This window comes from Onychomys torridus, chromosome 5, assembly GCF_903995425.1.
Source record: "Onychomys torridus chromosome 5, mOncTor1.1, whole genome shotgun sequence".
Lineage (NCBI taxonomy): Eukaryota > Metazoa > Chordata > Mammalia > Rodentia > Cricetidae > Onychomys > Onychomys torridus.
Genome location: NC_050447.1, coordinates 101,494,717 through 101,566,805, shown reverse-complemented (window position 1 = coordinate 101,566,805; position 72,089 = coordinate 101,494,717). Strand labels below are relative to the sequence as shown.

General features: G+C 36.8%; 3 protein-coding genes across 3 annotated transcripts in view; all 3 read left to right on the top strand.

Annotated features, from left to right (window-relative positions):
* LOC118583543 (prolactin-7D1-like) overlaps positions 1–1,844 on the top strand; it is an 8,269-nt gene extending 6,425 nt beyond the window's left edge. The window contains exons 5-6 of the mRNA XM_036186937.1: positions 867–1,046; positions 1,647–1,844. Coding sequence (XP_036042830.1) covers positions 867–1,046; positions 1,647–1,844 — 378 coding nt within the window. The remainder of the gene's footprint in view (positions 1–866; positions 1,047–1,646) is intronic.
* Positions 1,845–15,882: 14,038 nt separating this feature from the next.
* LOC118584649 (prolactin-7C1-like) lies at positions 15,883–21,124 on the top strand. The gene is made up of 5 exons (XM_036188911.1): positions 15,883–15,894; positions 16,823–16,954; positions 17,789–17,965; positions 19,642–19,821; positions 20,894–21,124. The coding sequence occupies exons 1-5, from the start codon at positions 15,883–15,885 to the stop codon at positions 21,122–21,124; spliced, it is 732 nt and encodes a 243-aa protein (XP_036044804.1).
* Positions 21,125–35,537: 14,413 nt separating this feature from the next.
* On the top strand, positions 35,538–47,315 carry LOC118584648 (prolactin-7A2-like). The gene is made up of 6 exons (XM_036188910.1): positions 35,538–35,568; positions 40,146–40,321; positions 41,860–41,892; positions 43,255–43,362; positions 45,354–45,533; positions 47,097–47,315. The coding sequence occupies exons 1-6, from the start codon at positions 35,538–35,540 to the stop codon at positions 47,313–47,315; spliced, it is 747 nt and encodes a 248-aa protein (XP_036044803.1).
* The last annotated feature ends 24,774 nt before the right edge of the window (positions 47,316–72,089 follow it).

Below are 72,089 nucleotides of genomic sequence, written 5' to 3'. Positions count from 1 at the left end.
ATTTTTAACTTCATCATACTCAAGTCCTCACTCTTATTCATATGCTCCCAGCAACTTACATTGCCATAACTTTTCACCTGTTCCTTTTCTTCATAAACTTCTCACATTTCTACTAATGTCCATTGAATACTGCTGTAGTCTTCATTCTTTATATCACTAGATTAGTTAAAAGACATCAACATAGCAAACATCTTAAATCAGTCATGATGTTCAGACACAATCCTGTAGATACTGAAGGGTCAAATTTTAACTGTGGTATCTATGCATGCAATGAGCCCCATGTTCTTCACGTATACTTGTCAACAACATTCTGTTCTGTTAGAGACAAGGGGAGGGAATGTTGTAGACCGAGAAACCATATTTATTAATTACAGATTGTCTTCAAGTACCTTTCTATTAATATCCTAAAATTCATAATGAGTATTTTGTAAACATTCTAGTTCACTGGTGTCATGAATATGAGTTAAATAATTTGCAATTGAAACTGGTAATATCTATCTTTCTGATTCTAGTCCAGTGGGCACCTCCTAAGTTCAAGAAAGCCTTAGGGTCTCATGGATGAGCAAAACAATCAAATATTTAATGACTCATAGGGAAGGCAGATGGAAGAATTTCAGACAGAAAACAGAACATGTTCAATAATGTTCACAGAAACTGTTCTTTACATAAGCTGTTTCATTTTTGCAAACTATAGGTGAATATTTTAACTTTTACATTGCTACATCATTTTCTTCTCAAGAAAATCATACCTGTCCATAAGAATAGCAAATGGGTGTGTTAGTTCATGCTCTCTGATTAGCAGTCAAGTGTAACTAGTCCTTCCATATTTCACTTATCTTAATGATTGTTCAATAACTATTAAATAGATTGAAGGCTTTTTGAAATTGACACTCAGTATACTACATGCCTGGAAAGACCCTCTGAAACATCTAGTGACAGAACTCAGTGCTATGCCAGAAGCACCTCATGTTATCCTATCAAAGGCCAAAACCATTGAGGCCCAACACAAAATCTTCTTGGAGGAGATCGAGAGGATAGTACCAAAGGTGAGCAATCTTCTTACCCTCCAATTTTCTGTTTTGTGAACGATGTGACTTCTGTAATGAATGATAAATTTTGAAACACTTGATATTGCAAGAACAAGTTAGGCATCTAACCTTGAACTCAGCCTCTCCATTGTAAGATAGACAAAAATATAGCAAGTTATCCAAAGTATTTGGCTAGGTCCTTTCCTGGGATATCTTCTCCAGAGACAAATATCCCCAAGTACCTCATTCAATATTCTTATCAGAATCACTCTTGACCGAAATGCTTCTTTAGGGAAAGAACTATGACAGTTCCCCCATTGTCCCTTGATCAAACACAAGTCTATGCTCAAGTAGCAGAATCCTGGTGTTCCATCTGTCTGATTGCAAGTGACATACTTCCTCTAGCATCAATTAAACTTTAAAAAAAGATGTATATAAGTCTTGCTTCTAGATGACAAAAAGATTTATCATGTCCTGTAGTAGAAACATGGAAATCAATGTTTGTAACTGGAATTTCACATTTTTAACATTTCCTTAAGTGTGATTCAACATTTAGAAGGGGAAAAGTCAAATAAATACAAATAATGATAATAAGTAACTGTCATTTCTGGTCAATAGGTTAATCCTGCAATCCAAGAAACTGAAGACACCCCAGTCTGGTCAGATCTGGAATCTTTGCGGGCAGCTGATGAAGAAATTCAATTTTTTGCTCTTTATTTGTTTTCATACTGCCTGCGTCTTGACCTACAAGTAGTTGAATTTTATGTCAATATCTTGAAATGTATCCTTATAAATGGTGACATCTGCTACTCATAGTTGAGCCATTAATGAACTTCTGATTTTGTACCCTTTGAATATATACTTAAGTGTAATGTATCTATTAATAAAAGGAGAGAGAATATATGGCAGAGCATGGAAAGAAAATTTGTTGCTTTCATTTATTCATTTAGTAATAAATGTATCAATATCATTGAGATCTCCCTATCCAAACCCAAGATGTTCAACTAGCAAAGGGAAAAATGCATAGCTTACTTTAGAAGCACAGTAAATTAATGTGGACAAAGTCAGTAAATGAGATCACTATTAAAAGTACAATAATTCTATTACAGATTTGAAATATTGGTGTACTTTAAGAGATTTGGCCATGCCTCTAAGCCAACTTTCATAGTACAGTGTCAGAAAACAAAATCACCATGAAGCTTCTCTATGACTAGGTACTAAGAACTTTTTGAATTTAAATGGTTAGAGTACAATCATGAAATGGCTATTTCTCATCTTATCATTTTCAAACAGTCTTCTCTGAATTTTGTCTCAGCAACATCTTAGATATACTTAATCTATTTTCTCCCCTCTATGTCTCTGGAGTCTCATTTGGTCTAGTTTCAATGGCTATTATTTAAATGAGTTAATATATTGTCCTCATTCTCCTGTGGCTCAAGTCACACAGCAGGGCAGGCTGAGGTAATTCATTCCTACAAAAGGTTGCTTCCTTCCTACTTGTTTATATCTGTTCCTTTGACTTTGTCAGGACAAGGTAAAGAAATAAGAAAGGGGGAAATTTACCCATTACCAACTTGTGTGGTGAAATCAAAGACTGATTGCTGAAAAGGCCTTTGTAAAAATGTTTTACTTTTATTGAAAATAGATTTTTTTTCTCAAATAATATGTCCTGGTTACATATTATCCACATCCCTTATTTTCTTCCCCATTCCTTCTCATCTGGATCCAGTCCCTTTTATATCTCTCATTAGAAAACAAACAGGCTTCTTAGGGATAATTACTAGTATAATATAATTAATATAATAAAATAAAAACTAACACACAAACAAAAACTTTCATCACATTGGATAAAACAAGCAAACAAAAAACAGGAAAGAAGCCTAGCAGAAGTCATACAAAACAGAGGCTGACTCATTTGCATTCTCAGAAACTGCATAAACACATTAAACTGTAAAGCATAATATATATACAAAGGATTTAGTACAGACTCATGGAGGCCTAGTGCATGCAGCCTCAGTCTCTGTGAGTTCATATGTACTTTGATCATGCTGTTTTATAGGATCTTGTTTTCTTGTTGTCCTCAGTCCCCTATGGCTCTTATATTCTGGTGCTTCTTCCCTAGAGTTCCCTGAACATCCGATTTATGGCTAAGTGTTCCAAGGTCTCTCACTCTCTACTTATTATCTGGCCGTGGAATTGTTTGTTCCCATCTGCTACAGGGGGAAGCTTTTCTGTAAATGGCTGAGCAAGGCACTGATCTATGAGTATAGCAGACTTTCACTAGGGGCCATTTTATTGGTATGTTTCTCTGTTTTGTTTTGTTTTTTTGTTGTTGTTATTGTTGTTTGTTTGGTTTTTATTTTGTTTTGTTTTCTCTTCTTTGAACAGTAGTATTGGTTTTTCTCTAGGTCCCCAGGTTTCAGGTTCTTAATCACCTTAGTAATGTCAGGTCTGGGTTCCATCTTGTGAAGTGGGCCTTCAGTCAAACCAGATATTGATTGGTCACTCCCACAAGCTTTGTGCCACCATTGCCCTACCGTGACATTTAAGCAGGACACCATTATAGATCAAGGGGTTTTTGACCAGCTTGGAGTTTCTATTTTGGTGGCATTCAGAGTACCTTCCTGTGCTACAGATGCTAGAACATAGGTGGAAGCCTATCTGTAGGCACCAGCTCAACTTCCCCAGGCTCAATGAGTTTTTAGGTATTGTCTTCAGCAATGAGGCCTTGTTTTTTGTTTGTGGGGAACAACCTATAGTCTTGGCAACAGCCTAGGTTATGTGGGTATTTCCATGGAATTTCTTTGGTCAACAATCCAATTTGATATAAACCAGTCCTGGGACTGGAATCTGGCAAGATCTTCATTTGATTTCCTTCTCTCATAGGACATAGCAGTGTTTTCCCCAGATACCCAATGAAGGGCATACTCACTCAAAGAGATTCCCTAGCTAGATTCTTTACCCACTCCAGAGCTCTACCATGAGACTGTCATAGGCCTTCTCATCCTGAATGCATACTACCGAAGAAAAGTGGCTCAAAGTATGCTTTTTATCAACTAACACAAGAATCTCATACATCCGAATCCCATCAGCAATGGAGTGGCAACAACATAAAGTTACTGATGACCCCTTCTTTAGGTCCTGACAATTTTCTTCTTTTTCCATTCATATAGGTCCAGAAAAGATAAGAAAATTACACAGGTATCCAGAAATAAAATGCCATTCTTCCCTTAAAACCAATGAGTAAATTTATTTTGGAAGAATCTCTTGAGAATCACTCACCCAGATATTACTTAAAAGTCTATCAATACTAATATGACCTCAGTACAGAAGTAAGACAACTAATATTATATTTACTCAGTCTGGAGAGTTGTGATCATTTCAGGAGAGTTCATCTTGTCAGCTGCCTTTAAGCAACAAATGATACAGGCTCACTTCACTGTCACATCTCTGTAAGGAAAAGTAGATTGCTATGCTGTATTTCCAATAAGAGTTGGGGATTTGCAAATCCCCAACAATGAGAGAAAATCCAGTCAGCATCTTGATAGACACAAAAGGAAGACTTTGATGGACAGAATAAAATAGTGTTTTGAAGCAGAAAGCAAATAAAGAAAAGACTAGAAGAAAGAAAAGATGTAAAAGATACATTATGAAGAACAACATGCTGTTATAAGCCTAAACTCACAATCTCCACATATCTTGCTTTTTAGACCCTCTTAACAAATATTATCACATCTTTTCCCCCATGTCTTTTGTTTTCTCTCTTGCTTTCCTGACAGTTTTGTTTGCATTAGAAGTATATTTCCAGGGTTAGGGATTTAGCTCATTGGTAGAGCACTTGCTTAGCATGCACAAGGTCCAGGGTTTGATCCTCAGCTCAAAAAAAAAAGTATATTTCCTTCATCCATTAGATTACTTGAGCCTTAGAGAGAAACAAAATGAGGCCACATTGCAGGTCAGAGTTCATAAGAAATTTGTACTACACAATAAAAATTCCTGATGCTTTCAGTCAGCTGTTCAGCCAAACCAATTGCTTTCATCATAGTTGGGGGTGCTGGTATCAGAAACCTTTCTGTGCCTCTGTCTAGGATAATTCCTATTGTGTAGAAAGTCATTATCCAAACTAAATGCTCAACCCAACTTTTTTTTCCCACAATCTAGACACCAGGTAATATGCATATTTATTATGAAAAAGTGGTAGTAAAATTCAGGAAAGTACCTTGTCCTAACTCAGCCAGTGTACTGGGATGGTTTTCTTTTCTTTTCCTTTTTATACACAAATGTAGGATTTTTTAAATTTAATTTATTTTTACATATCAGCTGTAGGTTCCCCTGTCCTTCCTCCTCCTGCCCTCACTCCCACCTTCCCCCCCAGCACCCCCCCCCATTTCTATCTCCTCCAGGGCAAAGACTCCCCTGGGGATTCATTTAAACCTGGTGGATTCAGTACAGGCAGGGCCAGTCCCCTCCTTCCAGGCTGAGCAAAGTGTCCATGCATAAGCCCCAGGTTCCAAACAGCCAGCTCATGCACTAAGGACAGGTCCAGGTCCCACTGCCTGGGTGCCTCCTAAACAGTTCAAGCTATTCAATTGTCTCGCTTATCCAGAGGGCCTGATCCAGTTGGGGGTTTCACAGCTTTTGGTTCATAATTCATGTGTTTCCATTAGTTGCGCTATTTGTCCCTGTGCTTTTTCCAATCTTGGTCTCAACAATTCACACTCTTACAGTCCCTCCTCTTTCTTGAGAGTTGGACACCTGGAGCTCCACCTGGGGCCTGGTCAAGGATCTCTGCATCCACTTCCATCAGTTATTGGATGAGAGTTCCAGGATGACAGTTAGGGTGTTTGGCCATCTGATCACCATACTAGGTCAGATCAGGCTTTCTCTCGAACATTGCCAGTAGTCTACAGTGGATATATCATTGTGGATTTCTGGGGACCTCTCTTGCACTTTGCTTCTTCCTATTCTCATGTGGTCTTCATTTATCATGGTCTGTTATTTCTTGTTCTCCCTTTCTGTTCTTGATCCAGCTGGGATCTCCTGCTCCCCTAAGCTCTCTTTCCCTCAAATCTTGCCCTTCATTACTCCCACTGTCATCCAGGTTGTTCATGTAGATCTCATCCATTTCTCTGTCATTGGGCGATTCCTGTGTCTTTCCTAGGGTCCTGTTTTCTAAGTAGCCTCCCTGGAGTTTTGTAGCAGTCTAGTTATCTTTGTTTTACATCTAGTATCCTACTATGAGTGAGTACATACCATGTTTGTCTTTCTGAGTCTGGGTTACCTCACTCAGAATGATTTTTTCTAGATCCATCCATTTGCCTGCAAACCCCATGATGTCATTGTTTTTCTCTGCTGAGTAGTACTCCATTGTGTATATGTACCACATTTTATTTATCCATTCTTCAGTTGAAGGGCATCTAGGTTGTTTCCAGGTTCTGGCTATTACAATCAATGCTGCTATGAACATAGCTGAGCATGTGCCCTGATTGGGTATATGCCCAAGAGTGGTATAGCTGGGTCTTGGGGGAGATGGATTCCCAATTTTCTAAGGAAGTGCCATGATCAAGTGTGCTTCATCCCAGGGATGCAAGGGTGGTTCAACATACGAAAGTCCATCAATGTAATACACCATATAAACAAACTCAAAGAAAAAATCCACATGATCATCTCACTAGATGCAGAAAAGACATTTGACAAAATCCAACACCCCTTCATGATAAAGGTCTTGGAGCGATCAGGAATATAGGGAACATACTTAAACATAATAAAGGCAATCTACAGCAAGCCAACAGCCAACATAAAATTAAATGGAGAGAAACTAAATACCACTAAAATCCAGAACAAGGCAAGGCTGTCCCCTCTCCCCATACTTATTCAATATAATACTTGAAGTTCTAACCAGAGCAATAAGACAACATAAGGAGATTAAGGGGATACAAATTGGAAAGGAAGAAGTCAAGCTTTCCCTATTTGCAGATGACATTATAGTATACATGAGTGACCCCAAAAATTCAACCAAGGAACTAATACAGCTTATAAACACCTCCACAACATAGCAGGATACAAGATCAACTCAAAACCGTCAGTAGCCCTCCTATATATAATAGACAAACAGGCTGAGAAGGAAATCAGAGATACATCACCCTTTACAATAGCCACAAATGATATAAAATACCTTGGGTAACTCTAACTAAGCAAGTGAAGGATCTATATGACAAGAACTTTAGGTCCCTTAAAAAAGAAATTGAAGAAGATGTCAGGAAATGGAGTGCTCAACCCATCTTATCTCTTGAGTCCATGGAAAAATGTGGTGAGATCCATGTATACTTCATATCTGAGTTACTGATTGTTTAATGCATCTAACTCTATGCCACTTTTCATGTTACTGTCTTCTCATCAGTTTATGCATACTTCTAAACAAAAAGATGTTAATTTATCAGCAGGGGGATATTTGAAAATAGAATACATCTCAATTTCATAGAATATAAATTTCACAGTGTTATGTAAGTTCATAACAATATTGAATTTTAGACTTTTAGTAAAGACTTCTGGTAAATCACTCAAGTGTGGTGGTAAGAGGCCTCTGTTCAAAGGTGACATACAACTGAAATCTAAATTTTAAGATAAGATTCATTAGAGCTATTGCTGTCATACCTAATTCTGCAGAGTAGCTAGAAAATATATTTCAGAAAAAAGGTAATAGCCATTCCTGCTTTAAGGAGGGCTAGTACACAATCTATTGACTTCCACTGAAGATGGGAAAGGAATACCAGCAGTGGTGTCCACACAGTAACAAACCAGGCCTAAGAAGTGATTGATAGGATTATATGAGACATTAAACATTCTGAACAGTACATATACCAAAGAAGTTAAAAATACCTTTCTTTCAGTAGTTTAGCTAAACTTGTGAGGGATATATAAACATGTAAAGTATTGTACTGATGACAAAGTAAAGGGTACTGCTGAAAAGAAGCTACAAAATGAATCAGAAAACAGCAAGTGAAACCAAAATTTTGCCAAAGTTTCAGGAATATGATGCTTTAAGTTGAAGTTTTGAAGGTTTGATAAGATACTGGGTCCTCAAAATGGGAATATGGCATATCTACCTGTTCATCTACACTCATTCTATAAGTATATTTTAATTCCCAGTGAGAAAAACTGAGTTTTATTATTATAGGGTATTAGTAAGTAATTAATGGTTATTTTAAAGCAGATATTGTTTTTTGCTATAGGTGCTGCTGCAGGGTGATAATGAGTTTTGCATTACAATGGATGGCATATCCATTTTGAGTTTGAGCTCCACTTATGATAGTAAGGGAAGGCAGCACATGTTACTGCAAGAAAGCAATACTCCTAGAACTCAAAAACACAAATGCTGATCTGGTGTGAAGGGTTATGAGAATGTGTAGCTGAGACAAAAAGAAAAAACAAAGATATCCCCAAACCAGTTAAATACAATGCTGTTGCTAATAGAAATCCAACCAAGGCTCTCCAGTGAGGAATGAATCAAAGGGCATAGGAGCCAAAGAAGCATCAGCAGGCTGTGGCTGTATTGAGGAAGATACTGAGCAGATAAAAATGAAAAGAGATGTAAGAATAAAACTGAATATAATCATGATCGGAAACTAGAAGAGAGGCTGAAGATAAGTTTCTGGCCAATTTTACTTGAAACTAATTTTTGTGTATGGCATTCCCTCTACACCCACTAAAAATGTTCCAACTTAGGTAAGTCACATACTTGACTGAGATCAAATGGCACTACTAAGCGTGTGCTATGTCACAAGAAAAGACTTTCTCTTGCTCAACAATGAGGAGTTATAAGTAACTCATCTCTTCAATGAGTTTGAACTAGATGAGAGAAACTTTTTACTTTCAACCTTTGTTCAGTTTTCTAAGAGTTTGTGATTATTTATGATACAGTTTTGATTTGGAGTATCCCTCAAAGCTCATGTTTAAAGCCTAGATATCCAGGCTTTGGAAGTATACTGAGGTGATGAAAAATTTAAAAGATGTTATATGCAAATTAAGTCATTAGTGTGTGCCTCAAAGAAAGAGGAAATCAATCTCTTTCTCTGTGTCTCTGTGTCTCTGTCTCTCTCTCTCTCTGTATGTCTCTCTCTCCCTCCTTCCCTGCCCCCCATCCTCTCTGTTCCAGGTAAACTCATCAAATCTAGTTTGTGTTAGGTGAGTACACCTAGGTGTGGGGCCTGCCTTTGAGTCTGGTTGATACACTAAGTGTCACATCATTGAAGCAATCTGACCCTCTGTCTCCTGGTAGCAACTAGATTCCAATCCCTCCTTCGAGAAAGGTGGGACTTTGTGTCTACCTCCCATGTCCATGCTAAGATTTTCCCTGGCTCGAATTCCTGTGGATCTTTTGTATGTTCTCACAGTTTCTGTGAGTTCACATGCCTTGTTGTGTCTCTGGTTTGAAGTCATCCACCACCTCTGACTCTGAAAAACTTCCCACTCCTCCCATGATGACCCCTGAACCTCGAGGGAAGGGGTGATGAAATGAAGATGTCCCTTTTAAGGTCAAACACTCTGAAGTCCCTTGTTTTCTGAACAATGACAAGTTGTAAGTCATCACACCTCTTTTAATTATCAGCATATCACCAGCTGACAAATTTTAATATAATTATCACAATGAGAAACACAGAACTGCAAATGGTTAAGCAACATGATTCCTCCTCAAGCTCTCAAGTCCTCTCACATTGAATTCTAAGACTACAATAGAGAGGCTTTGGTCACACTGAGTATAAGTGACTAGAATACAAATCAGGCTTGTAACTTGCTAAAGTATTTAAGATGGGATTAATAAGGAAAAAAAATCACAAAGTTGTTCAGTCACCAAGAGAAGATTTTTGGGAAGTTTGGTGTGGCACCAAAAGAGTACTTCTCATGCAAGTTTGAAAGAAGTTTGGATAGAGCAGGTGCTTCTTAAATACTGTAATGTGTAGAGGACAGCTCATTAAAATGTTATCTCTATTTGAAAATTGAAAATTGTTTCAGGGCAACCTTGAAATTCATCAGAGACAGTGAGGAAGAGACCACATATGTAGAGATAGGGGTATTAAAGTGAAATGGACTAGCTTAAGTGGTAATGGGTAATTATGTCCATAAAAATATCATACAGCGTATGATTTATACTGACAGTTATTAAGCTTGTGGTCATTGACTGACTGGGAAGTATGGTACGTGCCAGCTGGGATATTATCTGAGGACATGGAATAAAGTGGAATCTCTATGTTTGTGGGAAAGAAGATTCTTTGGTTTTGGGCCCTTTTAGAAGAAAACTGGATTATATGTAGTGGCTACAAGGTCAGACTAGAGCTAGTCATACACAAGGAGCCAGGTAGTATGGCAATGTTCTGTTTGTAGGTGAGAAGGTACTCTGTCTCCTATTAATTCTTGGCCAGGACAAACAGTGTTAATTTCTACAGGAAGGCCACTCAGATGATCTGTGGCATGTTTCTCAAGGTGATGAACACTAATGACTCCTGGGTAAAAATATATGTATAAATTATATTATATTATATTATATTATATTATGTTATGTTATGTTATGTTATGTTATGTTGTGTTGTGTTGTGTTGTGTTGTGTCATATCACATCATATCATATCATATTATATTATATAATATTATATCCTGACTGCAGTTTCCCCTTCTACCTCTCCTCCTAGTCCCCCACCCCCACAACCACCTCTTCTCCATTTTGATGTTGGATATTTTTGCTCTTTTGGGGATCCTACCACCCAGCTTCCAAATAAATCACACATGGAGGCTTATTCTTAATTACAAAAACCTGGCTTTAGCATGACTTGTTTCTTGCCAGTTTTTCTTAACTTTAAATTATTTTGTCTACCTTTTATCTCTGGGATTTTTGCTTTCTCTATTCCTGTATAACTTTTCTTTCCTTCTTACTCCATGTCTGGTTGTGTAGCTGGGTAGCTGGGTGGCTGGTCCCTAGAGTCCTCTTCCTTCTCTGGCTACTGGTCCTCCCTCCCAGATTTCTCTTTCCATATATTCTCTCTGCCTAGGAGCCCCACCTATCCTTTCTCCTACCTAGCTATTTGCTGTTCAGTTCTTTATTAGACCACAAGGTGTTTCAGACAGGCACAGTAACAGAGCTTCACAGAGTTAAATGAATGCAACAAAAACAAAAGTAACACACCTTAAAATAATATTGTACAATATCATTTCAGTCCAGAATAGGGCAGGCCTCCCATGGGTATCAACAAATATGGGATACCAAGTTGTAGTAAGACTAAGTTCCTCCTCTAATATTAAGGCTAGACAAGGCAACCCAATACGCTGAAGAGGGTGCCAAAAGCCAGCAAAAGGGTCAAAGATAGCCCCTATTACCACTCTTAGGAGCTCCATCAGAAGACTAAGCTGCATAACTGTCACATATATGCAGAGGGCCTAGATCTATCCCATACAGGTTCCCTAATTGTTGGTTCAGTCTCTGTGAGCTCCTCTCAGCCCAGGTTAGTTGGTTCTCTGGGTTCTTTTTTGATGTCCTTGACCTCTCTGGTGCCTACCAATCCTGCCACATAACCTTCATCCTACAGTTTTTCATGCTTACGGGGTGTGCTTGGGTAAAGATGACATAGTGATTGTGGGAGTGATGAGCCAATGAATGCTCCAGTCTCAGACCCATCCCATGAGAGGGAGTCCACCTCTGACACTGCCTGGAGTGACAGGACATAATGGCTAGATAGTCCAGAGACTTGGATAGAACCAAACATGACAGGAGAAAGAAAAAAATGCCGGTGTAATGACATCTAATGATATTCTGCTATACTCATATATGGGTGTCTAGCCCAGTCATGATTAGAGAGACTTCACACAGCAACTGATGGAAACAGATGCAGAGACCCACAGCCAAACATTAGACCCTGCTTGGGGAATCCTGCTGGAGAGAGGGAGGAAGGACTGTACAAATTCCTTTTTCACTATTATAATTAAACACCCAACAAGAGAAACTTTGGTGAAAAAGGTTTGTTGAGGCTTAAATATCAAGGGATACAGCTTATTATGGCAAGAAGGATAAGATGGCTACTCACGCTGCTTCCGTAATCAGGGAAAAAGAATGAGAAAGCGGCTGGTCCATTTCCTTTGTCGTTTTCATTCAGGCTGAGCCACCATCTATGAATGCAATGGGGCTATCTACATTTCAGATGAGTCATTACCCCTAAGGGACTCAGATGATAATTTAAGCTGTTGCAGCTGCTATGGAAATCAGTGAGGAAGATTCTCAACAATAGATTCGAAGTCAATAAAACCATAGTAGTATGGGAAAACACTTCATTTTATATGAAATTATCTGGATCTGCTAAAATTACTTTGTTTCTTGACTTAGTATGTGCAGTGGAACTTACCTTGACTAAAAGTTAAATATTCTTGCAAATTGTATTTCTTCAGTAACTTGGGTTTCGGATGTACAATAGTCCCCAAATGTGTGGTGGTATTCTAATTACTGTCTTCCAGATTTACTGATGTTATAGATAGATTTGGTTGTCTACATCTGTGAGACAGTAGATGGAAGCATGACTCAGTGGACAATGTTTGCAGAGAATGGGCATTATCATTTAATGCTCATCATAAGCACACTCAACAAGTGTAAGCTGATGGTGGCATTTAGCAGATGAGGGATTTTGAGAAGTTACTAAGTTATTACTGAAATAATGAAAATTCCTGTTGCTTATTTCAGTTGTTTCCTACAAGAAGGAAGGAAGACTGGGAGTCACTTCTGTATTTGGGCCTTTGCAAGACAGTGTCATCCTCAATGAGGCATCTGGCTTCCTTATTTGGAATCCCTTTCAATGAGCAAAGGAACTGGTAATTTGAGAATAACTCACATGCTCAGCTTAGTCAGTAGGTAACAGCCCTTTCTGGCATGCTACACCAGCTGTGTTTTCAGAGCACTTCCTGATTCTCACGGTCTTTAGATTGCTCTGTGGTCAATGCCATTTTACTGATAGACTTTTCCGCTGAAAGTTTCAAAGGCTGGATGAAAATATCTACCCTGCATTCTTTCCTTTCCTTTAAACAAATAAGTTCAGCTTACATTTCATATTTGAAGGCAAGACTCTCCAATTCTGGTATACATTATGACATGAAGAGAAAAGAATACCTAACACTTTCTTTCACTAAAATGTGATGTATGGTATCTGTGGCAAAATATTTCCCAATATAGAAATGTTACATCATTTTTTCCCTCTTGACTCTGTTTCTAAGTCGACCGACTGCCGATCAGTGGTCCAAAAGTCTTTGGGGTTTTCATTGGTTGGACAATCACCAAAGCACCACATTTTTTTTCACATCAACAACAGATCTTGCACCTTTTCCTCCAATCGTTGGTTCATCAATCAGGTATCATGTCTTAGAGAGTTCTTATGAGCTGTTAAACAATGAGGCACAACTGACAATGAATGTAATAAAGACTCTTGACAATGTATTTAATATACACAATATTTCATCAAAGAAATCATGTATCGATATGCCTCTTGTTATGTTCGCATTATTAGAAGAAATCTCACTAGGACCAAGGTGGGAAATCCCAGTGTTGCCTGAGTTTCATAGTTGCAGATGTCACTGAGAGCCTTACTCAGTACAAGTGAAGGAAATTACTGAATAAGCCAGATGTACATGTTCACCCAACAGTCACACAGTAACTTGCATAGGTGCAACTAAACATGTATTAGATTTAGGTCCAGGTCCATAGAAAGAACCTGTATTTATTTCTGTAACCTGGCTGATAATATATGATTAAGAATGTTCTGGAACCATCTGGAGGGACTTTGATGTTTTAAGTTAATGTGAATTACTCACTTAAAAGACTCCCTTAAACATCAGTATTTATACTTTGTATTACTCTTGTTACATGCCTAGAGTGTAGAAATGAGCACTTTACATTATGCCACAATGTTGACTAAAACTTCCAAAGGGTAAATTTCTCAATATTCGGGACTATTACTGGGGCTTGTGTTCTAATATTCAGAAACAAACAAACAAATGAACAAAAAACAAACAAACAAAAACTATGGAAATATGTAAGTACCAGAGAAGAGAATGCAGGTCCATGGAATCACTGTTTTCTAATAGTATGAGATTGACTTCAGACTTCTTGGAGCAGAGACAGCTGTGGTGATTTGCAAATTAACTAGATATCACCCTGAAATTAGCTAAATAATGCTTATATGACTGCTTTAGTCATCATGCTAATGAGGTGCTAATCTTTGAGAAGGAAGAATCATGGAGTCCCCATCTAGAATTTCAGAATTTCCTTCCTCCTGTACCGAAGCAGTGTGTGGCCTTAGGCATGGTGTACCAGACTATATAGTAGGTAGGACTGCAGTGAATCAGCGTTCCTGGGATAGCTGGCAAACTGTGCTGAGACTTTACAGGGATGCTGCTGCCTTCCACCCAACCATGCTTCTGTAAGTAATTCTTCCTCTAAGTTCCTCTAAGTGACTTTAAATATAGCATTCTTTTACAACATTTGTTTCGACATTTTACAGTTTGGTGTCATCTTTGTGTTAACTAAGTGAATGGGTATTTGTTCCTGCATAACTAAGATGAATAAAGCCAGTTTTCTTAAGAAGTTCTTTCTAATCATTGCTCTAAAAAGCATACATTCTTGGATTAAGGTTCTTAAAAGAGAATCTCTTTCCTGTAGACATGTAGAAATGTTTAGAGGTAGTTTATATTTTCTTCATTGACCTAAGGTAGATAAGATGAATATTGCCAGAATCTAGTCATAGGAGCAAGAATTATGTTTACACAATACTCAAATGCTCAAATGTCCAAGAGCATTCCAACAAATGAATGATATGTCTTCTAAAATTAAAATTGATTCCATTTATTTATTTATTTTTACTATAATAAGATTGTAAGAATTGTGAACTGAATTTCTAACAACTTCAGAAGGAAGAAAGTACTGTTTTCTCATTTTTTAAGTTTTTATGAGCTGCTTAACTGAAGCACAGTTAATCACAGTGCCAATTTTGGGGACATGATAGATAAGACTTGCAGATGTAGATCTATACATGTTTGACAATGTAAATCTAGTAAAATACTCTTGCAAAATATGGACATTGAAGCTGAGTGGCAGTGGTGCATGCCTTTAATCCCAGCCTCAGGAAGCAGAGCCAGGCAGATCTCAGTGAGTTTGAGGCCAACCTGGTCTACAGATCGAGATCCAGGACAAGTACCAAAACGACATGAAGAAACCCTGTCTCAAAAAACCAAATATATATTATATTGTACTATTATTTACTTTGGATAGTATTTCTATGTAAAATGAATCAGTAACAAGCATGTGTATAATGATATAGGATCTCACCACATAATTATGACTGGTCTGGTACTCACTACGTTAACCAGTTTGACTTCAAAGTCACTGAGATCCACTTAGCTTTGTCTCCTGAATACTGAAATTAAAAGTGTGCTCTGCCATGCCTGGGTCTTGTGTTGATTTTTATGAAGCTAAAATAATTTATAGCCTTATACTAATCTTTAAATCCTTCAGATAACAAATGGAAGGAATTTATACCTATATCTATTTAATGCATAAATATCCATCATATATAATAATTTTGGGAAAGCACATAGATTTTTGTAAATTTACTTTCTATAGTAGGAATTATCTAAAAATAATATTTACTTTGCATGTGAAATATTGAGAGTTATCTTGAATGCTACATAGTTTTTTTCAGTCATTTTGAGTACTTGAGTGTAGATGTTTTCCTTGAATATATTTTACTAGTTCTCTACTTTTCTGTTGCACATTTCCAATTGGATTTATTTTATCTAAGGTTCTCTGGAACAGAAGTGTTTTCAGACTAATGCCACGAAAGGTAAGTAGACATTCCATTCTGAAGCATAACTTCCTGGATCATGTTGGTGGGCATGTAAATTATTGACACGTTAGGCTTCTTTGTTTGTCCATCAGTAAAAGTTAAATGGTGTTGAAGCCATTTTGATCATTGTAAGAATACTAATTTAAAGGAGGTTGATTTACAAAGCAAGAGAAGTAGATACAATCAGTATTACTAGAGCATCTTTGAACAACTTATCAAAAGGAAAATCATTTAAGCTTTTAAGTGTTCTCTTTATCAATAGAGGTTGGTAATATTGCATAGAATCAGTCTACCCACAGAGTTATTGTAAAACCTATAAAAACTTATAGCAAAATTCCCATATATGGAATTATTATGGTGATTCTTAACGCAGATTGTAGGGTCCTTTCCATGATAGGATTCTCTTCAAACTCAGTATTAAACAATTAACAATAACACACTTATTCTTGTTAGGCATGATAATGAAGCAATGCCATCCTGATACAAATGTTGCCTACTAAGTACAGCACAATCTTTGAGAATGAAATCACCATAAAATCTCAATGAAAATCACCATAAATTCTCAAGACATTAAATTATCTACAAAGAATGACTCCAAAACATTTACCTACAATTAACTTAGGGTATAAACGTTTGAAAGTTTCAGATATCAGTCCAACATGTGGGAAATTGCTGGATTCCCAAAATGTAGAAAAGTTCAAGTTTAATTATGTCATTATATTTGCACAGTGGAAGATTCTTATTTATTCTCACAGCTGTATAGTATTAGAGCATGCAGTGGCAGGAACTGTGGACAGATAAAACGACTCTTGATAAGAAGGTGGAAGTACTATTGGTAACATCAGACAACTAGATCTCAACATCCTGTTTCTATAAAGCAGGAAGGCTCCTGTTGATACTGCTGTTAAATTTGCTTCTGTGTGAGAATGTTGCCCCTTTGCCTGTGAATATCCCTGGAGCTGGACGTGGTCAAGTCTACCTCCAGGACCTGTTTGATCATGCCCTCAGGCTGTCTTATAACATCAGTGAACTCAATAGGGAAATGCGCAAGATGTTTGTAAGTACCTCACTTATCTATGGCTTCTTCCTAAAAGGAACCTTCTTGTCAATAATTATACTGCAACACATTTAAGATTATTATAGTAAGCCAAATTTCTAATTAAATGTCCGTCATAGATTCAAAGAAATTAGCTACTGAGAAGTGGAACATTGAAGAACAAGATAGCTCAAGGATTTACAAAGCATTCAGTGATTTTTGAAATTGTTTCTACTTAACTATTAAAAGAATATCAGTTTGAACCAATAAAGAACATGAGGTTACATAATGCAGATACATATTTATGGTGATATGTATCTGGTTCAATTTCTACAGGAAGATTATTGTTAAAATACAGTTGTCACATAAAAACCTAAAAGATGAAGCTGGAGAACATCTCTGACTCCTTCATCTATTTTGTACACAGCCAGTCTCTGATGGCATCTTCCCCTTGGCATTGTACATAGCCAATAGAGGAACTGTGTATTGCATTGAGTCCAGCGGAATTAATAGAATGAATCTAATTTTCTAAGATTCAAGAAAAAAAAATTAGCTTTTCAGAAACTCCTCAATGCCAGGAGTCACTGTTTAAAGATTTAATTGGATGAGTCACTCAATAGGATTGATGGGTTAGAAGTGAAATAGGTTCAATAATTTTGATATCTAATTAAACAAGATTACTTAGCTACAGGGAAAAATGGTTAAATATTCATTCCCTTAATGTTAGATTTCATGCAGTGTTTATTTGTAAAAAAAAAAAAAAAAATACACCTATAGTTATCATATTCTGGTTACAAGTTCATTTACTCAGTTTCCAAATTCTGCCTAACACCATTTCTTTTTTAATATTTCCAGATGTTGGACTTGTACAAGAATGAGAAGACTATGTCCAAGATGTTGGACAGCTGCCGTGCAGTCCCTGTCAACATTCCACAAACAATACAGGAAGCCCGAAAGTTAGCAGTGAGTCCTCAGTTTTCATTGAAACAGTTGAAGCTGTGCCCTGGCTTTGCCATACTGGAGCTTTTTAAAGTACTGAAATAGGTGTGGTAATTACAGGAGCACAAACAAAGGATAAGAGTGAATAGTGGAATAAAAGAACATGATATACAGTTGATAAATTATAGGAAAATCAATTATTAAATAATATTGTAACAGATCTCCATGAACTAGCCTTTTAGAGGATTCTAGCTCACCAATGTTCTGTCAGGGTAAATTGACTTATTTTTCTGTAAGAAGTGTTGAATGGACTAAGGTATACAAAAACAATTGTCTTAATTATATATCATGTATCATTGGCACATTTTTCATTGCTAACTACCATGATAAGTCTTCTTTATTTCAAGACTATACTGATTCTACATCTACCTCTTTCTGTTCAATCTTCTGTGAGTTTATACTTTCTTCTCTATCTTAACTGAAAGCATCTGAGAAAGGGGGCCAGTAAATTGGATGTAATGTTCCTTAGAAGGAAATCATGCCCTCAGTTGTGATGAGAAGTTTGCATATCACAGAGAATGTAATTTATAACTGTTATGATTGGTCAGTTTGGATTCCCTAACATAACTTATCCTCAAATGAGTTGACTTGAACATTAAGTGATAATAGTAAGTGAAAGTGAAAGAAGAGAGTAATGAAGAAAACTGTTTGTAATGATCTACTCGATGACTAGACATTTCAGAGTCCTTTATTGACCCTCCTAAACTGATAAAAGAAGCCAGAGTTCTGAAAACATTCAAAGAATTTATAATCCCAATATATTATCAGTATGGAGTGGAGGCTTCATGTAACTCAAGCCCTCACTCCAAATCATAAAACACAATGCTTCCAGCAGCCTATTTTACTTCCTATTTGAACTGTTCCTTTCTTCTACATCTTTTATGTCTTTCTGTTGCAATATCCATTGGATTCCTTTCTACTGTTCATAGTAGCATCTACTAAAGTAACCAAGACACATAGCAACCATTTTAAATTTGAGATGAATTTCTTGAATGAATTCGCCAGTTCAAATTTCTTGTATGAATTTGAATCTACACACTGGAGATTCGAAATCCCATTGCCATTTCTATTAATGCTATTATTAAAGGCAAAGGAAGGCCATGGTTTTTCACCAGCACTTACCATCTAAAGTGTCACTTATCTAGAGGGAAGGGACAGGGATGGAGAATCACTGAGACTGAGAAATGCACATTTATTAATGTCAGGTTGTCTTCATAATATTTGTCATTAATATCCTAAAGGGCATTAAAATAAGTATGATATTAAACACTATACCTTACTTGTTTTATAAATTTAGTTGAATGATTTGTCATTGACAGTGATGGCATGGATCTTTCCTAAATCAAGTCCTTGGGCATATACTCTGTCCCCCAAAGCCTTGTGTTCTCATGACAAAGAAAACAATCTAACATCTAAGAACTTAGAAGAGGTCAGATTGTAGGATTCAGATGGAAAACAAAACATAATCAATGGGAAGCTCATTTTAAAAGTAATTATTTATATAGCAAAATATTTCATTTTAGCAGACTGTAGTTGTGAATGGTCTAATGTTTAAAATTCTACCCTATTTTTATATGTAAAATACCCAGTGTTTGCTTTTGAATTACAAATGGATAATTTACTTTGATATCTCTGATTTCAAATTAAATGTAAACAATCTTTCTGTATTTCATTTCTCTTAACATAATTGATCAATTATGGATGCATAGCTTGAAGACTTTCTGGAAATAACACTGAATCTAATGGGAACCTGGAATGATCCTTTGCACTACCAAGTGGCCAAACTCACTGGTATGCCAGAAGCCAATGATGCTATCCTGTCCACAGCAAAAGATATTGAGGCCCAAAACAAAGAGCTTCTAAAACTCATCAAATGGATACTCAATGTGGTGAGCATTCTTCTTAAAATCCACTTTTCTCATTCATGAAATAGATTACTTCTCAATAATACATTTTGACACACCCCATTTAGCAAGAACAAAATTTAGTCAACCAATCTTGTATGCAGCCTAGCCACTTAAGAGATTGTATTGGCTAGGGTTTCTATAACTATGATAAAATATGACCAAAAGCAACTTGGGGAGGAAAGTGGGTTTTGTTTTTGGTTTTTTTTTGTTTTCAATTTATACTTCCACATCACTGTCCATTATCTGAGGAAGTCGGGGCAGGAATTCAGGGCATGAACCTAGAAGCAGGAACTGAAGCAGAAGCCACAGAGGAATGCTTACAAGCTTGTTCAGCCTGTTTCTTCACACAACACAGCATCACCTGCCCGGGAATGGCACACACCTATGCTCCAGAAAAGCCCTATAGACTTACCAACAGGCAACGTGATGGATGTGTTTTGTCAACTGTGGTTCTTCTTCCCAGATAATTCTAGTTTGTGTCAAGTTCATGGAGATGGCTCAGCAATAAAGAAAACTGACCTGCTCTTCCAGACCCTGGTTCAATTCCCAACACCCACATGACAGATCACAACTGTTTGTAACTCCAAGATCTGACTCCCTTATACAGATATACAGGCAGACAAAACACCAATGCACATAAATAAAATAAAACTAAATAAATTAAAAACAACAATAATGGCAGGAACTGACATAAAAGTTTAACAATTCCTCATTCATTTGGAAAGTATTTTTCCTAGGTGGAGTGAAATACATTAGATCTCCTAACAAACACCTCTAGCCCATCAGCATCCACTGGTGTTGTTTTTCTGTTATTTCATCATCCTAATTTTAAAGGAAATAATTTATCTCTCATAAATTTAATATAAGAAAACATGGACATGAGGCTTGATTCCAGTTGTCAGAGTACTCAGCATTAGAATCGTGAAATTCAATGTCTACAGCTGAAATTTCACATAGTTAATATTTCTCTAAATAAAATTCAATATTTAAAAGGAAAAGAGGACTAAAAACAAACTGTAAATAACAGGTGACTGACTATCCTTTTGGTCTTTAGGTTCATCCGGGAATTGAAAATGAAGACTATGCTCAGTGGTCAGATCTGAAATCTTTGCAGGCATGTGATGAAAAAACTTGCCCCTCTGCTTTATTTAAATTGTCCTTTTGCTTGGAGACTGACACAAAGAAGGTCGATCTTAATCTCAAATACTTGATATGTTCCTTTGTTGGTGGCAATACCTGCTCATCTTCAAAGTTGAAAAATGATTTCTATGACCCAGTCTTTTGAGGATTCTTTTTAATTTTATACATTTGAAGACATACATGTGCATAGAAGGTCTCTTTAAAAAATAAAAAAATAGACATTAGATTTAATAAAGTATAAAAAAATTTGTCACTAGCTCTTTTTTTTTTAATTTAGTACTAAATGTAACAAGAACATTAAAACACTTTGATCACAAATGACAAATGTCTTATTGGAAATTTCCAGCAATTTCTAACTAAGAGTCATAGTAAAATAATGTTGATCAAGTTATAAAAACAAAGCATGAGATCGGAATTAAAAGGAGAGCTAAGCTACTAATAGTATGGGCACATTGGGATACCTGAAGAACAGCAGGAGTATCTTTAAGGCAAATGCCTGGCCATGAAATGACAAAATATTCCATTTCCACGTGACTGTAGTGTAGTAGCAGTCTAAGAACTTTTTGAACTGAAAGTAGTAGTGTTTAAACACAGGATGGTATGAGATGGAACTGTTTTCAGCCATGCCCTTTCAAATTATCATTTTTAGAATCATCTTTGACACAGTCAATATGTTCTCTTTTCTTTGAGTCTACGAGTCTCTTTTGTTCTATTTCAATTTACCTTTAAAATAATTAATAAATTTATGTTCTCTTTTGGCTCAAATAAGATATCAGAAAAGGCAGAGAAGAGATGGTCAATTTCTACAATGCTGCACTAATTGCCTCTTGATATCCATTCCTTTGACTTTCTGAGAATAGGAAGGAGGCTTAAGAAAAAAATAGGATTCTTTCATTACCCACTTATATGGTGATATCAAAGACTTATTCCTGACAAGATTAAATTCACTCTCAGTAGCAGTTGACTCTTGCATAGGGCACACTAGCGTTTGCTTAAAACACCAACTAGAGAGTACTTCAAGTTATGATATTTTTATCAACATACACCCTCTAGATACATTTTTTCTATCCACTCCACAGCTCAGCCATCTGTCGCACCCTCTATAATCTGTATTATAGATCCTCTCATTTTTAAGGAACATACCAAAAGTAATCAATAAAAGTGTGTGTTCTACCAACTGACACAAATATCATGCAAGAGAACTTCTCCAATAGTGGAGTAGTAGTAACATTGCTGGATCACAGCTGACCTCTTCCTAGGGTTGCTACAAGTTCTCTCTTCCTCCTGTTAGTATGGATCCAGACTAGATCAGAAAGTCAATTTATTAGCATATTTCCACCAGAAATTGAGAGTTGTTATCATTCCTTTCTTTTGAAATCCATGACTAATTGTATATAGAAACAATCACCTTAGACTAGGTCATGTAGACATTTGCTGTGAGATCACTCATCTCAAAACACCCTCACTATAAAGCTAAAACACCTAATATTCTCTTTATGTTGTTTGGTGAACAGTACAGAATTCAGCTTGTTAACTGTCTCTAAGAAACCTCAAATGTGAGCTTTTCAACTGAAAGATCTCCTTAAAGGAAATTGAATGGCTAGGCTGTATTTCCTTTGCATGTCAGGGAGTTTCAAAGATTCCTAGATAATGAGAGACAACATTTTGACAGACGTGTAAATAAAAGAGTAGGATTAAAAAGCAAAACAAAAACTATATTGTGGAAAAGAAGCAAAGAAAGGAAAGACTAAAGGAAAGAACACCAATAAAAGACATGACAAAAATGTTGCCATGCTGTTACAATACCAAAATCCTAAAATCCTAAAACTTCCCTGAATTTTAGAACCTCATAAATTCATATCACCTCTCCTCATATCCCACATCTTTTATTTCCTTTTTAGCTTTATAGAATGTTTAATTTAAATTTGACTATCATTTGCTTATCTGTTGAAATGTTAAAACTTCAGTGTAAAACAAAACCAGACAATTCTCCATGTCAGAAATCAAGAAAAATTTCTGCTATATAATAAAAAATGTTGATGTCTATTGTTCAAACAAACCAATATCTTCTCTCAAATCCAGTAAAATTTATCTGAACTTTGCTTTTGTTTCTCAGTGTGTTGGTCTTTCTTTTTCAGAACATAGCATAACACAGCTCAATAAAGTTATCGACCCCTCTACTAGCTCTTGAATGCATGCAAAACACTAGCTGCCCCATTATATGTCACCCTTTCCCTTCAAAGGCGGGAGAGTGTGGTGTGACCCAAATGCACACATATCTATGTTATTCATTGTCCAACTCTACTGTGCTTTACATTGAACATTTTTATACATATTTCTAGCAGACAAGATGGTGGTATGGCAGGAGTGTTTGGAAATAAGTAACAATTTAATTTTATAAAATATAAGTTTTAAAATGTATGTAATAAAATTAATTTTAGGCTTCTGGTAAATCATGCAGGCATCATGGTCAAAGGCCTCAGCTATAGGTATCTTAAAGATTCAGCAAAATATGGCCTGAAAAGACACTTCAGAACAGAGCAATGACTTCCTCTCTAATGAGAGTGAGTATATATTCTTCTGTAGATTTCAATGTAAAAGAACATTTGAAGAAATGTTTTGGTTGCTGCAAAAGTAGCTAGGGATGTCAAGGTGGAAATAAATCAATGATAGAAATTTATTTATCTGATAACAAATGAAAGTATACACCATAGGCACAATGTAGAGCAAATTAGAAGTTAACAGAACTCTTTTTCCAAGAAGTTCAAATGAAATAGTGAAGGAAAGGCATAAAAATATACAAATTACTGTATTAATGTCAGTCTAATGCAAACTGCTCAAGGAAGGAAAAATATAAGTCAAGTCAGAGATAGAAGACAAAAATAGAAACAGATAGAACATGAGCAAGTTTGAGAACACCATGAAGAGACTTTGGTCAGGGAGCTATGGGAAGAAGAAACAGAAAAATTCTAAGAGCCAGAGGGGATGGATGACACCGAGGAAACAGTGTCTTCCAAACACAGCAGAACTGATGCAAATGTGAAGTCATAGAGACTATTGCAGAATGCAAAGTGCTTACACACCTTCAAGCCACACAGGCCCCAGTACACGAGGAGGAAGTGGACATGAGACACTGTCATGAATAACAAGAAATTATCTCCAATTGATATACAGTTGCAAAAAAAATTAGTTTTCTCTAGTGGAGTCTCACTGGGTATATTAATGACATTTAAGGATAGGCTATATCTCTAGCAGAAGATGACTAACATGAAACGAACTCATTAGCAATTTTTATAAACACAAAATGAACTTAGTAATTTTTTAATAGATATTTTGTCTTACATTGATTTGTTTGGGCATTTTTTTTACCTTACTGTTCCTTTGCTTTTATATTATGATTTCTGATTTTTGCATTTTTTATGGATTTTGCTTTTGGATATGTCTATGTGTCTTTCTATTGTTTTTTTTTCCTTTTCTCTTTGTTTATTTTCTAAAATGACAAAGAAAGAAGTGGAGTTGGGTGGGTGGGGAGGTATGGAAGATTTGGGAGGAGCTGGGTCAAAGAAAATCATGATCAGAATATTTTATATGAAAAATATTTTTATAATACTACTTAAAATTTTTATTGGATGCCATCTATATTTTTAACTGACATAATTGCATACAAAATCTATTACATATGAAAGATATATATATATATATAATGTAGAATGATTTTTTTAATAGAAACAACTACTAGCAATTTCAAGAATACAGTCCACTTTCATTCACATTGTCTTTCTGTTGCACAGTATCGCTTTTCATGTTTGTTCTAAATATGGATTGAAAAACAATTTTCAATAACAGTTTTTTAGAGACACTAATAAAAGGGAAATTATTTCTATTAGGTGGCTTAAGATATAATCAAATATTTTAATGGCACTAAAGAGTCGACAAAAAAACCCTGTTACACATAATGAAAAGGAAAGTCATAGCATCCAAAACTCACAGATATTTCTTACCTTGCAAAAATAACTTGATTTGAATAAATCAGGAAACTGATCTCTGTAGTGGATAGCCATTCCAGCCTTGGCCTGGAAGTTCCAAACCCCACTGATGCTTCAGTAATGGTCACGCACACAAGGCTGAGAGAGGACACTGAAGACCCTGAATCAAGAGGAGAGGCTTCTCTGGGTTCCAGGACCCTGGACGTTGGAGTTAGACCAAGCAGAGTTCTCCAGAGAAAACTGCCGGACTGCACCATACCTTTCCCAGACCCTGCAACCTATCCCTTCATTTGTAAGTTACCGCACAAAATAAACCTCCCTTTTAACTACATGGAGTGGCCTTAATAATTTCACCAATATCTGGCACCCAACATGGGGCACAAATCCACAACCCTGGGATTAAGAGTCCCATGATGCGCCCAACGTGGGGCAAGAGTTTCCACCTAAAACCTGAAAAAAAAAGATTCTAAAACAGAGCTAAAAACAGCTTCCTAGTTGTATCTCTCAAATTAGCAATAGCCTGCTGGTTTGAGCTACTATGTTGGGTTCCTGGCATGTGTGTGTCTGACCTGCAATGTGGCAGGAATGAGGAGTCTACAAGTGCCACTTTACTCTGCTAAATGGTGCATTTAGCCTTTGCTAGTTAAAAAAAAAAAGTTTCTGGGCTATGTGCTGCTTCGATAGAACCGCTTCTGATAGTTGATGGTACACATGGCTCCAGACCCAGAGCTGGCAGTAAACTGTAACACCAACACTTTGGGAAACTGTGGTGGGCAGAGCCAGCAGCCACAGCAGCGCTTCAGTCTTACAAAGATGGATATTACACAGAGAATCTGGTTTATGTTGTCTTTGGGATTTTTAACTACACAAAAAGATTTGATCATAAAAGCTGTTGCGTTAAACAAATATGTAAATTTTAAAGGTGACTTCAAAATTTGGATATAAGGATATTTTTGGAAAATAGTCTCTGCTTTTGTTTCCACAGAAAGCCAGAGGCTATGGATTTGTTCCAGATTAAGTTACATCAGGTTTGACCAGCCAAGACCTCTGAAAGGTCTCTGATGACACTGTGGCCCAGACGATCCAACATCCAAAATGGTTTCAAGGCAACTGGCTCAAAAGATATACCTTCACGGAATACTCCATAATCCTAAAATTTTCTTTGTGTTCTCATAATATACAGCGTCCCCCTCCAGCAGGAAGTAGTAAGAAAAAACTACACCCAAATTTCCAAAAAATATCAAGCTGGCTTTGGAGATGGAATTGGCTCACTCCTTCTCTAAACCCAGACATATTGTTAAAAGAAAAGGTTAAGAGATTCTTATGTCCCAAATCAGAAGAGCCCTCTGATGTTGGACAGAGAAAAAACAATATTTTTATTTAAATCAGGTTGATTATAAATATGATCTCTTTCTAAAGAAAAAAAAGGGAGCATATGATATACATATAAGAGGATGAAAGGGTAGATTAATGAACTTACTTTTAATGACAACAACTTGTTTAAAATGTCTTACATTGGTATAGATTTTAGTCTATTGATACAAACTTAAAGTTAATTTTGTTATACTGTATATATATTTCTACTCTCATTTGAGGTATTATCTTTATGCAACTCATTTAGATTGTAATGGATAATTAAGAAATACAGATCGATTAGTCTTCTATGATTGTTAAACTTATAGTCATGTTAAGTTTTCAAGGTATACATAGATACATTTCAGATAGGCAGGTAATTTTCAAGCACTTCAAAGTCTACAGAATATGGCATTTAAAATATTTTTAAAATTTAGACTTTCTGGACAGTGAGACATACCTGCTCCTGGCAGCACCTATTTACTTCAGAGAGGAAGATGGGCATCAAAGACACTACATATGGAGTTTATCTTCACCTTGATAAAAGTAGCCATTAGGGCAAGAAACTGTTCTTGCCTGGACTGCTTGATCAATTGGACATGCAGGACCCATAGAAAGGTGACCACTGAACTTTGCTTGACAAAATGGTCCTTCAGTTTCCTGCTTTGCAGAGGAAACTGCCAGACATTCTCCAGGACACTAAAAAAAGTGACCAAGAGACTCTAGCCCTGTGGGCTAAAGACAAATGCCCCAACTTTACAAAGGAACATTAGGTGACTGTCCAGGCTGTCAGCTGTCTCTGTCTATCCTACAAGACTCCTGAATGTTGCTTGCATCCTTCTCCCAGTTCTCAGGTAATATTATATCCTTCTGAGGTCTTTGATGTGGTTGAAGACTAGATAGTTATATTTTCCTCAATTATGATAAAAGATAAGTTAGATATAAAACCTTAGACTCATAAATATAAGATAGATAGGATATCTTCTTTAATATTGTAACTGTAAATCTTGCTTGATAATCATTTTGTTATATGTAATTTTACTATGTAAAAGTTAAAACTTTCCTTTTTAAAAAAAAAAAAGAAAAGGGGAAGTGCTGTGGATATTGCTCTGTATAAATAAATATCATTGTGTATGAATAAAATGCTGTTTGGCCAGTGGCCAGGCAGGAAGTATAGGCGGGACAAGAGAGAAGAGAATTCTGGGAGGTGGAAGCTTGGGGCAGAGACACTGCCAGCCACAAAGATGTAAGGTACTAGTAAGCCACGAGCCATGTGGTAAAATATAGATTAATATAAATAGGCTAAATATAAGAGTAAGAGCTAGACAATGATAGGCCTTAGCTAATGGCCCAACAGTTTAAATAATGTAAGTGTCTGTGTGTTTATTTTATACATGGGTTGTGGGACTGCGGGGCCTTGGTTACACCTGGAGAGAAGATCTTCAACTACAGAACTCCTTCACAATAGCTTCAGAATAAAATAAAATGACTATAAATAAACATACCTAAGGAGGTAGAAGAATGCTACATTGAAAAATTTAATACAAGCTAAAAGTAATGGAAGAAAAAGTAGAAGATGTAAAACTCACATTCTCATGGGTTTGCAGAGCTAATCTGATGGGAATGAAGGGGCACCTGCAGAATGTTGGCAGGTCACACATAATGGTGAACAAAATTCCCATGGTGTACTTTGGACAGCTTTTGAAATGATTCTAAGATCAAAATGGTATTGAAGTGTCACCAACAAGCCAAAATAACACTAAGCAGAAGAAAGAAGCCTAGAAATATCATAATATCTAACTGTATTTTCTCCATAGAACTATAGTAACAAAAACAACATGATACACTAGAAAAAGGAGAGAACAGAAATTCCAGAATAGGGCAAGGGAGATGACTTTGTGTATGAGAATAATTGTCATCTACTCTGATGACCTGAGTTGATCTCCAGGACCCACTTTTAAAAAGAGAAACTGATTTCAACAATCTCTCTTCTGACCCTCACCTGTGTGGTGTGTCCACAAAACAAACAAACAAACAAATAAATAAATAAATAAATAAATAAATAAATGTCAAAAAATTTTAAATGAGGGTCTTGGGAGATGGCATAGTAGTTATGAACAGTGGCTGCTTTTTCACAGGTTTGTACTTCAATTCCCAGAACCAACACAACATCTCACAACCACCTGTAACAACTCCATTTCCTGGGAACCCAATGCTTTCATTTGGTACCAGGAACATACATAATGCATAGAAATGCATGTAGGATAAAACACGTATACATAAAAGAAACAACAATAAAATAAATAAATAAATAAATAAAAATAAGAATACTCAGATGGAAATACACCAAGGTATATTCATCTAGTATTTAATAGGGTAATAAAAATACATATAGGAGAAAATATAGGTTCAACAATCATTGTGGAAGAAACTGTTATACAATGTAGTACAATGAATCTATATCAATATTTCTCAATCTGTACAAAAAATAATTCCAACATTTAGTAGCAGTTAGTAATGTATATATGACTTGGACTTTGAGTCCAAACAAAAGGATTGCATTGAACATAGGTAAAGGTAAGAACTATATAAAAAAGGACTTGATAACCAGAAATAGTCCCAAGAATGAACACACTATTATCTATAAAATTCAACACCTTTTTCACAGAAATAAAGGTAGTCAGTAAAGTGAAGAAAAATCACATAAGATCATAAAATAGACCAGAGAATAATTAGACTATAGACATAGAAATAAAGAATTACATCACTTCCCCTTCCCTACCTCTCCTGACCCTTCCCATCGTCATCTGCAAACTCTTTCTCAAATTTATGTACTTTTGGTCTTCATTCAGTGTTATTACATTTATACCCATGTGTATTACACACACACACACATATTCTGCTGAAATATATTTTGTTAAAGCTAGATTATTCCTACTAAACATATTAGGCAGTGAACATTTTATACTGAGAGATAATAGATTTGAGGTAGTTTGTCATGATAGGAGATATGATATATACCACAAATGGAGAATATCACCTAAAGACAGGAAATTAAGTTGAACTTAAGTGTTTATGTGAAATTAGAGCCTTTTATTTTTAGCGTTTTTCACAAAATTCTGAGTCTGTTTCAACAGACAGACATGGGTGATAAACAGGATGCAGCCATACTACTAGCCTGGAGCCAGATATACAACGTAACCCAGATTCTGTAGATAAGGATGGAATCATTCCCCCGTGTACTCCTGGCAAGTATAGACAATGTTAACTTCCTGTACCAAGACAGTCCTGTGGAAATGGCTCAAGACAGTGAAGATTAATGATTCCTGGATAATGACTTTTTTACAAATTCACTTTTTCTCTACTATGATCAAAGACCTAACAAAAGTGACTTTTCCAAGGAAGTTTCTGGAGGCTTATATCTCAAGTGGACACAATTCAGTGTGTTACGAGTTGTGAGACAGTTTGTCATACTGTTTCCACAATTAAGAAACAGAGAGAGATAAAAGCTGTTGCTTTATTTTTTCCTTCTTTTTGACTCAGTCTGAGTCACAGTCCATGAAATGGTGTCTCCAACATTAATGAAAATGTAGTATAGTTTATCCACTATGAAAATTGATATAATGGTTCATCAAAAATATAGAAATTGATCTACCTTCTCATCCAGCTATACTGCTCACAAGTATATAGCCAAAAACGCTATACCCTACCACATAGATACTTCTTTATCCATGTTTATTGCCATTCTATTCACAGTAAATAAGAAGCAGAAATAGCTTACACCTATCAGTTGATGAATGGATAGTGAAAATGTGGTATATACACACAGTGAATTTTTAGTTAGCTCTAAAGATAATGACATTTGGAAGAAAATAGATATAATGGGAAATAAGCATTCTTAGGTAATCCAGACCCACAAAGACATATGCCAAGTGTTCTTTCTCATATATGGATCATAGCTTTGAATTTTATTATTATTTAATTATGTATGTGTGTGTGTGTGTGTGTGTGTGTGTGTGTGTGTGTGTGTGTATTTAGTGGTTTCCTGCCTGGCTCACAGTCAGGACAAATCTCTCTTACCCACCAGTCCCACAGTCGCTCAGACCCAACCAAGTAAACACACAGAAACTTATATTGCTTACAAACTGTATGGCCGTGGCAGGCTTCTTGTTATCTACTTTTTCTATCTTAAATTAACCCATTTCTGTTAGTCCATACTTTGCCACATGGCTTGTGGCTTACTGGTGTCTTTACATGTTGCTTCTCATGGCAGCGGCTGGCAGAGTCTCCTCCCAGACTTCCTGTTCCCAGCCTTCTTCTCTTCCTTGTCCCAACTACCCTATCCTTCCTGCCTGGCTACTAGCCAATCAGCACTTTATTTATTTTGACCAATCAGAGCAACACATTTGACATACAGAACATCCCACAGCATTCCCCCCCCCCCACTTTTTTTTAAAGCAAGGTTTTAACTTTTACATAGTAAAATTACATATAACAAAACAATTATCAAGCAAAAATTACAGTTACAATATTAAAGAAGATATCCTATCTATCTTATATTTGTGAGTCTAAGGTTTTATATCTGACTAATCTTTTATCATAATTGAGGAAATTATAACTATCTAGTCTTCAACCACATCAAAGACCCCAGAAGGATATAATATTACCTGAGAACTGGGAGAAGGATGCAAGCAACTTTTGGGAGTCTTGTAGCATAGTCAGAGACAGCTGGCAGCCTGGACAGTCACCTAATGTTCCTTTGTAAAGTTGGGGCTGTGGGATGTTCTGTATGTCAAATGTGTTGCTCTGATTGGTTAAAATAAATAAAGTGCTGATTGGCCAGTAGCCAGGCAGGAAGGATAGGGTAGGCAGGACAAGGAAGAGGAGAAGGTTGGGAACAGGAAAGCTGGAAGGAGACTCTGCCAGCCACTGCCATGAGAAGCAACATGTAAAGACACCAGTAAGCCACAAGCCATGTGGCAAAGTATGGACTAACAGAAATGGGTTAATTTAAGATAGAAAAAGTAGATAACAAGAAGCCTGCCATGGCCATACAGTTTGTAAGCAATATAAGTTTCTGTGTGTTTACTTGGTTGGGTCTGAGCGACTGTGGGACTGGTGGGTAAGAGAGATTTGTCCTGACTGTGGGCCAGGCAGGAAACCACTAACTACAAATGGCGCCCAATGTGTTGGCAAGAATTTCCACCTAAAACCTGAGAAAAACAGATTCTAAAACAAAGCTAAAAACAGCTTCCTAATTGTCTCTCTCAAGTTAGCACCAGCCTGCTGGTTTGAGCTACTATGGCTGGTTCCTGGCGTGTGTGTCTGACTTGCAGAGTGGTGGGAATGAGGAATCTACAAGTGGTACTTTACTCTACTGCATTTAGTCTTTACAAGTTAAAAAAAAAAGAAAAGAAAAGGGGGTTTCTAGGCTATGGGCTGCTTTGATAGAAGTGGTACACATGGCTCCAGACCCAGAGCTGGGGTAAACTGTACTACCACCATGTTGGGAAGCTGAGGTGGGCGGAGCCAGCAGCCACAGTGGCCTTTCAGTCTTACAAAGATGGATATTACACAGAGAATCTGGTTTGTCTTGTCTTTGGGATGTTTAACTGCAGAAAAAGATTTTATCATAATAACTGTTGAGTTAAACAAATATGTAAATTTTAAAGGTACCTTGACTTCAAAATTTGGATATAAGGATATGTTGCTTTGGAAAAGAGTCTCTGCTTCTGTTTCCACAGAAAACCAGAGGCTATGGATTTGTTCCAGATTAAGATACATCAGTTTTGATCATCCAAGACCACCTGAAAGGTGACACCATGGCCCAGATGATCTGACATCCAGAATGGTTTCAAGGCAACTGGCTCAGAGATTTACCCTCATGGACTACTCCATAATCCTAAAATTTTGTTTGTGTCCTCGTAAGATACAGTGCCCCCCTCCAGCAGGAAGTAGTAAGAAAAACTACATCCAAATTCCCAACTGGCTGTTTCTGTCAACTCACATTTTTGGGGGGAAGCTGCATGCACTTCCTGTTTTTATTTTTTATTAGGTAGTATTATTTCCTTCTTGGGTCTCTGAAGGAGTTGAAGATCAATTAGTTATAGTTATAATTATCTTTGTTAAGGATTTCAGAAAAACTCACTAAGAGCTGTAAGTGTATAAATTTGAAAGACGTTATAAGACAGTTCTGTTAGCAATATAAGTTAGGATAGAAAGTGAATCAGGTACATTTTGGACTTACCAAATTGGATAGATAATGTGATTATTTTCTCTGAATTTGTCAAATGCAAATGGACTAGACATTGTTTAGATATTTATTGTTTGTATATATGGTATATATAGTTATTGTACTTTTGTATATAGTTTTTCTTATATTAGTTATAACTTTTTCCTTTTTTTCTTTTTATTAAAATAGAAAAGGGGAAATATAGTGATACTTTATTTGTACTGAAATGTGATTTTATTTGTATGTTAATAAAGTTGCTTTGAGGTCAGAGCAAGTCAGAGCAGAAGCTGGGCAGTAGTAGTGCATGCCTTTAATCCCAGCACTTGGGAGGCAGAGCTAGGTAGATCTCTGTGTGTTCAAGGACACAGCAAGCATGGCGACACATGCCTTTAATCACAATACCAACCATAGAAGACCTGGAGGTCTGTACAAACAGGCAGTGATGAGGAGGTCATGTGGCTGGGTTTACAACCAATGAGAAAACAGAACAGAAAGTCTATAAATAGACAGGACACACAGAAGTAGGTCTCTTGTGGAGAGGAAAGACAGCAGAAGCAGTGAAGGGTAAGGCTTTCAGCTATTGCTCTGATCTCTTGGTTTTTAACTCTGCAACTGGCTCTGTGTTTCTTATTTAACAAGATGGTTACATCTACATGTGCGTGTGTGTGTGTGTGTGTGTGTGTGTGTGTGTGTGTGTGTGTGTGTGTATGTGTGTACACAGAAGCCAGAGTTTGGTTCTCCTGAAGCTGGAGTCACAGGTAGTTTTAAGCTGCCAGATGTGAGTGCTGAGAATCAGATCCAGGTCCGCTGGAAGAACAGTACATTTTGCAGCTCTCTATCTTTGAATCTTTAGATATGTGTGTTTAAATTGAAGTAACTTTAGAATTTAAGAAACTATTCTAGGTCTATGGCATGAGTGGCAAGATTTCAAGACTGGGAAAGGATAGTAAAGTATAGATGGTATTCAGGAGAAAGAAATAATGGGGGTAAGGCATATTAAATGAGGCGAAAATGGGAAGGCAGGGGAAAAAACTATTAAAAGAGTAGGTTAACTAACACTAAAGACTTCTGAAGTACATATGAAAACCTAGTATTGTAGAAACTTGTTGATACTAGAATTTGGTAAATAAGGGTATTAATAAAGTATTAACAAGCTGTTATTAAATAATGAGATAATGTATCACTTTGTTCAGCTGCTCCCTCTGAATAAGAATAACCAGTTGAACAGGTGGAATGGGAATCATGAGTACATTTAATTCTTTATGAGCTACTCTCATTCTCAATGAGGCATTTGACTTCACTATTTTGGGGCTCTTTTAGTGCTCCATGGAAGAAGCAATCAAGATCATCCCAGTTATGGGTGGATTGGGAACAGTTCTATTCTTTACCACATCGTTCTTCAGAATAATCTTGGTTTTCATGGCCTCTTGACTGCCCTTTGTCCAAGTCCTCTCTGTTGGGTAGATCAGTATGATGAAAGGATCTAGTGGTTGAAGAACCATGTCTACCACAGAGGCTTTTGTGCTCTCTAAAAAGTAAGTTTAATTTGGAGTTCTTATGCTCAGGCATTATTTTTCTAATTCTGGTATATAATATGTTGTCCAGAAAAAGGGGTCCCTGGCATATTATCTTTTACTAGAGAAAAGTATACTATGTTTGGAGTATAGTTTCCAACACAGGAGATTCTAAATCATTTTCAACTTATAGCTCTATTTCCAAATCTACCACCCTCATTCCTCAGTGCTCCAATGAATTTTTGTGACTTTCATTGACTTGTTCTTCACCACAGAATCAACTTCTACACAAAAGCAGGAGACCATCACTTGTATCTCCTCCTCTACTCAAAGAACTCCAGTTCTGACCAGACCCCGCTGATGATTTCTGGGGAAGTGTTTATCCATAGAATATAAATTATTGACAATGTGGTAGATGCAAACAATACTAAATTTAACAGAATAGTGAATGGTATAGCACACAGTAGGGTTGCACAATAAAAAGATATCTAACTGTGACTTAAATGAAGATTCCATATTCTTGCTTTACTTTCAGATGACACTGTGTTGGCAGCCATTTCTATGAAGTGTCATAGAGAGACCTGCTGAGAACAAAGTAAGTGCAACTACCCATCCAATCCTGATGTTTATACTCATTCAACTGTATACCACTGTCATAAGTGCAGCCAAATATATTCTGATTAGATTTAAGTACCACATTCATGACAGAACCTATGTTTGTGTAGATAAATTTGGCTAAAATCTGTGACTTAGGATACAAGCTATAGCATTGTGTGATATTTGGTTAATGAAAGTACTTGCCTACAAAAAAAAAAAAATCCAACTAAACAACAAAAACGAAAACATCAAAAGAACAAAACAAAATGTCCCACCAACCCACTAAACAAACAAAAACAAAAAATCCTCTACAAGTCTGGATTTACATCTTACACTACTGACTTATTGTGCCTAGTGTGTAGAAACAAACGCCTTACTGTGTTCTCTGTATCTTGGCAAAAAAAAAAAAAAAAAAAAAAAAAAGAATAATAAATGTTAAATGCATGACTGTTCCTGTGGCCTTGTGTTGCAATGCTCAAAAACAGTGAAATAACTATGTTACCCTAACCAAGATTCATTGTCAGAAACACATAAGTTCCTGAAGGAAAGGGAAAGTCTGGGACACAGATATTTTGCTAGGGCGTGGAATTCATACTCACTGTTTTGGAATGGAGATAGCTATAGTGATTTGCAACTTAATTTGGACCCTAGAAATATTCTTGAAATAAATAAACGGGTTATATCGACTACTTGCGTCATCATGGTAATGAGGAAGTTAGATCCCGCCTGAAGTTGAAGAGTCATATATCCTCACCTTCATTCCTGATGTTATTTCTTCTTGCCCCCTAGCAGTGTGCGGCCTTTGGGATGGTTCAGCAGTCTATATAGGAGGTGGAATATTTACTGGATGTGGGACTGCAGTGAAACAGCCCAGAGATGCCACTGTCTTTCTCTCAACCATGCTCCTGTAAGTAACTCTTTCCTTGTGTTCTTCTAAGTAAGATAAGACACTCCATTAATTTTGAAGCTCCTTTGGAGAATTTATATTGTGTATCCTTTTTGCTCTTTTTGGAGGAAACAGACTATTGTTCATATCTACTCAGGACAAGTAAAATCAGATAAAGCTAATCATTTCTATAGAAAGAAATACACCACACACTCTTAAAGTGAGTCATCATTCCAGGAGATGTAGAAATATCTAGAGAGGTCGTGGATCTTGTTAAATGACCTATAAAGAAAGAGATTATTTTTTTTTTTCAGTATCTAGTGGTAAGAGCAAGTCAGATGACAAGGGCATGGAATGATCAACATCCAAAAGTCAAATTGCAGAAATTGAGACCATTTGACTAGAATGAGTTAAAAGGAAATTACATATTGAATTTGTGGTAACTCAAAAAGGTAGACAGTACTGTGTTCTGGTTTCTGGATCTCTGCTATGATATACTTGACTTGAATAGAGTTAATCTTATTTTCTAATGTGGGGACTTAGTGTTCAAGGGTAACAGATGAATATCTATCTATCCAGCTCGAGAAGGTCAATCTAGCAAAATATGTTTCAAAAAGGATAGTATGTAATATTTTCCATTTCTTCTTGAAAAAGTTTCTAAGAATTAGATTTTGTTAGAAACAAAAACTAGTACTTTTAGTTCCTTGAACTAAGCTTAAACTGTGAATATCTTTCAGATAATAAATGGCAGGACTGTACATGTACGTACTGTATACATGTATATCTACTGTGAATACAATAAATTAGGGCTATTGTGCATACAATAAACTAGGGAAAGCTTTATGATTTTTGAAAATTTAGCTGTACAATAAAAATTTTCTTCCCCATGAAACATTGCCCAATTTTTAGCTCAACTTTGAAGGGTCAGCCCTAAAAACATGTACATACAACTCATATTATACTGACTAAGCATATATTTGAAGACATGTATGTATATATGGGTATATATGTATATAAATGTAACAACTAAAGGAATGTTCATGAATATAAAAGAGAAAAGGGACTTGGGGGCAAAGAGAAGAAAGAAGTTAATGATGTGAATATCACAATCTCAAAAAATGAAAGAAATATTTTAGAAGGATTTATCTTAAGAACTTTTCTTTTGCTTAGAAATAGTTGATGTTTATAATATGTGTTACACAATCTTTTTGATGTTTTAATTATTTTGAATATTTGTGACTTGGGTTATTTTTACTCTAAATACATCTTTCCAGTATTCCAATTTCATTTTCAATATTAACAATTGCTTTTATCAAAGGTAATGGACGTGAGGAACTTTTTTAGACTTGCTCACTAAAAAAAAAAAAACAAGTTTTTACTTTGATATCTACATAGTGCTTTATCTCCTGGAATGCATTAATTATCAATATATTAGAGCTCTTGTTTTGTCCACCTACAAAATGTTATTTGATGATGATGGTACCAACACTGCTAATTGTGAAAAAGAAACTCATTCAAAAGACTTTGTTTTATAGAGCAAGGCAAGTAAATAAAGATTACTAGGGCTCCTGTGTTCACATGCTTAAAGATAAAACTTAATCTCTGTAAGTAACAAATTCTGCTGACACTGAGCCTAAAGACTATGGATGTGTTCCCTGCAACCCAGTTATAACTGAGAGAGCCTGGGTGTGTCCTGAATCACAATGCATAATTCAAAGCCCATAGCATTGACAATCTGTCCTATAACAGCTGATACTAGGATATAGGGAAAATCAATTAATCCTACCAACCTTCTCTTTGCACAAAACAGTTTGATGGCATTAGACAGGATCAGTCTACCTAGAAGGTTATCAGAAAGTTCAAATTTATAGAAAAGAAAAAAATAAATAAAAAACTCTGAAGATTGTTGTGAAATGGCAAACTCATAGAATTATTACCATAGGACTGTAAAGCCAGTCCAGAGGCTCCTTTTTGTAACAGAAATCTCATTATCCTCAGTGTTATACAACAGTCATTCACATGTTTACTCTTTTCAGACATGAAGACAAAATGAAAGGTACCATGCTATCTGGTCAAAAGCACACAATGCACATTTAGTTTGGAAAATTCATATTTTGCCTCCACATATTCTGCAATGACTTTTGACTTTAGCTGTGGGTTTTGTGCAGAGGAAGGGGGAGTTTGCTCTGAGACTGTAATGTATCTCCTAGGAATGTCAGAAGCTACACCCATAAAGTCTCACCAACGTGATTGCCTAAGCATGAGCTGAATAAAGACAAAAACAGTAGACATACTAACATGAATGAAGTGAAGCCCAGGAGGGCTGAGTATAAAAAAGAACTATAGGCGACTACGGCATGACGTGAGTGAGAGAAATAATCTTCCCCAGAGAGAAGCACACCCATGGGTTATCTAACACTAAATGGTCCTCCCTGAAAATCTCACATACAGGGAACATTATAGAGGTTGCACAGATATATTTAAGAACATATACCAGGCTGTGGTGGCACAAGCCTTTAATCCCAGCACTCAGGAGGCAGAGCCAGGTGGATCTCTATGAGTTCGAAGCCAGCCTGGGCTACCAAGTGAGTTCCAGGAGAGGCACAATGCTACACAGGTAAACCCTGTCTCGAAAAACCAAAAAAAAAAAAAAAAAAGAATAAAAAGAAAAAAAAGGATATACATACACACACACACACACACACACACACACACACACAAAACAATTAATGAGAAAAGGCTATGCATTTACATAAAAGAGCAAGGAGAATTATATGGGGGAGTTGGGAAGAAGAAAGGGAAAAGTAAATAATGTAACTAAATTAATATAAAAAATTTAAAGGAGGAAGTCATAATTGAAAACCAGCATAAATTCTTCAAAATTCTTACAACACTGAACTAGAAGACAATTTATTTAATCTTCCAATGATGAAAATTTCATAATTATTTCTGATATCAATCCTAGGCTGTGGGAAGTCATCAAGTTCTGAAGTTCTGACACTATATTCCTGTGCAAATATAACAATTTAATTACATTTTCACAGTGAAAGTCGCTTCTTCACTACCATGGCTATACAGTATCAAATCACACAGGGAAAGGCACTGGGCAAATACGATGGAATTTCTTTTGGTAACTTTGGATTAATGGATCCAAATGGCTCATGTTTCTGTTAGTAGGGGCACTTCTGCTGCTGCTGCTGGTATCAAACTTCCTACTATGGGAGAATGTGGCCTCTGTGCATTTGAGTAGTGATGAGACTGATGATGATCAGCTATACCTCAAGGAACTGTTTGATCATGCCATGATACTGTCTCAGGATATCAGTAAGCTCAACACTGAAATGCACAGGATATTTATAAGTACTTCACTTACATCTGTTTTACTTATTTTTCATAAAGCAACCTCCTTGTCAAAGATTGTTTTGTACCACATTTATAGTTATTATGAACCAAGTTTCCTTTACACCTTTAAGATGTGTTACAAATAATGCACTTTTATAACAACAAAATAAAACAATATTTATTGAAAAGTAATGTAAAAGAATAGGTTAAATCTCCTGAAATCTCAAAGATCTTTGAAGAATTCAATGAGCTTTGAAACTGCCCATACTTATCTTTAAATTCTCTTAAATTTCCATTTGTGGCATAAAAATCTAATAGACACATCTAGGGAAGAACTGTGACTTCCTTACCTTGTTTGCTGGAGGCCAGTCTCTGTTAGCATTGTTGCTTAGCACACGACAGGCATCTAATAGAGAAGAAATGCACTACAGTGAGTCCCATGGAATGAATGAAACTAAATTATGATGGTGTGTCAAGAGGAAAAGCCAAACAAACAACCAAAGCAAACAAACAAACCAAACATTAGCTTCTCAAACCTTTAAATGCTGGGAGTCCATGTTTATGGAAATACAATGAATGAGTTTATTCAACTAGAATGCAAGTTTAGAAAAGGAATGGTTTTCTGTTCCTGAGAGCTATGTGTTGGTCAGTCAGTATCAAAGAGGGGACAGTACACATGGCTTCTGCATAGAAATTGGTACCCAAAGAATGTGTCTCTTTTTTTGCACAGATATATTTAAGAATATATATATATATATATATATATATATGTGTGTGTGTGTGTGTGTGTGTGTGTGTGTGTGTGTGTGTGAAACAATTAATGAGAAGAAGAGGCCATGCATTTAAAGAGGAGAAGTATATGGGGGAACTGGGAGGAGGGAAGGGAAGGGGTAAATGATGTAACTATATTAATCTAAAACAATTAAAGAAAAAGTGCTGTCTCAGAGAAAGTGATAACTGAAAACCAGCATAAATTCTTACAATACTGAACTAACAGACAATTAATTATCTCTCAATGTACGCAATTTTATAATTATTTTTGATATAAATTCCAGGCTGTGGGAATTCACTAAGTTCTGACACTATATACCTGTGCAAATGTAACAAAATTACATTTTCACAGTGAAAGTGGCTTCTTCACTACCACGGCTATATAGTATCAAATAACACAGGGGAAGGCACTGGGCAAATATGATGGAATTTCTTTTGGTAACTTTGGATGACTGGATCTGAAAGGCTCTTGTTTCTGTTAGTAGGGGCACTTCTGCTGCTGCTGGTATCAAACCTCCTTTTCTGGGAGAATGTGGCCACTGTGCCTTTGAGTAGTGATGAGACTGATGATGATCAGCTATACCTCAAGGAACTATTTGATCATACCATGATACTGTTTCAGAATATCAGTAAGCTCAACATTGAAATGCGTAGGACATATGTAAGTACTTCACATATCTCTGGTGTATTTCATAAAGCAACCTCCTTGTCAAAGATTGTCCTGTACCCCACTTTCAGTTATCATGAACCAAATTTCTAATAATACACATTTCTAATTATACCATAAAGCATCAGCTATTGAAAAAAAAAATGAAGGGAGGAGAATGGGTTAAGTTTCCTGAAATCTCAAAGGTATTTGAAGAATTCAATGAGCTTTGAAATTTCCCTTACTTACCTTTAAATTTCCAGTTGTGGCATAAAAATCTAATAACACAGCTGGGAAAGAGCTCTGACTTCCTTACCTTGCTTGCTAGAGGGCCAGTCTCTGTTAGCATCTTTACTTAGCACACAAAAGGCATCCAATAACAAAGAAATGCACTACAGTGAGTCCCATGGAATGAATGAAACTAATCTAAATTGTGATGGTGTGTCAAAAGACATAGGCATGCCCCTCTCCCACACAGTCACACACAAACATTATCTTTTCAAACTTTTAAAATTAGGAATACTTGTTTAAAGAGTTACAATGCATGAGTTTATTCACTTAGAAGGCTGGTTTAGAAGAGGAATAGGTTCTCTGTTCCTGTGGACTGTATGCTTTCTTATAAAGTTCAGTCAGTATCAAGTATGATACAGTAGACAAGATTTCTGTATAGAAATGGACATGGGAAGAATGAGTCTGTTTTTGTACTAAATGTGAATTGATGTTGTCTTTTAACTCACTAGTTATTCTGTCATTCCCTTCATTCTGCTTCAGACTGACACTGAGTTCTCTGAAAAATTTCATCATAAATTTGTAAGTACCTCCCCCTGCTTCTCTCTTCTTTCCCCCGAAAACCTTCAGATTAATGACTTTGAAGTTAGCACAGGAAAGAATCCAATTTTCAAGTAATACCTCCAAGGGTAAAACAAAACAAAACAAAAAAATATGCCCGCTACTATAAAACAGAGTAAGAATGGGACAGCTTCAGAAAGTTTCTGGTTTACAAGACATAGAATGATTTTTAAGGTCTTTCTCCCTTCCTAATTGTTGTTTACTTAAAAAATTCTTTGCACTTGCAACATAATGCTTTAATAGTTGCATCCATGGAAGAACTCTAATTCTATTATGCTGTTTCTATAAACCAGTTGCTGATGACATCTTTATTTAGCACACTGGGGACATCCAAGACAGGAAAAGTACATTGCACTGAGTCACAAGGAATGGATAGAATGAATCTAAAGTGTGATAAGTCAAGCTGCGAGAAAGCAAACAACAGCAACATATTAGCTTCTCATAAACTCCTACATGCTGGGAATCATATGTAAAGGTTTCTGGTGGACAGGTTTACTGGGAAGGCTGTTCTAGGAAAGAAATACACCCTGTCTTCCTGAAGGCTGTATGTTACCTGTTCAAGGCCAGTTATTGTTAAGAAAGAGACTCTAGACATTGCTTCAGTACAGATATGGTCACCTAGAGAATTTCTCTTTTTTGCAATAAATGTACATTAATGTTGTCTCCTTACTCACTTTTTTGTCACTCTGCTCATCTGGACTCAGCTAAGTTCGTCATCAGAATCATATGACAAATTTGTAAGTGCCTCACTTATTTCCATCCTTTCCTTCACAAAAGCCTTCATGCTGATGAAATTATTTGTTCAAGATTCTCTCTAAATTCATTTATTTCTAATTTTAAAAAGTATTATTGTGACATAAAACTATAATCATTGTGGCTAGGGAAGAATTCTGATATGCAGATCTAGGCTTTTAAGGAGCAAGAAATATTGGCATTTTTCATTTAGTTCACTGCAGATACCCAAGAAGGCTGAAATGCTTTAGAGTCAGTTAGATGTAGGAAGCAGAACCAATCCAAAAGGAAACCATTTCAAGAAGGAGGAAAAGCACTAATTGATTTTCAGGAACCCCCAGGGTTAGGAATTCTGTTAGATATCTCCAGTGCTAGAGTTCATTCAGTAGGGGGCAGGTTGACAGGGAAACACAGGCTCTCTTTTCCTGATGACTGCATGTCTCTTCAAGATCAGTCAACATACAGGAGAAAAAAATATACGGCTACTGTGAAATAATGGGCATTAAGAGAATGTCTCTGCAGTTGCAAAAGATGCATTATTGTTGAGTTCTTACTCAAACGTTTCTCATTCCTCATTTTTTACTGACCCTCTTTCAAATTTTTAACATTCCTAGTAATCCATTAAACTTCTGCACAGTAGCTGATTATCAGTTTAAAATAACATGTCGGTGGTAGTGTATTTAAAATAAAATATTTAAGATTGTATACTGATCAATATGTAAATAAGTAATTCTGATGTTTTTTTAATAACGTTGCTTATTATTACTTAAAATTGGTCACCTTGTTATATCTACTTTTGTCAAATTTGACACAATTCCAGTCAGGATTTATGATTAATACTGGATGGTTCCAGTGTATGTACTCACTTGTAATTGAAAGAAAACATGTAATTGCCTAGGTAGCCCTGAAGAGATGGACCAGTGGTTCAAATGCCTAGGTTAAAAGACAAACATCAATTTGGATATACAGGAACCAAGAAATTAATGAATATAGATTCTATACTAACACTGGGCCCAGATTCTAGAGAAAGACGATTTCTGAGACACTTTATATTTACATGTTATGTTATTTTTAAGGCTTCCCTTCCATAAAGAAAGATTTAGGAGAAATAACAAAAAATAAGAGAAGAGAAAATAGAAGAAATGTTTGGAGCATTGGACATTTAGATGAAAAAGCAAAATGAGATTATAGACCCAGTTAAGAAGAAAGGTATCAAAATATTCACATTAAGTCTTTAACCTTAGATTTTATGTAGCGCTAATTTTTAAAAAGCACACAGCTCTTAAGTACATTAATATTCCTGTTGTGGAATCACTGGATCATTTTCCAGATTCCAATTAACTGAATGTTAATTTTGATATATACAGATGCTTGAGTTTTTTGAAGATCAGGAGTTTCTGATCAAGACTCTCACCTGCTGCCACAATTACTCCACCAAAACTCCAGAAAACGTGGATGAAGCCCAAAAGATCTCTGTGAGTCTTTAGTTGGATTTTTTTTTTTTAACCTAAATAGCTGAAGCAGTAGGCTGACTCTGCTTTGTCATGCTGTAAGTACTGTAGTAGATGTGGTAACCACACCTGCAGGAAATAGAGTGAGAATGAACACAGAAAAGTCATGTTAGATACTTCATAATAAATAAGCAAATGTTAAGTGATTTTACAGCAGGTCCAAACATGGTCCGTCAGAGGGTTTTAGTTTAACAATATCTCACCTCTAGACTTTACTCAGTAACTACAGTAACAGCAGTGTTGCTTGTCTGTTACCAGTGAATGGCTCCCCATAGCAAATCTCACATTACTGACCACCATGCTCAGTCTTCTTGATTTTTAAGACTTGCTTGATTCTACATCTGCTTCTTATTTTCCTACTCATTCCTTCTACTCCTCTGATTTCTTCTTTGTCTTAGCTGTAAGCACCTGAACAAAGGAGTGCTGTAAATATGACCTGAGAATGAGTCATGCCTTCAGTTGTAATGAGAAGGTGTATATATCACTACAACTCTAATTTACAACTGTTAGGTTCTTTCCTTATGATTCTTTCCCATAACTTATCCCCAAATGAACTGATTTAGGCATCATGTGAAAATGATGAGGTAAAGTGAAGGAAGAAAGTGTATCTAGGTATGTACTCTAAGACCAGGAATTCTCAAAGTGTGTTATTGGCAGTGCTGCAATTAACACACACAAAACCTGGATGATGTAAGTAGACTGAGGCTTTGAAAATTTTCTGGAACTTGGACCATCAACCTTCCCTGTCAGAATGAGTGTCAGGTTCCACCCAATAGAAGTCCTCACTTATTCATATGCAGCAATGGTCCCAGTAGACTGCCTGGCCAAAACCTTTGCATCTGGGCCTTTCCTTCATGTATTTTTCCTCTTTCCCTCAAAATGTCCACTGGATTCTTCCCTACTCTTTTTATTGTCTCTATAATAGTTAAATATATCAGCACATAAAACATTTTAAACCAGGAAGGAGTTTCCATGTAAGATTCTGGAACATACTGGATAGTCAAATATCTGTTGTTATTTATTATTTTTTATTATTATTATTATTATTATTTAAGATTTTTTGTTTCATTTTACATACCAACCACAGTTCCCCCTCCCTTCCCTCCTCCTGCTCATCCCCCATCTTTAATCCCCCACCCTGCCATGCATCTACTCCTCAGAGAGGTAAGGACTCCCATGGGGAGTGAACAAAGCCTGGCACACCAAGGTGAAGCAAGACCAAGCCCCTTCCCTCTGCATCAAGGCTGAGCAAAGTATCTGTCCATGAGGAATGGACTCCAAAAAGCCAGTTCAGGCACTAGGGATAAATCCCAGTGCCACTGTTAAATGCTGTTAAAGGGAGAATGATATCTCACTGTTCCACTGTTCTTCACTTACATTTTGAACAAATATATTGTACTAGAAGCAAGGAGAGGGAGTGTTCTAGACTGAGGAAACATCACTTACTAATGCCATATTTTCTTCATGGTATACTTTTTATTAATAGCCTAAATTAACCTAAAAAATAGGTATGATTGTGAACAATCTAGGTTTTTTTGTGGGATGAATTTAAATTAAATCCCCTTGCTCTTTACATTGGGTGAGATCTATTTTTCCTCATTTAAAACACATACTAAGCCTCAGTTTTTTGGGGTGCCCTCCACAAGCTAAATAATGAAATGTGTAATAGCTAACAAGAATTTTAGAGGGCAAAATTCTATATGGAAAGCAAAACATGATCAATGAAATGGGTAATTAGAAATAATAGATATATACATACATTTTTATTATGATAAATTACAGGTTAATTATTTTTACTTTACTAATTTATATTATTTTCATTCCCCCAAAGCATTTTACCTTCTCATAAAATTACCAAGGAGATATTTAAATTGCCTGTCTCATAGAAAACAAAAACTAACAAATTGTTCTTTATTTCACTTATCTTAATGTAATTGCTGAAAAATGCTCCTTAGCTTGAAGACTTTCCAAAACTGATACTCAGTAGAGTGTGGGCTTGGAATAACACTCTTAAAAACCTACTGACCATACTCGAAAATAGGACAGAAACACATAATGACGTCATATCATTAGCCAAAGACATTGAGAGAAAAACTGCAGCACTTTCTGAGGACACCAAGAATATACTCAGCTCGGTGAGTAGTGTTTCTACCTTCTATTTTTCCCATTCATGAATGATCTGACTTTTGCAATGAATATTAAATGTTGAAACACCTCATTTTGCCAAAACAGATTTTGGCACTCAATCTTGTAGACAGTCTCGGAACTAATGAATAGAGAATAAAGTATAACCTTTACACAGTAATTTGAGCAGTACCTGTCATCTGGGCATATTGAAATACTCCTCACTACTTTATTGGACAGTCTTATTAAATTACTCCTAGCTAATCAGTATTCATTACCAATGCTAAACACAAGTCTATCCTCAAGTTTGAAATCCTGACCTTTGTCTTCAGAATCATAAAAAGCAGATTTCATTGGAAGTCAATTTATTGAAAGGAAATAGGTACATGGGTCTTGTACTTTTACTTTTAGATGACTGACAGATTTATTTATCGTAGCAAATGTCTGACATGTAAAAATCCACACCTGTGATGGAAGTTTCATATTTTTTTTACTTTTCTTTGTGATAACAAGTTTTTTTTTCCTACCTTTTTTTTACTTTTTGAGTACTGATTCTATTTTTTCTCCTTTTTTTCCTTTTTTTAAAAAAATTATTAAATTTGTATTTTAATTTTACACATCAGCCATGTGTTCCCCTGTCCTCCTCCCTCCTGCCCCTGCTCCCACCTTCCCCCCAGCTCCTCCCTTCCATCCCCATCTCCTCCAGGGCCAAGACTCCCCTGGGGATTCATTCCTAATTTTTATTTCAAACGTTTTCATCATATTCTTTACCCTCCCCAGGTCCTACAGGTTTTCTATACCACATTATCTACCCAACTTTATGTTTTTTCTTTCCCTCCCGCCCTCTCTCTCATAAAAAGAAAGACAAAAAGAAAATAGAAATCAAACTACACAAGAAAACTATGAAAAATATAACACAGAAGATGAAAAATACCCTAAAAAGAAAAACTACAGCCTCAAAAATGAAAAAAAAAATGAGTATGTTTTGTGTTGGTCTTTTGGAGAGGACAGATTTTTCTGGTTTTTATCAGATATCAGTTGCAAATAACTTTCTGGTTAGAAATAGAACTCTGTGTCCACTTCCCCTTCTCAGTGCTGGAATTTTGTCTGGTTTGTACCTGTGCAAGCTATCAAAATCTCTGTGAGTTCATTTGTGTATCAGCCCTGCTGTGTTTGGAAGATGTTTCCTTGGAGTCACCTACCACCTCTGTCTCTTACAATTTTTCACCTCCACACCCATGTAGATTCTGGATGATTAAGGGGAGGGGTTTGGTAAAAACATCCTATTCAGGGCTGAGTTGTTCAAAGTCTAATTCTCTATACATTGTCTAGTAGTGGATCTCTTGTTAATTACTATACATTGTCAGAAGATCCTTCAGTGATGAGGCTTGAGAGATACTCTTATCTATCACAATGTTTTATTGCTATGCTCATTTTGCAGAATAATAGTAGTATGTTTTTTTTTGCCAAACTCTTATAATTTTCATAAATGTAATTTAATATCTAGAAAGAAAAGGAAAAGCAAACACAAGCTTTATAAATATAAACTGACTGATTATCATTTTGGTCAATAGATTTATGGAAAAGCAGAAAATGTGGATTACACTGTCTTGACTGGTCTTGAAGACTTACAATCATCTGATGAAGAATTTCGCCATTTTGCTCTCTGTAAATTATCCTATTGCTTGCGTGTAGATATGAATATGGTTGACAATTGTCTCAGGCTCTTGAGGTGTGTGGTGGTTGGTAATAGTGACATTTGCTCATCTCCAAGAATTAGAGATGACTCATGATGATACATCCTTTTAAAGAATCTTAATTTTCCATACTTTGAGGGTATACTTGAGTATAATGGATGCTTTTAAAAAGAAAAATAAAGTGTATATATGCCAAAGTTTACCAAGTTAATTTGCTGGGTGGTGGTGGTGGCAGCGCACACTTTTAACCCCTGTACTTGGGAGACAGAGGCAGACAGATCTCTGTGAGTTTGAGGCCAACCTACGCTACAGAGTGAGTTCCAGGAAAGTCACAAAGCTACACAGAGAAACCCTGTGTTGAAAAAAAAACCAACAAACAAAAAACAAAACAAAACAAAACTTGATGGTATCTGTTATTCATTTAGTATTAAGTGTGTTAATATTTTAAGAGGTTTAATTGGTAAATGGAATAATCTACAACTTACTTTAGAATCACAGTAAATATTAATGTTGATATAGTCATTAAAATCAGAGAGTAAATTTCAATTAAAAATATTTCTGTGTTAATAAATAATGGGGATGCTGGGATACCTCAAGAAAGTAATTCAATTTCCCAGAACCCATCCTGTTGTATTATGTCATAGCTACCCAACAGGTTCTACAAGGCTAGGACCCCCTGCACTCTGGTTCAGCTATGTTTTATCTATCTCTTATTCCTAAGTCACCTGCACTCACCACAGTCCTCAAAGAGGACCAAATAGTTCCACACTCGGGGGTCCAGTCTAGTCCTAGGAGCCATTTCCATGCCTTCTCAAGCTCCAGGATTGGGCTAGGATTCACATCCTGTGTTTAAGAGTAGTCCTTTTGGTCCATCAGACCTTCTCCTGTCATCCCATGCCATTATCTTTTCTCTAGGTCCAGCCAGGCTGGTACACTCTTATATCTGGCCTAGACTTTTGAATGTCTACATTTGTTCCTATGCTTCCTGCACTTACCTAAACCCAACAATTTAATAGACCAGAATAATTCCTAACTACATTCTAAAACTTACCCATACAGTCACAAGTAAGTACAGCTTTTACCCCTTGTCAAAGAAACTATTTAATCTCAACTTTCCTTCTAAATTTTGATCTCTGTATTCACAGACTAGATGCAGCTCTCAGGTCTTATTAAAGAATTTTCTTGTACATGGCAATTAACAAAGAAATTCTCAAATAAAAGTTCAAAGAAAAAATATTAGTGTTATGCTTACTCATCAGAGGGATATCTACATCACAAAAATTCCAAGTTTTAGAGACCACTTTGGAAGATGGGGACAAAAAATTATTAACAGACAGAGCGTAGTGAGCACCAGAGCAAAACAGTGTTTTTGGACATGATAGGACCCATTAACTCAAAAGAACTGTGCTTGTTTGTACAAGAAACTGCACAAGAACAAGATAGTAAACATTGGTACATGTAGTGAGGAGGTGACATGGACCCCACACCCTAACGCAGGAGTTATTGATGACTAATGACTTCATGGAAGAGAGGGAATGGCCACTTCTAGGTAGCCTGCACTCCAGTAGATGACACCATAACTATGTCACCACAAATTTTACTTGGTGAGTTTTTTGAAAAATAAAATGTTGGGAACGAGTGGGGAGAAGGGAGCAATTAAGGAACAATCACATTATGTAGTAGATAAATTATAGGAAAATTTAAAGACTAGGTACTAACTACTATAGCAGATCCATAAAATTTCCATGAAGAGATCCTGCTTTATTGGTGTCTACACCTGGGGATGTACTCACTGTTGCACAGGACACTTTGAACTGAACTACATACACATGCTTAAATATATTCATGTGTGCATAGAAAATGCAAATACAATTTTATTCATTAAACATTACAAAAGCCTCCTGGGTTTGCATGTCTGAATATTACTACTTGCCATGTTATCTCATCTTGACTTTCAAGACTTCCAGGTTCTATTTTGGTTTCCAACTTGCATGCCCATTCCTCACTGAATTCCCTCCCTTTTCCTGTGCCTTAACTAAGAGTCAACTGAGCAAAAGGTGCCTGTAGAATCAGGAAACAACCAGGCCCTCAGTGTGGTGACATATTATGCCATCTCTACATGCTTTAACCAAAAACATGACCTTAAATTAATTTGAAATACACACATGCACAAGCACAAGCACAGACCCAAACATGATATAATTGTTCTCACAACATGATTTTATTGCTGTACCATTGACATTTACATCTGCTACTCTCATGGATGATAAATATGATAATGTAAAGAAAAGTGAAAAAAAAAAGATGAAGAAATGTATCTTCAGTTGAGGGGCATAGAGGCTGTTTCCAGGTTCTGGCTATTACAAATAATTCTGGTATGAGCATAGTTGAGCAAGTGTCCCTGTGGTATGATTGAGCATTTTTTGGGTATATGCCCAAGAGTGGTATAGCTGGGTCTTGAGGAAGATTGATTGCCAGTTTTTTGAGAAATCACCACACTGATTTCCAAAGTGGCTGTATAAGTTTGCACTCCCAACAGCAGTGTAGGAGTGTTCCCCTTGTTCCAGATCCTCTCCAACATAAGCTGCCTGCAGTGCTTTTGATCTTAGCCATTCTGACAGGAGTAAGATGGTATCTCAGTCTTTTTGATTTGCATCTCTCTGATGACTAAGGATGCTGAGCAATTCCTTAAATGTCTTTTGACCATTTGAAATTCTTCCTTTGAGAATTCTCTGGTTAGCTCTATAGCCCATTTTTAAAAATTGGATTGTTAGGTATTTTGATGTCTAGTTTCTTGAGTTCTTTATATACTCTGGATATCAGCCCTCTGTCAGATATGGGGTTGGTGAACATCTTTTACCATTCTGTAGGCTGTTGTTTATTTACTGTGTCCTTTGCCTTACAGAAGCTTCTCAGTTTCAGGAGGTACCATTTATTAATTGTTGCTCTCAGTGTCTGTCCTACTGGTAATATATTTAGGAAGTGGTCACCTGTGCCAATGCATTCAAGACTACTTCCTACTTACTCTTCTATCAGGTTCAGTGTAACTGGATTTATGTTGAAATCTTTGATCCACTTGGACTTAAGTTTTGTGCACTGTGACAGATATGAATCTATTTACAATCTTCTACATGTTGACATCCAGTTATGCCAGCACCATTTGTTGAAGATACTTTCTATTTTCCATTGTACAATTTTGTGTTCTTTGTTAAGACCCAGATATACCACTCTTGGGCATATACCCAAGGAATGCTCAACCATACCACAGGGACACATGTTCAGCTATATTCATAGCAGCATTATTCATAATAGCCAGACCTGGAAACAACCTAGATGCCCCTCAACTGAAGAATAGATTAAGAAAATGTGGTAGATATACACAATGGAGTATTACTCAGCTGAGAAAAACAATGACATCATGAAATTTGTAGACAAATGGATAGGACTAGAAAATATCATCCTGAGTGAGGTAACCCAGATTCAGAAGGACAACCATGGTATGTACCCACTCATAAGTGGATACTAGATTTAAAGCAAAGGATAACCAGCCAACAACCCACAACTCCAGAAAAGCTAGCTAACAAGGAAGATCAAAAGAGGGACACATGGACCACCCTGGGAAGGAGAAATAAAGTAGAGCTCCATGAGTAAACTGGGGATAAGGAGGGCAATGGAGAGTAGGGTATGGGAGTGAGAATATGAGGGAACTAGATTGTTGAGCTGGAGCAGGGACTGAGTAAGGGAACAGTGAGGGAGATACCATGTTATGGGGATGAGGAGAGGCTGGGTGATGGGGAGGTTTCCAAGAATCCACAAGGATTATCCTAGTTTAGACTACTAGCAATAATGGATAAGGTGCCTGAAGTGGCTTACCCCAGTAATTAGGTCAGTGAGTACCTTAACTATCATCTTAGAGCCTTCATCCAGAACTGATGGAAGCAGATACAGAAATCCACAGCACCAGGTCAAGCTCCAGGAGTCCAAAGAGAGAGAAGGGGAATTTTATGAGCAAGTGCATCAGGATCATGATGTGGAAACCTACAGAGAAGACTAAACCAAACTATTGGGAACTCATGAAAGTTGGGTCAATGCCTGTGGAGCCCACATGAGACTGGACTAGGCCCTCTGCATGGCAAGAAAATTGTGTAGCTTGATCTGCTTGGTGGTGGTGGTGGGGGGCTAGTGATATGGTCAGAATCCATTTCTAGTGCATGAGCAGGCTTTTTGGAGCCCACTACCTATGATGTGACACCTCACACAGCCTTGAGGCAGGGGGAAGGGCTTGGGCTTGCCTCTACTGGATGTGCCTCCCCATGGAAAGCCTTGCCTTCTTGTGTGTGTGGGGGGTGGAAGTGGGTTGAGAGGGGGGCTGGAATGAGGGAGGAATAAAGAGGGGGATCTTTGGTATGTGAAATGAATGAAAAAAATTTCTTAATAAAGAAAGATAATATCTGTAGATCGATACTTCGTTGTTAGAAACGCCACAGAAAAGCCTATTAACAGTAGTGTATTTACTCTATCTGAATTATTGCACAAGTCTCAATTGTTACAGTGTGTTGTGGGATATTTGCACACTGTGTGAAAATGCATTGTTGTGATTGCTGTAATAAAACGCTGTATGGATGATAGCCAGGCAGGAAACACAGGCAGGACTTCTGGTCAAAGAGAAGAAAGATAATCAAGGCATGTAAGAGACACCATCAAGATGCAGAACAAATTGGACACAAAATAATGGATGAGAGGTAAAAGCCACATGGTAGAATGTAAATGAATAAAAATATGGGTTAAGTTATAAGGCCTAGTGGGAAAAGTTTAAGCAATGGCCAAGCTTTTATAGTTAATAAGACTCCATGTTGTTATTTACAGGCTAGTGGTCCTGATGAGAAAGTTCATTACAGCAGTGGTTGAGTTATATAAGAAAACTGAGGATCAGAGATGATATAAAATCTATTCCACATGTGTGGTTGTGTGGGCTGCATCCAATTCAAGCCCTCATTTACTCATATGCTATACTGCTCCTGGCAAACTATTTTGCCATCATCTCAAACTTTCATAATCTTTAAACATGAACTATGAAATACCTGATAGACATGTTTAAACTGTGACCCACAGGGTGCACATATGATGGGATAGCTATGAGTATAGGCTGAAACATTTGTACTCAATGTCCTGTCTCAATGCAAGAATGTTGGGCTCCAGAAGATCAGTGAAATACTTTCAAAGCTTTTTTCTCACAGTCACATTTTCATCAGAGATGGGTTCCATATATGATCTTAGCAGTGAGCACACTCTGTGAGATCACATTCCATTGAGTTTTCCATTAATTCTCTTTCTTTTGTTAACATTTATTTTTTATTTTAAATTGTATTTATGAATGTTTTGTCTTCATGTATGTATGTGCACCATGTTGTGCTTTTTTGACTGTAGAGACTAGAAGAGGGTATCAGATTCCCTAGAAAATGAGTTACATATGGGTGTAAGTTACCATATAGGTGCTAGGAATCAAACCCAGGTCTTCTGGAAGAATATCCAGTGTTTTTAACCACCATGACTTCTCTATAATTTCTCCATCTATTCTATTATTAAAGGCAAGATTATATCACTGTTTGATACTTGTACGTTCTTATAAATAGACTGCTTACCTAGAGGTGAAGGGTTGGGTTTTGTTTAGACTGAGGGAAACACATATACCAAGCCCAGAATATCTTAACTGGATCTTTTTTTATAATGTTTTTAAATAATCTAAAAATCACAAAGAAGCACAACAATGAAAAACTGACTTTTTAATACAGAATAATTCCTATGGAAAAGGTATTTGGGCCTCTTGCCACTGAAGTGCTGGTATCAATTTTATCTGAAGTAGTTATTATGGCAACCTACTGAGTTCCAGGATATTGTATTTACTCATGAACAAGAAAAGAAATCAAAGAATACAGACAGATCTCACCATAAGGACGTTGGTATACTTCCAGAGGGAAACAAAATATTATCAACTTGATTTAGCATTAGAAAAAGTTGCTAGTGAAATAATTCATATTTAGTATTACTTGGAAAACCTATAGGCCAATGTCTGAATACTACATTTCTACAATATACCTTTTCCCATATTGCTTCACATAAAGCTAATAAGAAATGAATGTTCAGTTTGGTTCTTTGCAAAAATAGCAATAACTATCCCTGCTGTGTTATAGCAAATTTAAGTTTTCAATTGCAGTCATTTACAGTATATTTATTCTTATAGAAATGCTCAGTATGTTGAGAGATTGAAAAGAACCTCTTCTTTACACAGTGGCAGAACTGGATGCTATGGAAGAAGCCCTGGTGCAATCATACCAAGATCCAATGGGTTATGGCAGCATTAAAGGGAGTTCAAGAGCACACTAAGAGCAGATTCAATAAGGTATGTAGTTTTTTGTATCCCTTTGCCTTTTGTGTTCATCAAAGTTATGGTTATGGTAGTAAAATAAATAATAATAAAAATATTAATAAACCCTTATTTTGACAATGCAGAATTTAGTTTTCTTTTCTTTTAGATGGCTTGATATTAAAGGTTTCCTGGCAATACCAACCTTCCCTAGGCTACTTCAATGAATACTTCATACCTCAGGAATCTCAATATCAAGTAAATGCTGTTATTAGTCCTGAAATCAACAAATGCAGTCTGCAGCAAGACTGAGCTTTTGTTCCATGTATTTTGAAGACAATGGATTTAGTTGAAAAGAAGAAATCCACCATGGCTCACTTTGGAATCAAGAATCTATAGATGAGGGACAGTACTGAGGGGTGGTGAAAGTTCCTTCAAGAGAGAACTGACACTGGCTTCTACACTGACCTTAGATAAAAACCGCATATGTAGTCACCTAGCATCTTTCTGCCTTTTACTGAAGTAAAACCCATCATCCTGATACTATGTATTCAGTAAATCTACCTATGGGTATCTCTTGTGGAATGTCTTCAGTTGACACATTTAAATTATCCTTGTCCAGACAAATGAGAATCCATGCCTTTGTCTGAAATTTTATAATCCTAACTTCCCTTTGTGGTGATTTGAAAGAAAATAGTCCCCAAAGGGAGTGGCACTATTAGGAGGTATGGCTTTGTTAGAATTGGTGTAGTCTTGTTGAAGGAAATGTGTAACCATGGAGGCAGGCTTTGAGGTCTTATACATACTTAGGCCATGCCCAGTAAGACAGTTCATTTCTTCTTGCCTTTGGATCAAGAGGTAGAATTGTCCAGCACTGTGTCTGCCTGCATGCAAACATACTCTCAGCCACCATGTTCCTTAGCATGATGATAATGAACTAAACTTCTGAAGCTGTAAGCTGCCACCTTAAACAAGTGTTTTCCTTTATAAGAGTTGCCATGGTCATGGTGTTTCTTTACAACAACAGAAACCCTAACTAAGACAGCAGTTGGTACCAGGGACTAGGGTATTTTTGTGATAGGCTGGACCATGGTTTTGTTTGGAATAATATGAACTTTGGGGGTTGGGGTTAGAATATCAAGGGAATGCTTTAAATGCTGATTAATGGCCATACTAGTAGGAACATTGAAGAAAATGGTGCTAAGAACGATTTGAAATGTGGAAAATTGGCTCAAGAGGTTTCAGAGAATTCAGAAGAATTTTAGTATGCTGACTTGAGATCTTTCTTGAGATATTTTGGTGAATAATGTGACTACCTTATGACCTCATCCTAAGAGTCTGTCTAAGGCTAAAGTGAAGAGATTTGGATTAATTACATTATCAGAGGAAATTTCAAAACAGCCTAGTATAGACTCTGTCCTGTGGATACTAATAATCATGCTTATAAAAATTTATAATGAAAAGGAGCAAGCTGAAAAAGGAAAAACAAAGTATGTACCATTAGAAAAGAAAAGGAGCATAAGGAAGTAGAATGGAACTAAGTCCTGTGTTCAAAGAGATAAACAGATTAAGAAATTGAATAAAGGGAGTGTTGACTTGAGGGCAAGATCCCACCCAGCTAAGTTTCTAACTTTTGAAAGGGAATTAAAGAATATCTTAGAACCAGTTGTGGTGGTGCATACCTATAATCCAGCACCCAGAAGACAGAGACTGGCAGTTCTCTGAGTTTGAGCACAGCCTAGTCTACAGAGCAAGATCCAGGATAGCCAAGCTTACACAGTGAAGATAACCAATTGAAAACAGTTTGTGAAGATGTAATTGAACAAGGAGGCCATGTTCCAGCCCCAGTAAGAAGCAGTACTTGGCAGCTTCAACCACATCACTCGTCACTGTGGAGTCAAGGGTAGAAGAAAGTTACTGTGGAATTTGCCTCAATGACTAAGCTCCTGAGGCCAGGCATGTGTCAGGGGTGTCCTTGAATGGAGGCCTAGAGTGGCCATTACATGAAGCTCTGAAGTTGAAGCCATGATTGCCTTGAAGACCCCAAGATGTTATAGATGCCAGAGTTGTGGGTATCTACAGAGGAAAGCTTCTAACAGGGAGTGTGCAAACAGCCCAAGAGAAAGAAGTATGTTTAAATCAGCAAAGGTAAAAGGAGTTGGAGATCTGAAGAGCATTTTGACATAAGACATGGAGATGCAGAATTTGGAGTTTACCCAATTGGTTTTTGGTCTTACTTTGGTCCAGTATTTCCTCACTATGCCCCATTCCCTACATTTTGGAATGGTAATGTATACCCTGTGTCCTTATATGTTGGAAGTGATCTGCTTTTTTATTTTGATTTTTCAGGGGATTATATTTAATAGCTTGCATGAATCTCAGAAGACTTTGAACTTTAGATTTTAAATAAGTTTGAGACTGGTATAGTCTATGGGACTTTTGAAGTTAGACTGAATGCAGTTTTTCATTATGATATGGCTACAAGATTTTGGGGGCCAGGGAGTGGAATGTGGTGGCAGTTTGAAAGAAAAGGGACTGGCATTATAAGGAGGTGTGACCTTGTTGGAGTAGGTGTGGTCTTTTTGGAGCAAGTTTGTTACTGTAGATGTTAGCTTTAAGGTCTCATATATGCTCAAGCCATGCCTAGTAAGACAGTTCACTTCCTGTTGCCTTTGGATAAAGACGTAGAATTCTCCAGCACCATGTTCTCCTATAGGTCACCATACTTCCAGGCGCCATGCTCCCTGCCATGATGATAATGAACTAAACCTCTAAACTGTAAGTCACTCTCTCAATTAAATGTTTTCCTTTATAATAGTTTCCATGGTCATGGTGTCTCTTCACAGCAATAGAAACCCTAACTAAAACACCTCAAAATATTCATTCAGCATTTTGAATGAAGAATAACCAGTAAATACTAACAAGTAGTTAATGATAGTCTGTTGGTGATTAGACTCATACTAGGTTCCAAGAAAATGAGCAGTATTCTTTCTGGAATGGACTAATATTTTTGCAAAAGCCTGATGAGTTAAACAGAATGAATGAAGACTATTATATATGATAATAAATATCCATATTATGGAACATTTAGTATTAAATTCTATAGAATAATGTGGTCCACATATATAAATAAATACACACTTATTTATCAAACAATTGCCATGTATTTTAAATTTAAGCTCCTCTGATGCTACAGACATCAAGTTATATTTGTTTCATTATACAAATGCATAAACTTTGCAAGGTCAATTATTACTAGCCTTTACATCTTATATCATTTAATGAAAAATTCATATACTGATAAAATTATAATCAAATTTCAAAATAGAACCTTTTATAGAAGAATGTAAATCCCCAAATAATCTGAAAACCAGCTCATAAACTAAATATTGAACTAAACTTAGTATGATGTCATTGTATATCTCCATTTGTACAGAAATTGGCAAAGAAATGAAAATTACTCAAATTTGGGAGATACAATTATAACTGGCTAGGGTAAATGTGTGTTCTATAGTATTTTCTCAGCATCCCACAGCTTCACATAACAAGTGTGGTTCTTGAATGTCCACTTCCTTCAGTCTACACAGTGTCTTTTTCCTTTGTTTGCATGTGTTCATTTATTTGAAACAGATCCTCTCCTTGCCGTCTATACAGAAAGGCTTAGAGCTGTTTAGTCTCACCCTTATCCAAGAAAGATGCAAATAGGAATTAACAGAAATGATCACTGAAAAGAAAACAAGCTGCTTTTCCACCCAAGAACCAGAATAGCAACACCAGCATGCATAAAGTACACCTAGAACAAAGGCTAGCAAAGGAGGTGAAATAACTGTACATTGGAAATTTTGAAACATCAAAGGCAAAACTTAAATACTACATAACTGATGAGTATATTTATATTGTGGAAATGTTTGCAGTTCCAAAAGTAGTTTGTAGTTTCATTACTTATAATGTGATTACTATCAAAGTATAATTACATTGTTAATGAACTAATGAAGCAAGACAACTTTATGATCAAATGAAGACCGTTAAGTGGGAGAGATAGAACAAGTATGTGTGGTGGATAAGTAAAAGCCACTAGCATATAATGATCAATATACACTAAAATGTTGTGATAAAGATTATCAGATAAACTTTTGAGAATAATTGACTAATACTATGACATGGTGGCCCAACGTTCAGGAAAAAGTCACATACATGTCTTTACCACCCTAATAGTGTGGAAACATGTGAAAGTTTACAGAACAAAATGCCAGAGTTAAGGGAAGCAGGGATTTGAAAAAGAACAGCAATTTACACATGGTCTGACATATCCATCACAGAGTCAATTTGCTTTTGTAGATCTCCAAAATAATGTTGGCAAGTCCTGGAAATAGTAGGAACACACAGACACACAAGTCTGATAATCGTGACTATGCTGGTTATATTACCTGAAGCAAGAAAATTGTTGGAAAAATAACCAGGGTTTTATAACTTATTTCCCTTCTGTTACAGATGTGAATGGCCCTGTGACAATATGCTAGAGTGTATAGGAGTGAAAGAGTAAACTTGGGACTAGGACTCCAGTGCAGCAGCCTTCTCCAGTTGTCTACAAACTGTGGTGGGATTTTTCAGAGATGTGGCTGTCATTGAGTCAACCATGCTTCTGTAAGTAAGCTCTCATCCATGCTCTTCTCAGTAAATTTGATAAACCACTTAGTTCTCCAATGTCACTAGATGGAATTTTTTTCATTAGAATTTTGTCTTGTGTATCTGGTACTACCAGATAATTTTACTTGTTCAAGTAACCTAACACTGGACTTAGGAGAAATTTTGCAGTCTAAAACAAATCTTCACAACACCAGTAAATGCTTTACAGTGGCTCTCAATCATTGGAACCCTTTCTTTGACACAAGTTGCAAGAACTAATAGTGTTAAGTATCTTGCTTTAAGTAAGGAAATAAAAATGGACAATGAACGCCAATGTGATGGCTTAGGCTTTCCACTGCTGAGAAGAAAGGCAAGTGGGTCCTTGGCCCTGGCTGAACATCCACCCTGCTTTATTTAGCAAGTTTCAGGCCAGAGAGAAGTTCCATTTTCAAAAACAAAATCTTAAGTGAATAAAAAGCATCTCACTAGTAACACCTGAGGTTGGTCTCTGCCTTCTACCCACACTTACATTTATGTAAATGAACACATGAAAGCACACCAGAACATGTACATGAGAAAGGGGACAACAATAGTGGTATCCAGTGGTTAAAAAACATACATGCTGTTTAATAATCTGGAAATGCCATGAAAGCTTCCAGAAGGAATATATATATATATATATATATATATATATATATATATATATATATATATATATATTGCTGAAATCCAAAAATGGTAATTTTTTTGTAAAGTGGGGCTTCTTTGATAAAGGGAGGTAGACATGCCTATATCTGAGCCTTTAGAAGGCGGAACAGTTGATATGCTTGATATGTTAGAGTTTTGCCACTGCCCATCTGTTAAGTCAGCAAATTAGTGAGGAATCCAATAGTAATCATGCTCAAAAAGTTTAAGAAGTTCATTTTACAGAGCAAGAAATGTAGTCAAAATGATTACTAACTTCTGTAATCATGTGATTAAAGGTAAAGTTGGTGCTTTAGAAGCAGAAACTTCTGTCAACAAAGAGTCTCAACATCATGAATGTAGTCTATGACATCCAGAAGCTCATGAGAGCCCCATGCCAAGTAAGACATGTTAATATGGGATGAAAAGTTTACAGTGCTTGAATCTCACCTATCTCAGCAGCCATTAATTGGACTTAGAGAAAATCACTTAACCCTGTAAACCTCTCTTTTATCAGTATAGTTCAAAAATGTTACATAGGTCCAATTTACTCACAGGGTTATTACAAAACTAAAGTATATGGAAAAACCAACTGGAAACTTTTGCATAAAACAGCAATGCATGGTTTTATATAATGTGAGCTATCAAAGCCAGGAATTTTTATCCTTCTCATGTCCTTATCCAACACATTTTCACTATTAGGCATCATGTGTTCATTGCAATAAGGCATGAAGACACAAGTGACAGATTAAATACGTTGTCGTTATCAAAATACAAACATTTCACACTGAGTTAGAATCAAATTCTTAGAGAATATAGCCACTGAAAAACCAATTCTTAGAGAATATGATCACTGAAAAACCAGGATAAATTTTCAAGACATTAAACTTTCTACACTGAATGACTGAAAGTTAAACTAAAAAAAATGATTGAAACTTAGAAATCTTTTCGGATAGTGATCTAAAATGTAAGAAATTGTCAATTTCTAATACTACATATTTGTGCAACTTTGAATAAATGTAATCATTTTTCATTGGGAAATACAGTTAATTATTTACTATCACAGAAACACAGAACCCTACAGTGGAGGATACTGGGCAGAGGTATTGTTTTTGTCTATAACCTCAGATGAATGGATCTCAGCATAGCTCTGTTTCTCCACCTCAGGGACACTATTGATGCTATAGGTGTCAGACCTCCTTCTGTGAGAGAATGTGGTAGCATAGGCACCCATGGATGCCAGTGGATCTGGTTTTGATGAGGTGTCCCTCACGGATCTTTTTGATGATGCCATTGTACTGTCTCAGAACATCAGTGGCCTCTGCATAGAAATTCACAGAATATTTCTAAGTACCTCTTTCATCTTTTCACAAAGACCATCTCTGCCATCGGGAACCAAACTGCAGGTACTGTGGCTTCATGTAAGAAACAAAGCAGCAGTCTCTGAGAAGCAAAACAAGGCAAATAGGGCATTTTCACTAGTTCGTAGAGATTTACAAACATCAGTAAATTGAAAGGAAAAAAAAAAAGAACTATCCTTAGAGTTACAATGGTTTCACAGTATGGGTAGAGGATCACTCATTTCCTGATCTTGCTTGTAAGAGGTCAGTGTTTGCCGGTATCTTCACTAAGGCACTGGGGTTATTAATTGGAGAAGTTCATAGACATGAATTAGGTGAATGAGACAGAACTAAATTAAACTGCAGTGGATTCAAGATAGGAAGAAAATGTTGTAGTTTTTCAGAAACTCTTAAGTGCTTGGAAATTGTTTAAACATTTCCAGCACATGCCTATAGATAATGGTTAGAGGACAGAGGGGCTGGGCAAACAAATTCTCTTTTCCTGATAACTATACATTATGTGGTCAGAGTCAATCAAGTCGGGGGAGGAGAAAGAGAAAAGGTTTGAGTGCCACAACAGACATCCCATACGGTGTGTCTCTACATTTACATTAAATATGCCTTCATGTTGCTTTTTATTTATAAGTGCCTCGTTTGTTCCCCTCATCTTATTCCAGCTACCCAACGTTTTCTTGTCAGATATGTTTGTTAAAGTTGTAAGTCCATCCCTTATTTTTAGCTCTTTCCAAAAGGAGCCTTTGTGTCAATAGTTGCACTGCCCTGCAACTGAGATGGGAAAGCACCATGAGCCAAATTCACAAAAGGACACCCCCATAGGTAAAGGAAACCTCAGCCAGGAATCATGCAATAAAGGAAGTCAGTTCAGGGAATCTCAGCTTTGTTATAAATGCAGAGTCATCTCAGTCTTCCCTAATTTATTTTACTAAAATGTGTCTGAAATACAAATACACTGTGACAGAAAGCTCCAGAAGCTGTCTTAGGGGAAAAACTCTGTTGTCCTGATCATGCTTGCATGGAACTGGTGCCTTCTGAGCAAAATATATAGACAAGCGTTTAGTTGTGATGCAGCCCACAGATGGAACCTACACAAAATGAACCTCTGTCAGCTATTGGAGAGACAACAATGTAGCTTTTCATAGTTCCCCCATGTGGTAGGAATAGTTATTTAAAGATTTATTTTACTAGACCTTATTCAATAGGAGCCTGGTTTAGAAGTGAGAGTATGTTCTCTCTGCTTGGTCACTGTATATTTTCTGTTCTAGGTCATCTGGTGTCAGAGAAAATAGGTAAGGTCCAACAAATGGTGATTAGGAAATGTGACACTCCATTTTCAACAAATTTGCATTCATTCTGTCATTTTATTTGCATGTTTTTTTCATTCTTTTCATGATTCATTTTTTTTTTATTTTTCAAAGTATGAAATACAATAAGAAAACATATTGAGTAACAGTCCTTAAATATAAAATATTTTCTTAACTTCAAGATAAGTCCCCAAACATGGCTAATAGCTGTTATTATTACATTAAAAAAAATTTTTTTGTTAACTAAACAGAAGGAAACGAACACATTTTCTGTTTTTTAAATTAAATTATCATTTATGAAATGATGCTTCTCCAAGCCAATTATCTGATTGTTCTCTATTCTGGACTGATAAACTTTCACTTCCTAAACTTCCTAGTAATTCATTAAAACTTTTAACTAATTATTAATTTTAAATAAGTGATATATCAAATAACACAGTTAAGTGAACATGGTGATTAAAATTACATATATACTAATTAACATTTTATGTCTTTCACTTCTATTGTAGAGTAAATGTCCAGATTTGATAAACAATTTTGTAATGGCTAACACAATTCCATTCAGGATTTATGAGTAACTTTGGATGCCTCTAGGAGCTCCAACATCTTGGGGTCTCCAATGAAATGCTGGCTTTATTTTCAGCACTACATTACGGCCTCTCGGGGCTTCCATGCAGGAACTCCTTGCCACGCAAAGATTGGCTCCAGCAGCTCTTCTTAATGGTAAAGGAAGAGTTCCCAACCCCTTAACTAGCACCTTCTTTATGATTCTAAGACCAGAACCTGTGGATAACACTGCAAATTTCAGCTGGCCGCCACTTTGAATCGCGTTTAGAGAAGTTTTCTTTTGTTTTTGCTTTTTAGGAGTAGAAAATTCTTTAGACTTGCCTTTCACAAGTTGGAAGATGAGCTGGGTGGGGTCTTGCTATGGGTGCACCCACTTTTATTCTGCCTCAGATCAGATGTCTCCTCAGTTTTTCATCTTTTAGCACAAGCTTTGGTTACTATTAAATGAAACGTCCTGGTGTTCATTTTCTCTTTAAATTATAAATTTTTGTTTCTTTTTTGTCCCATTTGCTCTTTTTCACTGTAGACCTGTATTAGAGTGATTACTAACAATCACATGAGAGAATCAGTATTAAGCTGTTTTGAAATCTCCTCAAAAAGCAGTTGATCACTTTTCAATTTAGCTTCAGGAAAATTTTTTATAAAACAATATAGAGTCACATCCTTTGCTAAAATATCCCTAAAACTTTTTCTAGCCTAGTTGCTAATGTTAGTCCCCTATGAAACTTCTTGAGCTGGGCCTCCATAGTTCACATTGTTCTGAGCACTACTGTCTTCCAAGCTCCTATTTGCATGGCACACTAAACTGTATTCAATCAATTTCCTAGACCAAGCTTCTAAAGTCTTCCACATTCCTCAAAAAACAAAACAAAACAAACAAACAAACAAAAACAAAAGCAAAACCTGCACATACTCTCTGGCCTTTCACAGCAGTACCCACTGCCCTGCCTGGTACCACCTTCAGTGTCACTTACTTTACTATTGTTGTGATAAAACACCATGACCAAAGCAACTTAGAAAAGAAAGCCATTATTTTGTAATTTGGCTTATGGTTCTAAAAGTTAGAGTCTAAGAGAGTGGAACAAAAGACAGCTGAGAGCTCATATCTTCATCCTGAAAGCACAGTGAACGACATGAATCCTTTAAAACCTCAAAGTATACCCCAATGCCCAGAGATACCCTTCCTCAAACAATGACCTCCTAATCCATACCAAAATGCACCATCTCCTAGGATATAATGTTCAAATATATGAACCCATGGGAGCAATTCTCATTCAAACCACCATTAGGACCTCTCAAAAGGAGGAAATTCATGCCCAGTACCATGAGCCTAGCCAACGAACATTCATGATGCCCTGGCACCTACTGCAGTCACCTTTCTAAATAAGTATGATTTCTGACTCCATTCTAAATATTTATCCTTTATGCTCACTGGCAAGTGTAGCTCTTACCCCTTGTCAAAGAAGCTTGTTTTTGCAGCAGACAAAGACGACTACAAAAATCACAACTGTTTAAAATACAGAGAACAACTGACCATGGAATGTTGGGTCCCAATTGCCCTAACTATAAGACAACCCCACAATTAAAGCTCAGGGAACATCTTGGAAAAGAGGACAGAATGAGCTCTAGAGGACCAGATGTTTGTGGAGATTGTGTCTCTTATGCAGGACAGGGTCTCTGCATGTATCAAATATCAACAATAAGGCTGCCTAACCAAGGTCCTAAGTGATATCAGTACCACTTGACATGCTAGCATGAGTTGAAAAAACTCCAAAGTCTCTCCCTGAGACTAAAAATTATAGACCATTAATAACAACTGAAAGAAGAAGAATCAGTTATTTTCTGGGATGATGCCCTAACTACTTATCCAATACCAAATGGTCAGTCATAAGATATATACATAGAAGGTACACTAAATGGACTCAGTGGGTTGTATTCTAAACTTTGTATGTAATATGTATATCTTATGTAGATGAATTTTAAAATATGTGTTTAGGTACTTATATAAGTAACATAATAAAGAGAAGAAAGAAAGGGAGAGAGAAAGAAAGAAAAAAGAAAGAAAGGAAGGAAGGAGAGAGAGAGAGAGAGAGAGAGAGAGAGAGAGAGAGAGAGAGAGAGAGAGAGAGAGAAAGAAAGAAAGAAAGAAAGAAAGAAAGAAAGAAAGAAAAAAGAAATAGATACACAGGAAAGTAGAATGAAACACTGGAGGCAGAGAAAGTGAAACAATGAATGAGGAGAGCTGGACATGGGAGAGTACTGAAGATGGCCAAAGTATACTATACACATGCATGAAATGCCACAATAAATTACATGAGCTTATACAATTAAATATTCTAATAAAAATTCAAAGCAAATTACATCTGATCAGAGCGGCTGTATTTCCTATCACAGTCAATCTGTCACCATGTTACTTGTGCATATTTTAGGCACTATATGGTCCTATGGTTCAAGGATAATCCTCTAGAACAAAAAAAAAAATCAGCTGATCATATTTTAAGGGCATCGCAGGGATTTGTCACATTAGGGAAAGATTGACACGTTTCTTCCAGACATAGTAATGTCAGCTATTTTGTATGGAGAAAAACCTGTGTAGGTCTTTCCTTTGTACAACTAATCACTGTTTTAAATTGAGTGAATTTCCCAATAAAATAGTTTATAATATTCTTGAATAACTATGTAAGTTCACTAAAGTACAATTATTGTCCAAGAATAAAAGATTATCTCTTACCAAATGCTTTGAAAGAAACAAACATATATACCACATGGTTATGGGATTGTCTTCATGTCATGCTATTCTTGTGAAATTTTTCAGTGTTTGATCTTATTAAAATGTCAGAGATATACCCTAATTTTCAGGCAGGACAGCACTATAGATCAAAGGTTTTGTGGCTGGGATACTGTTTACATTGCTCTTTTGGTAGCCTTCAAAGTGCCTTCCTGTATCAGAGACATTAGAACATTGGGGTGGAGTTTTATGTAGCTAACAGTTCAGCCCCTCCTCCATTAGTGAGTTGTATGGGTATTGACTTAGCAATGGGGCTGGCTGTCAGTTTTAGGAGAGTAACCTATTATTTTGGGAGCATACTCCACTGTTTGGGAATTTCCATGAGATCCCTTTGGTCAACAGCACAATTGGCTGTAACCTAGTCCTGGTACTGGAAGATTTGTTTGGTGAAAAAAGATTGCTAATTGGAACTCTGTCCCCTCATTGTTTGGAGACTTCTTCAGGATCTGCTTTGTATATTATAGGAGGGTCCTACTGCACTGCATTTCCATACCATACCCCTCGAATGTCCCTCAATTCTAGCTGTCTCTCCCCACGTGCCCTCCTCAACCCCATTTCCACAGCTCCTTACCACCTGAACCTCTAGCTCTTAACCCATGAAATCTACTCTATTTCCTCCTACCAAGGAGATCCGTGGGTCCCTGCTGGTCCCGTCCTCTATGCCTACCATCTCTGAGTCTAGGGATTGTAGATTGGTAATCATTATTTAATGTCTAATATCTACATAATAGTCAATTCATGCTATATTTATCTTTCTGGGTCTGGGTTTACTCAGGATGTTTTTATTTTCTAGTTCTACCTATTTGCCTACAAATTCCATGATGTCATTATTTTGTTTTTTGTTTGTTGTAGAGCTGAGCTGAGTAACACTCCGTTTTTAAAAATGCACCACATTTTCTTTTTCTGTTTTTTCTGTTGAGGGACATCAAGGTTATTTCCAGTTTCCTGGCTACTATGAATAGAGCAGCAATGGATATAGTTGAGCAAGTTTCTTTGTGGTAAGATTAAGGGTCTTATATTATATGACCAAGAGTGGTATAGCTGACTCTTGAGGTAGACTGATTCCCACCTTTCTGAGGAACTGCCACACTGATTTCCATAATGGCTATATAATTTTTTAACCTTACCAGCAATGGATGAGTGGTCCTTTATTTAGCATCTCCGCTTGCACACACTGCCACTTGTATCTTAGCCATTCTGATTGGTGTACGATGGAATCTCAAAGTAATTTTGATTTACATTTCCCAGATGACTGAAGATATTGACCATTTCTTTAATTTTTTTTTCTAAGCCACTTTAGTTTCCTTCACTAAGAATTTTCTATTTAGATATATACCCCATTTTAAATATAATATTATTTGTGGGTTTTTTGATATCTAATTTCTTGAGCTCCTTACATATTTTGAATATTAGTCCTCTATTGGATATGGAATTGGTAAATAATTTTTTCCATTGTGAAGCCCAAAGGTTGCCACTAATACCAAGCTTGTGATAATAAATAATAAATATATGATTTCACTTAAGGCTCACTCCACAGAATAGAACCCATACATAATACTGCATGAGTGAACAAGAACCAGACTGATAGCCAGAGGCCTAGGGTAAAACTAACTACTATTGGTTTTAGAACAGAAAGATAAAAGTACAATAATTCTTAATGATATTCTGCCATGCTCATAGATTATTTATTTGTCATTACCAGAGAGGTTTTCTCCTGTAGCAGGTGTGAACAGATAAAGAGACCCACAGCTAGACTTTATTATCAGCCAGAAAATACACACACACACACACACACACACACACACACACACACACACACACAGAGCGGGGGCGGGGAGCGCTTGGAACACAGTCATCTAAATGGGATGTCTCCATCTAACCCCTCCCCTCAGAGCTCAGGGAACCCTATGGAAGAGAAAGCAGAAAGAATGTAGTAGGCAGAGGGGATGGAGGATACTGTAAAAACAAGATCCTCTGTGTCAACTGAGAAAAGCTCACATGAACTGACAGAGACTGAAGCAGTAAGCACAGGGCCTGCACAAGTCTGCAACAGGTCCTTTTTTATATATTACAGCTTTCATTTACTATTTTTATGGGGCTCCTGAGTGTGGGAATGAGTAGGACTCTGATTCATGTGCCTTCTCTTGGGGTATTTGTTGTTGTTGTTGGTTTTCCTTGTCCAACTTTGATGTGATGATTTTTATTTTACTTTATTATATTTTATTTTGTTATACAGGTTCTTAGGAACCTGTTCTTTCTAATGAGAGACATAAAAGGAAGGAATGGGAGGAGAAGTGGAGAAGAACTGGAAGGAGTAGAAGGAGGGGTAACTGTAATCAGGATATATTGTCTAAGAAAGAATTTATTTTCATCAAAATGGAGATCTTCTTTTAAGCATGTAAAAGATTCAAAAAAGGATGGATAAAATGATATTTTTGGATAATAAATGTCCACCCAGTAAAAATACATGATATGAAGGATAGTGTCCTAGTTAGATTTGATGCTAACTTTACATGTCAGAGTAATCTGAGAAGAATAGTTTAGGCCGAGAAAATGCCTCTGTAATACTATAGTGTAGGGGAGTCTGGAGAGCACTTTCTTGATGAGTGATTGGTGATGCCACTGTTGGGCATGTTGTATGGCATATTATATGAAGGCATGCTGAGCAAGCCAGGGAGCAGTGTCCTACAACTTCTGTTTCAAGCCCTCTTGCAAGATTTCTGCCATGAGTTCTTGCCATGCCTTTCTTTCATAAAGAACTGTAAACTAAAACCTTGGTTAAGACTTTTCCTCCCAGAGTTGCATTTAGTTTTGTTGTTCTGCCACAGCAGCAGAAACCTTAACTAAAACAGATACCATGCTGTTAGGATACCTAACTGCTTTAGAACCGGAAACCACCTTAAACTTTAGAACCACGTAAGTTTTTATCCCATCTTCTCCTTTCCAATGTCCTTTCTCCTCTCACTTGCTTTCATGACATCTTCATTTCATTGAAAGTATTTCTCTACCCATTGAATTACTAGAGCTGGAGAGAAAATCAAATCAGACCACTCTTCACACCAGAAGTCAAGAAAATTACTACCACATACTAAAAATTCTGCTTATGAGACAACTGTTTAAATAAAGCAATGTCCTCACAGCCATTTTTTCATCTGAATTCGCCTCCTGCCCTGACTACCTCAGTCGGACACAACCATCCACCATGCTTTGAACTAATCTATCAGCCTCTCTACTTCATCTTGAATGTATCCAGCATATTTACTTCTCACATGTATCTCAAACTTTTCTCTTTAAAAGGCAAGTGTGTATGATGAAACCCACGTATATTTTATATCTAAATTGCTGTTTGTCAAAAGAATCTGACTCCATACCTCTTCATTTATCCATCTTCTTGACAATATGTACATTTTCAGTACAGGAGACGACTACTCAGGGAGGAAATGTGACAGTGAATCACAGTTCAATTGCAAGGAACATAAATTCTTTAGTTTTGAATATAAAGCATGTAATTTAGACTTCCAGTTAATCACTCATATGCGTTAGAGAAAGGCTTCTGTGGTAGTACTGTGTTCCCCAAAATATTGTGTGACCCTAATAAACTTATCTGGGGTCAGAGAAGAGAACAGCCACTAGATTTAGAGGCCAGAAAATGGTGGCCATAAGCATCACATAGAGTCAGCAAAGAACAGTGAGAACGATACTCCAGAATAACATAAAGGACACCCCCTCTCCAGTGACCGTGTCTGTCCTTTCTTTAATTCATTTCAATGTAAAGTAACTTGTGAAGAAATGGTCCTGGTGCTGCAGGAATAGTAGCCATGGTATCAAAAGAGAAAGAAAGGAAGAGTAGAGACCAATTGATCTAATAATATAAGAAATCAGACACTACCCAGGCCAAACAATAGGCTCAAAATGTCTGATTGATAAGAGTTTTAACAGAACTTGTGGGGAGACTGTTACAACATATTTGAAAATTACTGCAGTAATGTCAGGTAGTGGATACTGTTAAATGAAGTAATCCATCACAAAACAGTAAGGAAATAATCATGTGACTTTTTTCCCCCAAGCTGAAAACTGATGAAAATAGGAAGACAACATATGTACAAATTTGTGTCCATCTTTCTATAAGATAGGCATATCCTAACCTCAAGTAAGGAGAACTGAGCTTTAGTGTCAGGCATAAGGAAGCAATCAAAAGGCATTTTAATTGGCTTTATTTTTTTAAGATGCTATATTATGTGTGTGAGTATTTTGCCTGCAAAGTAAGGACACATGAAGATGTCAGAATAAGAAATCAGATGCCCTGGAACTGAAGATAACTAGTTCTATGCCACTACATGGGTACTAGTATTTAACCTAAATCCTCTATAAGAGCAACAACTACTCTTAACCACTAGGCCATCTCCCCTGCTCTTAAAATAGTCATCTTTTTTAATTAAAAATAATTTTTCATGTAATATATCCTAATTACTAGTCCCCCTTCCTCTTCTCCTCTCAGTTGCTTCTCTCCTCACCTCCTATCTGGATCCACCCCCTTTCTGTCTCTCCTTAGAAAAGAAACAAGATTTTATGGGATAATAATGAAATACAATATAATAATATTAAGCAACAACAGCAACAAAATCAGTCACTCAATTAATCAAATAAACAAAAAACCCACACCAGAATAGAACAAAACAAACAAATAGAAAAAAATGCCGAAGAAAAGGCCCAAGAAACAGGTATAGTCACAGAGACCCATCAATTAAAAAAGAGTCAATTTGAAGTTGTTATTGTTGTTGTTGTTGTTTTTAGTAGGTATTACTAAAGAGTGATAACAGGGAGCACTTTGTGATCAAACTCTTTGAATCTCAGATGGTGATTTATATAAATTCTGAGGTTGCACACATCCTGAGACAGTGGAAAAATTACATACTGTACTCTAAAATGGGAGATAACTAGAGTTTGAAGTGGGGACTTTTACCTAGCTAAGAGTGTTATGGTAATGCATTACTGATATAAATAGAAGGGGATTAGGATCAAGTTAAAACAGTGCAGGCACACTAAAAACAATTCATTGCTATGGATATCACTCTGTATGCTGGTGAATGTGTTGCTCTGATTGGTTAATAAATAAAATGCTGATTGGCCAGTAGCCAGGAAGGAAGTATAGGCAGGACAAGCAGAGAAGAGAATTCTGGGAACAGGAAGGCTGAGTCAGGAGTCGCCAGCCAGACACAGAGGAAGCAAGATGTAAAAGTACTGGTAAGCCACAAGCCATATGGCAACTTATAGATTAATAGAAATGGGTTAATTTAAGATAGAGGAACTAGATAGCAAGAAGCCTGCCATGACCATACAGCTTATAAGTAATATGAATCTCTGTGTGTTTAATTGGGTCTGAGTGGCTGCAGGAGCCAGGTGGACACAGGAAAACTTCAGCTACAATTCATCAAGGACTCCCCATGAGGAATGAACCAAAGCAGCCAACAGCAGCCCATGGCTCAGCAGAGGAAGGTGGTGCAAGGAGACAACAAAGAGTCTTCACACAATTGGACTAGGTAATAAGGAAAAGGGGAATATCCAAGGGATGAGGAGATGAGGCCAGATAACTTTATGACCAACTTCTCATAAACTATATTCTACTGTATATCACTGACTTTCTAGCAAAATTGACCAAAAGTATTGTAACTTAAAACATCACTGAATGGAGTAGAGTAAAATGGTGCTACTCAGTATACACTGTGCTGGACGGAGGAGCTTCCCTTTCTCAGCAATGTAAAAAATTAGTCATTCATCTTTATCACTGAATTGGATTAAGACACAAGCACTGTCTCTTCCCTTTGCACTTATGTCCAGCTTTCTGGGAATTTGTAATTCATTGGGTAACACTTTGTCCCCTGCAGTAGTTTCCAAAGGCTCCTATTCTGAAGCTGTGTTCTTCAGCCTGTGGCACTACAGTTAAATGGTAAAAATTTAGGAAATAGAACCTGGTAGAGGAAGTTATATCACTGGGTGTGAGTCTTTTTTTTTTTTTTTATTTTTATACATCAGCCATGGGTTCCCCTGTCCTCCCCCCTCCTGCCCCCACCCCACCTTTGCCCCAGTCCCTCCCCTCCATTCCCATGTCCTCCAGGATCAAGGCACCCCTGGGGATTCATTTAAACCTGGTGGATTCAGTACAGGTAGGTCCTGTCACCTCCTTCTAGACTGAGCAAAGTGTCCCTGTGTAAGCCCAAGGTTTCAAACAGTCAGCTCATGCACTAAGGACAGATCCTGGTCCCACAGACTAGGTGCCTCACAAGCAGATCAAGCTATTCAATTGTCTTAATTATCCAAAGGGCCTGATCTAGCTGGGGGCTCCACAGCCTTTGGTTCATAATTCATGTGCTTCCATTCCTTTGGCTATTTGTCCCTGTGCTTTTTGCAATCTTGGATTCAACAATTCACGCTCTTGCAGACCCTCCTCTTTCTCAACAGTTGGACACCTGGAGCTCTACCTGGGGCCTGGCTGAGGATCTCTGCATCCACTTCCATCATTAATTGGACGAGAGTTCCAGCACAACAGTTAGGATGTTTAGTCATCTGATCACCAGACTAGGTCAGATCAGGCTTTCTCTTGACCATTGCCAGCAGTCTACAGAGGATGTATCATTGTGGATTTTTGGGGACTTCTCCAGCACTCTGCCTATTCCTGTTCTCATGTGGTCTTCATTGGTCATGGTCTGGTATTCCTTGTTCTCCCTTTCTGTTCTTGATCCAGCTGGGATCTCCTGCTCCCCTATGCTTTCTTTCCCTCAAACCTTGCCCTTCATTACTCCCACTGTCATCCAGGTTGTTCATGTAGATCTCATCCATTTCTCTGTCATTGGGTGATCCTTGGGTCTTTCCTAGGGTCCCGTTTTCTAGGTGGCCTCCCTGGAGTTGTATAGCAGTCTAGTCATCTTTGTTTTACATCTAGTATCCTCCTATGAGTGAGTATATACCGTGTTTGTCCTTCTGAGTCTGGGTTACCTCACTCAGGATGATTTTTTTCTAGATCCATCCATTTGCCTGCAAACCTCATGATGTTATTGTTTTTCTCTGCTGAGTAATACTCCATTGTGTATATGTACCATATTTTCTTTATCCTTTCTTCAGTTGAAGGGCATCTAGGTTGTTTCCAGGTTCTGGATATTAAAGGCAATGCTGCTATAAACC

What these genes read in the sequence shown, in the direction of transcription:
- LOC118584649 (XM_036188911.1), top strand. An exon ending in GGGAAATGCGCAAGATGTTT is followed by an intron (nt 16,955 to 17,788) that starts GTAAGTACCTCA and finishes TAATATTTCCAG; the next exon opens with ATGTTGGACTTGTACAAGAA. An exon ending in CCATACTGGAGCTTTTTAAA is followed by an intron (nt 17,966 to 19,641) that starts GTACTGAAATAG and finishes ATGGATGCATAG; the next exon opens with CTTGAAGACTTTCTGGAAAT.
- LOC118584648 (XM_036188910.1), top strand. Translation starts at nt 35,538, where the DNA reads ATGCCACTGTCTTTCTCTCAACCATGCTCCT. An exon ending in TTTCTCTCAACCATGCTCCT is followed by an intron (nt 35,569 to 40,145) that starts GTAAGTAACTCT and finishes TTCTGTTAGTAG; the next exon opens with GGGCACTTCTGCTGCTGCTG. An exon ending in CCAAGAATATACTCAGCTCG is followed by an intron (nt 45,534 to 47,096) that starts GTGAGTAGTGTT and finishes TTTGGTCAATAG; the next exon opens with ATTTATGGAAAAGCAGAAAA.